Here is a 72,089-nt window from a genome sequence, read left to right on the forward strand (position 1 = left end):
ATACTGATTTTACACAGAATTTACAGTCAGGTTACGGTATGCTGCCAACAAGCAGTGTCACAAACATAGTCTAAAAAAATCCAGAGTTGCCCACAGCAGAGGCACACACCCTTTACTCTTGTTTATTGGGAGAGAAAGCTTATATACTGTAAATTTGCTGAAGTTTAATAAATAAAGTCAACTTATAATATATAAAACAATATAAACATTTATATGCTACATGCATATCATATAATTTAAAGTAATAATTTATATATCAAAGAGATGCGGATTTATGTTCTTCCTATTTTTCTTGACAAGGCGCACACACAGGAGGTGTCTATTCTTATCCACCTCCAGCCTACAAGTTTATTGTTTTCTGAAGTCAGTGCCCTAACATATGTTTGGGATGTCTTGCATTGAGAGTTCCAGTGCTTGTCATCAATGCCTCGGCAGCCATTTTTAACAGGCTTGGCTTCTTTACACCTTGTTTCATAAAAGTATTGTTTAACTGGAGAGTTGCCTGTTTTAATTTCTCCCAGCACAGTTACCTGGTGTCCTCTAATGTCGATAGCAGATGATTTGTCCGTGACCCATAAGCTTTCACTGTCACAAACGGAATATTCCCCTCGGTGGCTCTTGTGCTCCGCATATCTTTTCCTCCGAGAGGTTCTGTTCACCACCACTGAATTTCCAATATAATCCTCCATGAGGTACAGCGGTGGTGGTTCCAGCGGTGTGTTGTCACTCAAGAGGACTCGAGGAGAGTTGTAGCGTCTCTGCTGCCTTAGGAGATCTGTATCCATTGAGATAACTGGCTGGAAGTCAGATTTCACATTTTCATCTCCATCCGCGTCCTGCTGAGCCTCTACTTTCTTCACTGTGTTTTGATAGTTTTCCTTTATATCTACTATCTGCTTAGAAAGCTTGTTTTTCAAAATGTCTGCCTGAATGAGTTTTATAATGAGAGAATTTATTGAATCTTCTGGCAAACTCCTTTGATCCATGTTGGTAGACTGGATGCCACGAAGATAAGAAAGAAATATCACATAAAACAAGATGGACATCACCTTGTTCACCTGTAAGATCTGCAAAGAAAAAGAAAGTCAATATAAGTGCAATTAAATAATTTTTACTAGGCTTTGTAAACATGAAAATTCTAATTTGTTTTAACATATTTTACATCTTATACAATTTACAGATACAGATAAACTATGTGTTTCTTTCAAGATATTATTTCATTTTATTTTATAATAAATACAACAATTTGATTTCTTTTTTCAGGATTTAATCAATCTCTCTTGCACCGTTTAGGATGATCTCACTTTTATTCATTGTTTGTACACTGGCAGATATTTCAGTTAGCTCCCTTCTCTACAGTGTTAGGTAGCTATTCTTATCAGTGGATAGAGGCCAAGTCACTTTTCCAGAGTCTATTCTGCTGAGTGGTTTAGTTTCAAAATTGTAAGGAAATTAAGCAGAGTAAGAGAGTTTCTAGTGGTATAGACGAAGTTCTGACTTCGTTAAGTGGCCACAATTTATACGTGTTGAAATGTCACAGATCGATCAAATTTCTGTTCATCAAATGTGTTTACCTTAAGAGCATCATCATACACTGAGAAATAACACAGTGTTTCAACAGTGCTCTTTTTCTCTCATAAGGAAAAGTATTTTTGAGGAAAGAGGACACAGTCTAGCAGCAAAATGGTGTTTCTTACACTTTGAACTTCAGAAAGAAATGGTTAGGATTTGCAATACAAGTGAGAAGTTCAGATAGATCCACAGAACATTTTGTTGTGGCTGTTTGCAGGGCTGGGACCTGTTTCTTATTCTGTTTTTAATGAAGTTTCTTCATTACATCTTTATGAACTGGAGTGAAACTGGCTGTAGAAATATTAATGGACAGAAGGAGTACAGTTGTCCCCTCCCCCCAACCCCCCTGTAAATAAATAAATAAATAAATAAACATGAAATTGAAGAGTCTTGTTCATATAGATCAAATGAACTCAAGACCAAGATTTTGAAAACTGTAGATCTAAAAGCCTACTTCTTCTCTGTAATGTACTTTGTTATGCTCTGCTCTATATGGATTCCTGTAGTGTCCTTCTAATTCTAGCCTCTGAGTATCTTCTACAAGCTCTTTGGGCATTTCTGGTTAAATCCTTCTGTGATACTGTTTGCATACTGTTTGTGTAGTTAAGAACTGTGAACATTTGTCTAAGGAGTTTTTTTTATTTTTTTTTTCCCTTGTGTATTTGCACTTGCATTTAAATGAAAATAATATTTATTGTAAAATACCAAATCATGGAAGCAAAACATTTACTTTGAAGCACACCAGTTTTATTGGAATTGCTGCACAGGCAGTGGATTGAAGAAGAAAATATCAAACTTATGTTACAGCACTCTCATACCATGTGGAAAGCCCTGGATGGTATCATGTGACTTAAAACAGTCTTGAACTTGGTTCTCCTACTCTGCAAACAAGTCCATCATGAGTCAAGCTGCTAGTAGTCTGGAATAAAGGCACAGAGTTATAAAATTGTGGAACAGCTGGAGTTGTAAGGATCTGCAGGAGATCATCTAGTTCTATCCTCTTGCTCAAAGCAGGGTCAGCTAAAGTAGCTTGCATGGGGCTATGTCCAGTCATTTTTTGAATATCTCTATGGATGGACATTCCAAAACCCCTCTAGGCAACTTGTTCCAGTGTTTGATCATCCTCACAGTAAAACAAAACAAAACAAAAAGCGTCTTATGTTTCAGTAATATTTCATATACTTCAGTTTGTGCCCATTGCTTCTTGTCCCTTCATGGAATGCCCGTAATGGAGTCTGGCTCCATCTTCTCTACTCCAACCTATCTGGTATTTCTGCTCTTTGGTAAGATTCCTCTGAGCTTTTCTCCTACTGGCTGAACAGTCCCAGATCTCTCAGCCAGCCTCTCCTCCCTTAATCATCTTTGTGGACTTGTTCCAGTATATCCATGTCTCTTGTACTGGGGAGCCCAGAACTGGACACCACTCCAGATGTGGCCTCAGTACTGGTACTGAGTTGAGGTGAAGGTTCACCTCTGTTGGCCTGCTGGCAACATTTTGGGTACTTTGTGTTTTCCCAGATGAAATTGCAGAGAAATCAGACTTCTTAAACAGAAAATATTGCACTTCAACAAATCACCATTTTCTGTTTAAGAAGGGAAAAAAAAAAAAAAAAAGGTTTTACTGGGAAATCCTCTATCAGCAAAACTTCTTTCAGCAACAGAGCAACAGTGAGTCCCCACTTCATAGTTTAGAACTGCAGCAAAATCAGAGCTACCCTCTGGATGTGTGATCTGTCCTTTTATGGATAAGAAATGTGTTTTCTCCATTCTCAGTTTGTCACAGTATGAGTTCACCTAAATCTAGACTGTTGCTTGCAGAAAAGTTATGCTTTGAAAAAAAATCTAAGATTTCAGTTACTATACAGTTACTGTCATACCTAAATGAATACTAATTTAGTAACTTAGTGTAGATGGTTCTCAGAGCCAAGAAAGAGATAGAAAAAAAAAAAAAAAAAAAAAAAAAAAAAAAAAAAAAAAGACCTTTTCCTGTGCAATTTGGTCTTCCCTCATTAAATCATTCTCTTTATAAAATAGTAAAAATATTTTAAAGCACATGTCTTATAGTACTCAGAAGCTAACCTACACAACGTATGACACAAGGCCTTAGGATGGTGAGCAAAGCTTGGACAATACTCAGCTGAAAAGCTGAAAGCATTATTCATGCCAGCTTGCAGCTGCATGTAATCACTGATCTGCTTAGTTTCAAAACTAAGTGGCACTAGCAAAATACACAAGTTGGAGCAGGTGATGAGGTGGGAAAAGTAAGACTGGAATTCCTGCAGACTCTCCTTAATGTCATGCTAAACACGAAAAGAAAGGGTCAGGGAGTTCATAATTAAAGCAGTTCAAATAAACTGTTTTGTGTTTTTGTTTTTTCCTGTCTGTGGCAAAACCATGTTAATGGAAAAAAATGTTTAAAAATATTTTGCTTAACCTAAAGTAAAATGGTGATTTGGTGGGAGGGGTGTTGAAGTACTCTGAAATTTAACTTATAGTTTAACTTAGTCTTGGCAGATTATTTACTGCAAAAGTTAAAATGTTTCAGAACCAATCTTTGCAGTTTTTTGAAATGTTTTGGTGTGCAAAATTTGGAAAGAAAATGCAAACATTGGGTAAAAGAGATTACAGTTTTCAGGGGGTTACTCTGATACAGTTCACCTAGGACGTGTACTTAGCTATGAAAATAAGAGGTGTGTTCAGAAATTCCAGTCCATGAATTGAAATTAGATTGCCCTTGAAATCTAGCACTTCAGAATATACTGTAGGCACTACTCTGGCTACAAAAAATGTACAGTACTAGGAAACTGCAGCTGGTTTATGATTTTGGGTTTGTTTGAGTTTCACGCCTTAAAAGTGGAACGGTTTGTAGGGATGGGCAATATTGTTTTTGATAAATGACTCTTTGGCCTAAACAGAAATTTGTGCCCAAATTGATAATAATTTGCAAATTGTCACCTTTTTGTTGTTAAAATAAATAAATAAATAATTGGTAACAAGGAGAGAAAAATGTAAAACATAAAGTATTTATGATTTCTTATTTGCAAAGAAAATCATTATGATGTTTCTGGACATGTATCAAAAAATATATAATACAATTCACAAAACAGAAACAATGCTTACTCATTATCATTCAGGAAGTAAGTTATCTACAGACGAGAATTGCATTCAGAGGCAAGATTTCAACTGAGGCATCCTACCTAAAAGAAGACTGACTTAACTGCCCAGCTCCTGGGGCATAGACTCGTATGAACATTGGCAGAGGCTACTACAGCACATGAAATATAGTTATTTTTTTAATCATTTGGTGAATGGTATAAAAATCCCTCAAGAATATAGACCTTCACATCATTTTTTTTCCTAGTTTTCTCATTATTATTATTATTGAAATTAAACTGCCAAATAATTTCTATCAAATATTTTCTATTGATGAACATTTTGAGATATTTTTATTGTTTTTTGATGTTCTTTAATGTTCTGTATGTAAATCCCTGAAAAGGTTCATTTCAGGTGTTTTCATAGAGTGTTTACAGTCAAGTAAGTGTGATGAATAGTCCTAGAGATGGACACAATACTATTTAAAGTGCTACAGAAAGTGCAGAGCAGATTCCTAATCTTAGAGTCTGGGCCCCAAATAGGCATAGGCAAGCATTTCCATGGTGACATCTGAATAAGAGCTCAGTGCAACAGCACAATCCATAGTTAAGTAACAGATTAAGTAGTGTTATTGGATACAAATAGATAAGATCCTAATTAGTGAGTGTTTCCCATTGCTTTCTGCCTGATACTTGATTGTGCTAGAGTACCTGACCTCAGTTTCTGTGTTCATAAGCTGTCAGGTCAGCTGTGACATATGGCCTACTTAACAGTAAGGTGTATCGTAATGCATGATTTAAGTGGATCATAAGTATATATCTGATATAACCACATACCCACTTATACCAGTATAATTATCTTACTGTGCATTATCTACTACACACCTGGCCTAGATATTGTGTGATTGTAGAAGAGTTTAGACATCTCAGTGTGGATCCAGAAGAATTGATCTATTACCTTTTCTGGATTTACATCAAAATGTATCCCTTGTTGACCTACCAGTTTATGAAAAACTCATCATTTGTCTGGGAACTCAATCGTGGCTGATCATAATGGTATATAACTTGCCTCACTCTGTGCTTATTGCCTCCTGTGTCTTCCAATTCCTTTTCTATTCCATGTATTGGGAGTTTGGGAAGAGTTGCTGTCACACTCCAGGAAGCTATTTTTCCTGAGTTGCTGAGAAGCTTTAGATCATATTTGCTTTCATGCTGTTATTCTGTGTAGCTTTCTGGATATTTGGGGTATACCTTTGATGCTTCAAGCTACTGCTGAACTCTTGCTAGAGATGATTAAAAAAGATGGGGGTGGAGGGTACATGATTCTCAAAGCAGCTATTAAATGTGGTCAGAAAACACTCTGTTATGTGAAATTTTGAAAAATATTATACATCAAGGTAGGAAGATATTAATCTCTTCAAGTTGGTCACTTTGCACAGTGTCAGTGCCCCCTTACTCAGACATACTAGCCCAGGTTTCAAAAGTGATTGTAAACGTGTCATCAAGAGCGTCTTAAAGAAACTAGTAATAGAACTAAGTGACGATTACATGTTATGAATGGTGTAGAGGATTTATGGGAGCATATACTATGGTATGGTGGGAAAGCTAACAGATCCTTGTAGTATAGAGCAAGCTATTAAAGCACTAAACAGGTTTGACTTAGAGAGGTTTGACTTAGAGATTGCTGGCATTCATGGCACAGCAGTTAAAAACAAATATTATGGAAAAGAAATCCTTATGCATTGCAAACGTTGCTTAGTGTAGCTTACTCGATTTTAATGGTTTATATTCCTGTATTGTTGGCAGGGTATTATTGTTATCTAATCTAGGTGTCTCAGAGAAGGTCTAAATTTAGGAGAAGTAAATAAACTTACCTATTGCTTCCATTAAGAAATGAAATCCCCAATAGACTCTGGCAAATCACTTTCCACTCTTTTCAGACCCAATGCTTTGCATACTGTTGGGAGGCTTTGTTTTGTTTTGTTTTGTTTGTGGTAATTACAAAAAAAAAATAAATCTGTAATGATTTATTTTGATCAGTCTCTGAACAGTCTACACAGCTGAAAAGCAAAATGTCATTTAATATGTGCTGTGAAAACAATGAAATCCTAGTACTGTGAGACACTGCCTAAGTATTTACTTTTAAGTCATTGCTGAGAGGATCTGGAATAGAAGCAAAAGTGACTGGTGAATTTTGCATTTAGCATTGAATGTAATATGATTTATGTAAGTCAGCTTGAAGCACTTGGCACTTTCTGAAAATTTTAAAAGCAGTTTTTGTTCTTCAGACCAAGCAACTAATGATCATTTGTGGTAGCTGACAGCTTATTCAGGCTTTTGCCAAAGATGACAGTGTAATTATTCTCATTGCTTGCTAAGCACTGTTCTCACAAACTCATAGAAAGCAACTAGTAGCAGAGTGCCCTGTTGATTCCCTAATCCTAATATATTTGTTGAGAAGAAATGCAATCCTTTCCTTCCATTCTTCAGGAAACAGTGAAAATGTACAGAATGAAAAACATCAATATGTCATGAATATTCAGATGACAGGAGGTGGAATGTGAAACAATTGTACATTAAATTTTGTCCCATATTTCAGAATAGTAATTGACTATTGTACAATATGTGCCTGTAGAAGGATTTATTAAGGTAGATTGCTGTGGAGTGGTGAGTGCCCCAAGAGATATTATGACCCTCCTGAACATTTCCACTTCTCAAGACAGAGAAATTTCAACACATACAGTTTCAAGCTAAAGCTTTCACAAGAGCCAGACACATTAAGATGCCTAAGAATTCAGAGACAAAATCAAGTGGGACTGTGTTATGGCAGCTTTTACTGTTAACCCCCCCATTCTCAGGGCCAACCAAACTATAAGCTACAGTGAAGGAAGTTGAAGACAATACATTCCTTTTGCAGATGGGCTGGGAAATGGGGAAGCACAACATATCTGAGGAAGGACCATAGTTTCTTACAGCCCCACAGCAGGTCAGTTGCTTTTAATCATTCATTACTCAGGGCCATTTTCAAGAGAGCACACATCCAAGCACTGAGCCCCAGTAAGCTCCAGTGAAAGGTAAATGTATAGACCTAATCTCTTATGGAAATGGAGTGCTGCCTACTGGGTCACTGACATTTCCTCTTTAAATAGCAGGACAGTTGTACAACCAAGTATGAAAATTCATCTGCACTTTGAATAAATATGCATTGCTATTTATGATTAAAGTTGCGACCATGACCCAACAGTCATTACAGAAAGTTTAACCAACTGGTGACAGCTTTCTGAGGGACAGTTTTGTGATAAGTCTTGCTGCGAGGGGTAAACTGGTTTCTGAATAGTGAAAGGCACTGTGTAGAACTGCAGCAATCTTGGCTCATTTCAGATACAGCTGATTGCAATGGCATGTGTGTCCACATGTGAACTTTCCACAAACATATCTTTTAGGAAATCAAAATGTGATCACTTTACATGTACCTGCTCACTTCCAAGAGAAAGGTCAGGAGCAGTTCTTCAGTGCTTACCTCATTTTATTTGGAACAACAGCTGCTTCTCACACCTTGTACAATGTTATTACATGTTTGCCCTGTACCTTCTTTCCCTGCCACTGACATAGTCTGGAGTTCAGCGCATTCAAGACTTCCCAGGGGCTTTTGACACGCTCCAGCATCCTCTAGCAATCCCATCAAGAGATTTGACTATTACTAATGTCTGGTACAATATCAACTACACTAGCTACACCTCCGAGTCTGTGATTGACTACAGAAGTAGGAAGACTTTTCCTCAGGCTAAGTTTGGTCTTCTTCTATTTTAATTTCTTTCCTCACTGATATTTTTGTGACATGCTGCTTATACCTGTCTGCCTCTGCCCAGATTGTCACAGTATACTTTTTCATTAACCAGCTGAGTAATTCTTCTGTATATTGAATAAGTTAGGGCAACATTTTAGGAAGGTGGCATCCTGATTCCTTTGATGTATTGGAAAGCTTAGTCAAGTCAAAATCTCTGTTCATGAGTTTCTACATCTGCAAAATAAGGAACCCCATGGAATGATACCTGCGTTTTGTTACCCTATGTATATACTTTGACATCCTTTGCTTTCTCCCTCAAAGAGCTGGCTGTTTTTGCCCTGATAAGACAGCACAACTAAAGATTTCCTCTCTCCACACAAAGCATGACAACATTGTAGTTTAATCCCTGCACACTATGTGGGAGATGCCTGTCTGTTTTGAGAGTAATGAGGCATCTTAACAAATGTATTTCCATAAATGTTCTAAGTGTAAATCATCCTGTTTTCTTTTACCATTCACATGTCACTGATATTTGAGCACTCTGAAAGCATTTATCTTGGTTCATACAGACAAAGTAAAAAGGGTGCTCGTTCCCATTTTTAAGGGACTGGAAACAAAGAAGTCAAAAGTCGTTTTCAAGGTCATACAGGTATCCTGCTGCAAGTTGGGAAACAGACCATGTGTTTTCATGTTGTGCTGCCTGGATTAGGAAAGCCCATCTGGAATGTTGTATGGGAGTTTGGTCAATAGATGACAAGCATGAAATGCAAGGAAACAAAAGCAATGTCATCTGAGAAGAGCAATCAGCCACATCTTAGTCATGACAAAGAATTAAAGCTGTAGTTGGGGTAAACAATTTCTGCAAAAGTATTTCTACATATTATTCACTGTGTAGCTCTGAAAACTGTCCAAAGTAACAAGAAATCTAAAGGTCAAATCCTTAGTTAAATCAGTAAATTCCAATGACTTGACTAGGCTGGTACTAATTTTGCAAACACAAAAGATTATTATTTTTTTTTTTAGAAGTCATTTGAAGAAAAAAATAGAAAGCACCAGAACTGAATCATGGTGGTGCATAACATAGGCTGACAAAGTCTTTTCATTACCGATTGTTAATATCAGTTAAATTTGCAGCTCAATTGGGAGGGCATACGAACAGCAGTGAGCAAAGAGAAATATAGTCTTTGCCTGGGAGATGGACATAGAAAACATTTGCAGAGAATTATAACATGAGAATGAAATTAGAAATTAAAAATTTGTACACTGGCAAAGTAATCAGGGGAAAATAAATTTAGGAAGGAGCAATATCTGATCAGGCCCAGGAAATCGAAAGAAAGGAAGAAAGGAAGGAAGGAAGGAAGGAAGGAAGGAAGGAAGGAAGGAAGGAAGGAAGGAAGGAAGGAAGGAAGGAAGGAAGGAAGGAAAGAAGGAAGGAAGGAAAGAAGGAAGGAAGCAAGGAAGGAAGGAAGAAAGGAAGAGCAGGAAAAGTGACTAGAAAGATCGTATAACTTGATCTTTGAGGAAATTGCCTTGAATTTGCAAGTCTTTGCTATGAGCTGACAAAAAGGGCATGATAGCAAAGCCAGTGCAAAGATCTGGAAAGTTTAAGCATTGGTGAAAGTGAGCATTCACTCTAGGGTGGGGCAAAGGAGTGCAATCAGGAAAAATGGGATTATACTGAGGAAAGGGAAGTTAGGCTGATCATCAAAAGCAGTTCTCAAACTCTGCAAGATGTTTGTAACAAGCCCAAAGCCACACCAAAGAGGCTTGGTTTCATGTTTCACTACAGCCCTGAAACTCCATCTAAGTCTCTTTTTTTTTAAAAAAAAAAAAAAAAAAAGTTTGAAGATTCATTAACTTTTCAAGTCAACCTGGACCTACTTTGGCTCAACCAGGGTTGATTAATTGTTTTGTATTAAAGTCAGGCAACAGTTCCTGTTCTTCCTACTTTTGTCACAGAGATGCTTTGAGGAATTACACTCTCTGTAACTAAAACTGAGAGCAGTCTTCCAGATGAGGATCATGCCTTTCACCTCCCCACAGTTCTGAGAGGTTCAAATCTGCCCTCATAACACTGCATGATTATATTTTGGTGTATGCTCCTGGAAAGGGAAAAGGAAACCATGGGAAAGGTTAATGTGAGGTGGTCCACATTTACAATAGATTTCTCTCATTGTTCTATTTTTTAAATGCCAGAGATGGGGTTTGTCTGATTTGGGGGCTGAAGAAGAAAGGGAAACAAATCACAGATTATCACAGAATTTTGCCCTTCTTCCGCTAACTATAAAAAAGTGTCTTTCTAGAGACCCCACAAAGTAGGATGTGAGGTAGAAAAATATCTTAGGTGTTTTTACATTTACATTCCGACTAGGAAAATCATTTAAATTTAAAATTATTTTTTCAAGAATATTGAGAGATTTTCAAAGTTATATATATGTTTAGATTGGATTTTCTGATGTTGAGAAACTCAGGAGCAACATTTTTTCAAACTGTGAAATTCAAAATCAACATTTTGTTCCTTTTTACACTAAAAAGGTATTTTCTTTGTTGTTTGTTTGTTTTGTTTTGTTTTTCTTAAGCTGCAACCTTCCTCTTCCATCTTTTAAAATATTTTCTGATTTATTTATTTATTTTTTAATGAAGTAAGGAAAATGGTTAAATCAATAAAGCAAACAGAAGAAAACAAGGGAGCAGCTCCAAAAATGTTAGACCCTCAATATGAGAAGTTCCAGATCCCTAAACCTTTTTTATGGTTACAGGCAGAGCTCACATCCAAAAGGCAAAAGAGATATAGGAAATGATAGAAGTAAAATGACCTTTTATTTAGTTTGAATAAAAATTCATGAATAGAACCTGAGATGCTTCTTTAGGTTGAGAGAGAGAGACAGAGAGAGACAGAAACAGACAGAGAGAGAGCATCTCACTTGTTTTATGACAGCTCTGCTGTGACCCTCGAGTGCACATTTGCCTTGAGAGCAGGAAAACTACTGGGGCAACTGCACCATTCAAGGTCTATTCAAATCTGCTAGATACCTTTTACTTAGAAGGAACAGCACTGCTTCTCAATAGCTTCTCCCAAGCACTGAATATGAGCCTTGCTGCACTGCTGCATGTAATGCACTGCCACCATGGGTGCTCTTCATGGGACTGGGACTGGGGCAAGTCATTGCACAATAGGCTTGGTGGGGAAGCCCCATTTCATTTTATCCAAAACTGCACCTGTGCTTGCTTTGCAAAATCCCATGACTCCTGATTGCTTTGAAGCTGTACAGAAATACATCCTTGGCCACTTCATGAATCAAAGCTCACTTACTGAATCACATGTTGGAAAGTGTCCAGAGGAGGGCTACGAAGATGGTGAAAGGCCTTGAGGGGAAGACGTACGAGGAACGGCTGAGGTCACTGGGCCTGTTCAGCCTGGAGAAGAGGAGGCTGAGGGGAGACCTCATCGCAGTCTACAACTTCCTCGTAAGGGGTTGTCAAGAGGCAGGAGACCTTTTCTCCATTAACACTAGTGACAGGACCCGCGGGAACGGGGTTAAGCTGAGGCAGGGGAAATTTAGGCTGGACGTCGGGAGGGGGTTCTTCACAGAGAGGGTGGTTGCACACTGGAACAGGCTCCCCAGGGAAGTGGTCACTGCACCGAGCCTGTCTGAATTTAAGAAGAGATTGGACTGTGAACTTAGGCACATGGTCTGAACTTTTGGGTAGACCTGTGCGGTGTCGAGAGTTGGACTTGATGATCCTTAAGGGTCCCTTCCAACTCAGGATATTCTATGATTCTATGATTCTATGACCTCTCTCTGTTCCTCAAAGGTTCACAAACCTCCAAACAGAAAGTCTTGCTAGATATGCAGGTGCAAAAGTTTTGTTGCAGATGTTGTGAAGGCAGGAGTTCTTAAGGACAGGAGTCCAGGCCTAATCCAGATACTTTAAAACCACCATTAAGAACTTATAGAATTCAGCATGAATTGGACTAAGCTTTTACACAGTAAGGAGTGCTGGGAATGACAATATGGCTACAGACAGTTGCTGTCTGATCCTTGTTCATACATGATACATGTAGAATCAGAATCATAGAATTGTAAAGTTTGGAAAATACCTCCAAGATCATCTGATCCAACCATCCACCTACCACCACTATCACCCACTAAACCATGTCCCTAAGTACCACATCCAACACTTCCTTAAACTGAGGGATGGTGACTCCACCACCTCCCTGGGCAACCCATTCCAATGCCTAGCTACTCTTTCTGAGAAGAAATTTCTACTAATTTCCAACCTGAACCTCCCCTGGCGCAACTAGTCTTATCACTAGTTACCTGCGAGAAGAAACCCCCAGCTCCCAACACCTTCCTTTCAGGTAGTTGTAGAGAACAATAAGGTCTCCCCCGAGCCTCCTCTTCTCCACACTAAACAACCCCAGTTCCCTCGGTTGTTTCTCATAGGGTTAGTGTTCCAGGCCCTTCACCAGCTTCGTAGTCTTTCTCTAGACATGCTCCAGGGCCTCAATGTCTTTCTTGTAAATAGGGGCCTAAGCTGAACACAGTACTCAAGGCGTGGCCTCACCTGAGCAGAGTACAGGGAGACGATCACCTCCCTGGTCCTGCTGGCTACACTGGTACTGATACAAGCCAGGATGCCATCAGCCTTCTTGGCCACCTGGGCACACTGCTGGCTCATGTTCAGGTGAGCATCAATCAACACGCTCAGATCCTTTTCCTTTGCACAGCTTTCCAGCCACTCTCCCCCAAGTCTATAGCATTGCATGGGGTGGTGTGACTAAAGTGCAGGACCCGACACTTAGCCATTGAACCTCATCCCATTGCCCATTGATCCAACCTGTGCAGGTCCCTGTGCAGGGCCTTCCTACCCTCCGGCAGATCTTCCAACACTCCCCTGCAACTTGGTGTCATCTGCAAATTTACTGAGGGTGCACTCAATTCCCTCATTCAAGTCATCAATAAAGATATTAAAGAGGATGGGCCCCAACACCAACCCCTTCAGAACACCACTGGTGACCAGTCTCCCACTGGATTTAACACCATTCACCACCACTTTCTAGACTGGCCATCCAGACAGTTTTTAATCCAGCAAAGAGTGTACCTGTCCAAACTATGGGCTGGCAGCTTCTCCAGGAAAATACTGTGGGAGACAGTGTCAAATGCTTTGGTGAAGTCTAGGTAGACTACATCAACAGCCTTTCCCTCATCTACCAGGCAGGTCACCCAGTCATAGAAAGAGAGAAGGTTGGTGAGGCAGGACTTGCCTTTCATGAAACCATGCAGGCTGGGCCTGATCCCCTGAATGTCCTGCACATGCTGTGTGATTGCATTCAAGATGACCTTTCCTGGCACTGAGGTCAGGCTGACAGGCCTTTAGTTCTCCAGGTCCTCCTTATGACCATTTTTAAAGATGGGCATGTAGCATGCAACTGAAGTGTTTGTTTCCATATCATATTGAGAAGTGAGTACTGCACTATATAATTAATATCTCTTTCATGGTCATAGCTTGTTTGTAACCAGACTATAGTAATATTTTTAAAGTCATTCTCAGAGAAAAACAGTGTTAATTTCTGATAAAATACAGGGAACTGTAAGATTTTTATTTTTTTTTCAACAAAAGCCTCTAAATTAAAAATAGCTTGTGTGCCTAAAAGCTTGTCTACTCTGTCAAGCTACATTAACTGGTCTAATATGTGAGATCACCTCTTGCAACAACCTTGCATAATTTTACCCTGTGAAATCTCAATGGCTCTCCTTGAACAGCTTCCAGATAGAGACCACTGAATCTTACTTGTACAAGGAAGTTTACAAATATAATGTTTGCCCATGAGTGTTTTTCCCTGTTGCATCAGAATCTTTAAAAAAGCTATTGCCCATTTAGAGAAAAAGTCATTCTACTAATTGGCATTACTCTATAGCAAATTGTTTACAAGTAGGTCTTTCCTGAGGGTAGAGACTGTTCCGGTAAATCTAGCTGCTCTGCATTTTTTTCCTTGTAAAAATTTGCCTGAAGTGGAACTTCACTTATGTATCCCCTAGTTCATCAATGTTCATAAGGATAAAATTTCCAGTATGCAGTTCTCCTCGAGACATGGAAGTTTTCTAATTTTAACTCTCAGTTAACACCCTGCAATGAGTTTGACTATATTTAGGGGTTAGTGTTCAAGAACAGTGTGAGTATTCTGGTCCCAGTCTAGCTGAGTGTATGTCTTTTAAGCTTGTGCGTTGCCCTATTAAAATGCAGTGATTGCTTCCATGTTAATCCCATAGCTGAATGCTTTGCTAAACTGCAACCAAACTGTCTGCTAATTTGCAGAATTGAGGCCTCCCTTCTGGAGTCAAAGTGTGATATCTGTGTCCTATTTTGCTAACACAAGCACCTCTGCCAGGTCCAAAACTCCTCTAAAACCTGCTTTCCTTTTTGGAAAGCACCTTGTTTTATCTTTCAGTACAGATGCCATTTTGCCGTTGATGCAAAATGTCTTCCCCTCCCCCCTCCTTCTTGCCAAAAATCTTTGAAAGAAGAATTTTAGAACTGGGAATACTTTGGCACATGTTGTCTACGGCCAGGCATCTTATCTCCAGATATTTGATAAAAAAGCAAGGTTTTAAACTGGGCATGGAAAGGAGACAAATGAGATGTACAGCAACTGGCTTAAATATTGGTCTTGCCTCTCCTTATATCTTTATACAGGCAATAGCTAGGCTGTTGTTTTGGTGGTGGTGGTGGTGGTGATGGTGGTGTTTTTTTATTTTGTTTTGTTTTGTTTTTTAGAAAACAACTTCTTACTGAAGAAATTCAAGTTATGAAACATTTTGTCTGTAGAAGGGCAGGAATAAAGTAACATTAAGGTTATGGGAACTAAAAGGCAGAAAAAGTAATGTTTTTAGTAGAATTTTGTTCACCTCTAATCTAATGCACACCTTATAAATTTCATAAAAGAATACTTTTGATGTATGATCACCACAAGGTTTAGTCACATCACTGGAAAATTGACTCACAGGTTAGATAGGAGCTATGGAGGAGTAGCATAATCCTTTTCTGAAGAATAAGGTGTTCATTGCTGTCAGAGGCAAGAAATCATTCTTGGATGCATAAACACCACTGCAAGAATGAATGATGTATGCATGAGTTCTAACCGAGGGTAAGGAAAGGGTTTTGGTTGTCTTATTGCAGGCATGGCAATTCTGCAGTATCAAGCTTTTTTCATAATTAAGAATGCCTTTGGTGAGTAAAGTGCTTTTACCATAGTTTTACAGTTCGGAAACTGAAGCCCAGACAGGTTATGTGACTTGTCCTAAGCTATGTGAGAAGAGTGGGGTTTCAGAGCTTTTTCTCATGAGGCTTAGGCTATGGTTGGTTCTACTTGCCGAACCAGCTTCTTCCTTTTGGTTCTTCCCAATACACGTCACCTCCTTTCTGCCCCACACAAAGTCTGTTGAATCAGCTGGCCAAAGGAGAAGTGCTTCTATGTCATATTTCTTCCCATTGAAATGATAGCAAAGGGAAACAGTCCTTACTCTAGTGAAATCAGAGGTAATTGGGAAGCAAGAGGATAGAGGGTAAACGATCTGGAAAACATTGCCAAAGGTGTCTAAGTCTGGATCATGTCAAAGATCTCAAGTGCCTTCAGGAAATAAAAATACCCTGGAATCAGCCTTAAAAAAGAAGCAGGCCAATGCAAATCGGCCATAGCAGTTCAGTAGTTTTCCCCAGGCACCAACAAATCAATCAAGGGAGAGATTTTTAATTCTGCATATACAAAAAGCCTGGTCCTAGACTTCAATTTGCACAGTAGATATCCCTGATTAAAAAGGAGCCAAATGTTTTTGTGCTTCAGGAAGTAGGAGAATTAGGGATGCTTACTTTGGACGACAGTATAACCTTACAGCGTAGCCTATACAAGGAGAGATGCACAGCTGCATCTCCCCAGGAGCAGAGTACAGAATATATTGTGAGTCAGAGTCACAGTTCCTGCCTATCTTCCTTCCACCACCACACACTCCCTTTGCTCTGCTACAAAAGTCAATTACTTCATTCTTTTTTTATCCTTTTTTTTTTTTTTTTTTCTTGTTTCACAGAGCAGTTTACTCTCCCATGCTCTCAGCCAGCTACTTTGGCTAGCAAGGAAGGGGAGTGGGGTGAAGTTTGGTCTCTTTGCACTTCTGTCATTTTAACACCCCTTCTCCACCCACTTCCTTCCAGCAGGGAGTATTTGGTGAGCAGCCCCTGCTCTCCTCAATGCAGGCAGAGTTGCAATAAGCATGCTGAACTTGAATAGCCATGGGAGCTGAGTTGCACGGGAGAGGGAGGGATAGTTCTTCCTCTTTCTTTTACTCCTATCTGACTAGTTACTGGCCCTGGCAATGTATGGTGAATTTAACCCAGCAAACATATTCTGTACATATTCAGAGTTAAAGGTCCATGTTAAAATGATACTGGATATTATCAGTGCTAGAAACTGGGGGACCCATGTTCACTGAAACCTGTGAAAGACCAGCATCTTCCTAATTTCTACATTACTAGAAAATATGGAAAGAAGCCCATTGCAAAAACAAAACAAAACAATCACATCCTTAGGAACTTTGGCGAGGCAAACATATGTAGAAACTCTTTACTAAAGGTAAGAGGTCAGTCAATCTTTTGAGATAACTGGATGTGAAGGGGATAGTAAGTTCTTAGGCCTTCTTGACAGTGGGAACACAAAGAGGTTTGCTGGGCTACAAGAAGTATATGTTTTTTCCAAAGGAAGGCAACTTTACCTGTGGTTGACACTGATGGGAAGGCCACACATGCTCTGGAAATATCTTACCCTCCCAGAAAAAGGCAAAAGCATACACATAATCTCTTTTCTATCCCATGCTCCCATTTCTCACTGTAAACCTACCTCTCTGGGTTGAAAGTACATCAAGACTCATAAATTTCTTCCTTGACCATGTCATGAATGCCTCTCTCTTGTTATTGTAAATACTGGGGGCACGGTCTGTGATTTCAAGCTTTCGGTTTAGCTTCAATCTAGATAGAGTTGAGTGGAAAGCAGAGGAGAACATGGCAGGTCAAGACTGATGGATTCAAATCATCTGGAGTATGGGACTCAAATGCATGTGCAGAGGTTGGATTTACAAGGAAAATACTGTGTTAGAGTTATTTAGGAAAGACAGAAAATATTTTGAGACTGCTAGAAATTAAGTAAAATTGAAAAGAATATCTATTTTAAGTTATTAAATAGCATTATATTTGAAGACAATTTGGTATATGCAACTCTTAAAAATTAAAACTCAGAAGCCAAATTCTGCTTTCAGTCATGCAGAAAGCAAGTGATTGTAGACTCTGTTGCATATAACTGAGGTCATAATCTGGCATAGTGTCTGAGCTGGCTCAGTCTTCTATTAATCTAATGTCAGTACAAGTAAGCTGTTATGAGGAAATCCACGGGGAATGGGTCAGGTGTTAATGCTTATAATCAACATGATTCCAAACAAATTGGGGGAATTAAAAATAAACAAATGCTATGTCTTCTGTTTTAAGTTGCTTGTTCAGATTTAACATAACTCTACTGACCTGAGTGGTGCTGCTTAAGATTTGTTGTTGTGTAAGTTAGGAGAGAATATACTATGTGCTTAGAAGACCTTTCCATGTCAGAGCTCTAGAAAAGTGAAGCAAGGAAGCACATGGAAAGTTCTGAATGATGAGAAAGTAAGGCCTTCTTGCCCTCTTTTCTGTGTTCTATGTGAATAAGCTGAAACCTAGATCTGTATTTCTCCAAATTCATTCACTTCCCTTAAACTCGTGGAAGACTTGTGTGTGTGTGTTCTGATGGTCGACAGCTATGTGGAAAGAAGAAAATAACATTATTGCAAGAAAGGTGGCTAGTTTGTCTACACTCTAATGAAATAAATACCTCAAAATGCAAGTATAATCCCTCAAAAATATGTTGTAATTGCACTGCCTTCTTCCTACCAGGCAATTCTTCGCAAATAAGGCAAATATTCATCTTTCTTATCTGTGCTAAGGTGTCTTTGTGTTAGGTGAGGTAAGTCTTCACTTCTGCAAATTCATCCTTTCTGAGACTGTGATTGAAAATTGAAATCTGTTTTCTCTTACAGGTTGAAAATGAGAAGTTGCAATTTTGAAAATCTTTTCTGCCTTTTTTTTTTTTTTTTCACGTAGTTTAGTTCTTGCATCTGTCTTAGAGCAGTACTTTATAGGTTAGCACGTGATATATAATAATCAAAGAAGTACTGCACTTCTCTAGCCCAGTATGTAATGCAGGAGCCAGAATCTGAGAGCAGGCAAACATCCACTTTGTTTAAGAATTTGTTCAAGGAACTCAAGTACAACAAGATACGAACAGTCATGCTATCACAAAGGGTCTCATGACATTCTTGCCAGTGTTGTATTCTACAAAGACCAAGCCATGTGAACAGTTTCAAAATGGGACATTTTTTTACAGAAATATAAAAAGAAGCAAAGTGCCCATTTTGTACTAAAAAAAAATCATACTCATAAAACATCCAGCGAAAGCAATAGTGAATAAAAAGAATAAAAATTCTAAAACATTGCATATTGAAAAAAATTGCATAGGTATTCATTAACATTTTATTAGTTCTTTTCCTCTGTGCTCTGGGAAGGCAACATAGCAGCCTTTCTAATGAAAACAAAACAAACAAAATCCTACAAACTACACAGCTGGGAAGAGGGAAAGAACAAATAATGCTCATTGTTATTTCCCTTCAGACTCCAGAAAATGGTTGGCTACTCTTAATAAACGAATTAATAAATAAAGAGGAATTGTATTCCTTTTGATGCTTCTCTGGTTGGAAATTTCTTTATGTAGTTTCCTTTCGTTTTCTTTTTTGAAAAAACCCAAGCTCCTTGCTTTAGTTACTCTTTAGGGTAACTTGTTCCATATGTCACATAGCCTTTGTATGAAATAGTTTAGAGCAAATTCTCCTTTCATCCCCGTGACCTAATTTTAAGGTCTTACTGCTGTGAAGGACTAATCTGGATCAGTTTGACCAGACCCTTCTATTTAATAAATGTCATTTAACTCACAATTTTTCCCCCTTTTCTGTAACAATAAGCCCAACCAAATCTTTCTTTGTAAGTGTAGCTTTTATAAACTCCCTTAAATTCTAGAGCTAATTGAACAGTGCTCTCTGACTTAGTTCATTATTATACTAATTGATTTCATTCAAGTGCATTTTTAAAGTAATTCAACACAGGAGCTTATTATCTTTTTTTTTCTCAGTTGCTTTTCTGTACAGTTGATGCCAAAGAGGACTTTTTTTTGTTTGTTTAACAGTGGCTTTCCAAGTTTTGTTGTTGTTGTTGGTTTGGTTTGGTTTGGTTTTATTCTTTGCATAACTTTTCCTGGGCAGATACTCCCTTTGATAGTGTCTTTTTTTGTTTGCTTGTTTGTTTGTTTGTTTTGTGGAATAAATTACATTTAACATCTTCACAAACATAATTTTCTTTATGCCTTCCCATGAGTCTTCTGTGTAAGAAATGTATGTACTTAAAATTGTCCAGGCTGTTCAATGTATTTACCAGCTAATTCAACTTGGTGGTCCTTGTGCCTCACCTCTAACATTAGTTTAGACTATTTAGACTAATTAGTGCAAATTAAGCACTAATTGTGTAATGATTAGTGCAAACTAAGCATGAATGACATGAGTGCCATCCCCCTTCTAATTCTATTCTTTAAATATTCACATTCTTAAATACTCAGATTTATATTCCTGCCCCAAAACTTTTCTGCCTTTTCACTGGTTTAAATTGCTTGCTATCAACTGCACATGTTCTACAGGTGGCAAAGAAATCAAATAAATGATTTTAGAATGGTCTGACTAGAAAAGCTATACCAGTTCATCTAAAACATTTTGACTGAATCTATCTCAAAAAATGTATTGGTTTATAGCAGAACCATTCAGGGACTGCACTACTTACTCTCACCATCAACATAACCATATGGGCACAAGTCTTTGACTCTCTCTGAATCTGTCATGGCAAAAATGAATTTTACTCTTTTAGTCTGCTTTGCCTGTGGAATGTAGCTATAACCATAAAAAGCATGAAAATGCCTCTGGCAGTGGTTGCCTACAAAGAGTACTAGGCTGATGAAGTCAACTTGGCAAAAACTCAGCTGTAGGTCCAGACCAGATGTATATTAGAGTTTTTCCTATATAGGTCTTTGAAAATCTTACTGAGAGGTACAGATGAACACAGACTGTATCACAGCATAAGCCTCATGTATTACAGAGATGGCCAGAAATTAAGATGAGCTATGTGTTACTAAGACATGAAGAAAAACACTTCTGTTTTTGCCCCATTATCCATGTTTTTGCCTCAGGGTCTCTGTAGAACACAATTGCTATTTTGTTCTTTCTGCCACATCCCTGGCTCCTCCGAATGTCTACTCCATCAATAGTCCTGAGCAAGGGCAGAGAAAGTCCCTTTTTGCTATCTCTGCAGAATGCTTTCTAGAGGAAAGTGTAGGATCTCCAAAACACGGGCCTCTCTTCCCATGCTGGTAAACAGTAATTCTCTGACTCCAGAGAAGTTCCTGAATAAATTAGCCCCAGATAGGCAAAGGAGGACAGGCTCTAAATGCAGAAATTTAAGAAAATTAACAGGGAGAAATTGAGATACGTAGTTCTACTCCGGCTCCTGAACAGGTGTACAGTCACAGTTCTGCAAAGTTGAGATGGTGTTTTTTAAGGTGTATAAAAGAAAACTGGTGTTAGAATCTTAGTAACCTGCACAGGAATTTTTCTGTTAGAGAGAGGGGTAGTCTGACATTCCCTCAAACATGATTTCAGAGGCACCATTTCTGTAGTGCTCAGGAATTGTGCAAGCAATGCTTTTGAATGTACAGAGACCCTGGGCTTTTATTTAACACTTTATTTTTAACTTTAATTGTGTAATGATCAGCACAAAAGACTTTTTAGATATTTCTGTTCTGTACTTGCTTTATTTCTACAGGACATTTCACAGAATCACAGAATCACAGAATTTCTAGGTTGGAAGAGACCTCAAGATCATCGAGTTCAACCTCTGACCTAACACTAACAGTCCCCACTAAACCATATCCCTAAGCTCTACATCTAAACATTTTTTAAAGACCTCCAGGGATGGTGACTCCACCACTTCCCTGGGCAGCCTGTTCCAATGTCTAACAACCCTTTCAGTAAAGAAGTTCTTCCTAAGATCCAACCTAAAACTCCCCTGGCGCAACTTAAGCCCATTCTTCCTCGTCCTGTCACCAGGCACGTGGGAGAACAGACCAACCCCCACCTCACTACAGCCTCCTTTAAGGTATCTGTAAAGAGCAATAAGGTCACCGCTGAGCCTCCTTTTCACCAGGCTGAATAAGCCCAGCTCCCTCAGCCGCTCCTCGTAGGACTTGTTCTCCAGGCCCCTCACCAGCTTTGTCGCCCTTCTCTGCACCAGCTCAAGCACCTCCATGTCCTTCTTGTAGCGAGGGGCCCAAAACTGAACGCAGTACTTGAGGTGCGGCCTCACCAGAGCCGAGTACAGGGGGATGATCACCTCCCTAGCCCTGCTGGCCACACTGTTTCTTATGCAAGCCAGGATGCTGTTGGCCTTCTTGGCCACCTGAGCACACTGCTGGCTCATATTCAGCTGACTATCAACCATCACTCCCAGGTCCTTCTCTGCCTGGCAGCTCTCCAACCAAACCTCTCATCTCCCAGCCTGTAGCTCTGCTTGGGGTTATTGCGCCCCAGGTGGAGGACCCGGCACTTGGCCTTGTTAAACTTCATGCAGTTGACCTCAGCCCATCGGTGCAGCCTATCCAGATCCTCCTGCAGAGCCTTCCTACCCTCAAGCAGATCGACACACGCACCTAGCTTGGTGTCATCTGTAAACTTACTGAGGGTGCACTCAATGCCCTCATCCAGATCATCGATGAAGATATTAAAGAGGACCGGCCCCAGCAGCGAGCCCTGGGGAACGCCACTAGTGACTGGCCTCCAACTGGATTTGACTCCATTTACCACGACTATTTGGGCCCAGCTATCCAGCCAGTTTCTAACCCAATGAAGTGTGTGGCAGTCCAAGCCAAGAGCAGTCAGTTTCTTGAGGAGAATGCTGTGGGAAACAGTGTCAAAAACCTTGCTGAAGTCAAGGTAGACCACATCCACAGCCTTTCCCTCGTCCACCCAGCGCGTCTCTTTGTCATAGAAGGAGATCAGGTTCGTCAAGCAGGACCTGCCTTTCATAAACTCATGCTGACTGGGCCTGATCGCCTGCTTGCCCTGCAAGTGCTGCATGATGACTCTCAAGATAATCTGCTCCATGAGCTTCCCTGGCACTGAGGTCAAACTGACAGGCCTGTAGTTTCCCGGGTCAGTCCTCTGGCCCTTCTTGTAGATGGGCGTCACGTTTGCTAGCCGCCAGTCAACTAGGACCTCCCCCGATAGCCAGGACTGCTGATAAATGATGGTAAGCGGCTTGGCCAGCTCCTCTGCCAGTTCTCTCAGTACCCTTGGGTGGATCCCTTCCAGCCCCATCGACTTGTGCACATCCAAGTGCCGTACCAGGTCACCAACATTTGACACAAAACACTTCATGAAGGCTGAGGAATTCTGTCTTGACACTCAGTAAAAATGTCTACAGCAAACCTAACTTCTCTGTGTAGTGTATAGGACCTTGGTAACCTGCTTAAACCTTGAAGAAAGCTTGCTTCACTGACCTGTCTTCTTTAATGTAACATTTTACAAATGTATTTTACAAAAGTAGAATATGTATTAAAAAGAAAAAAAGTAAAGACAGAAAGAAAAATCTACCAAACCAGCGTAAAGCCATGTACTCTGCTGATGAGGACAGTATAGGAACCTATATAGAATAGAATTGTACATAGAGAAGAAAATTAAATTAAACACATAAAACAGAACAAATAAACAAAGCAACTGTTAGTTTCCTCTTAGATCCAAGTCTTAGGACTGCAAAAGATCAAAAATGCTTTAAATCACCAGAGCATATTTCAGTTACAAAGATAAAATGAACACCTTTTTGAAACACTATTTAAAATTTAGAGGAGAGGAATCTCAAAAGCTGAAGGAGTCTCAAAGAACTAAAAGTTACAGCAAGAAAAAGCATGAGTCAATGTCGGAAAGTTTACAAGTTGACCATCTGAAAATATTTTGGATTCACCAAATCAAAACTGCTTGCTTGACTTGAACTTTAAAAGAAATAAACAACAACAATATTAAAATGTTTAGAAACACAAGTTGTCTATTTATTTGAAGTGAACAGGCTTTCTATCCACATGGTTTGAGTTTGACTGGACTTCTCTGATTCATAATGCTTTCTGGAATTTGGAAAAGTGGAAGTGGAATGCATGGTGTGGCTGCTGTTAAAAAGTGAGTATCTCATCTGATTGTTATATAGTAAGTATCAAATCAATAGCCTGAAGAATAGTATCATTATAGTGGAATCATAAGAATTAATATTGTTCAAAAGACACGAGGGATAAGTATTTAAATGTCTTGGAAGTTCTTTTGGTCTGAAAATACAGGCATCTAGATTTTGCCTAGATGGCCAGATAATAGCATAGGATCACTCATGATTGCATCACTGTGAAGATCTGGCCCTTATCTGTAAGCACTCCAATGCTTTATGAAACAGTATCACCCAGGGAAGAAAGAAAAACCTTGACTGTAAAACCATCATGCGCCCAGCAGGAAATGTTTTATGGTTTCATACCTGTACACTTTTTCACAAATTCTGAGACTCACTACTTTATTTCTTCATTAGAATTTTCTTTTAATTTATTAAAATTCTCTCCTCTCCTCCCTCCTACCCTTCTTTGCTCTACTCCCAGCTGTGATCATTGTTTATGGTTTTAGTAAGCAAAATATATATTTACCAGTACAACTTACTGTTGTGTTTGCTGGTATGTACTGCCTAAGGGCATGTCTGTGAATTGAGCATCCAACTACATACAGGCATGCTAAAAAATACCCTCTTCTCTTGTCAGCTTTTTCCCTGCTCTGCCTTTTCATAAGCCATACATTAAAACTTTTCTTTTGGATTGTGAGATCTGTGGGATAAAGACTGACATCTTACTTCATGCCTGTATGTGAGCTCTGTCAGATCTAGAGCACTAAACTTCCGGGTCCTATCATTCCTGGGCAGAGAAATCTGAATCTCCTGTCCTTACCAAACACAGCTTTGGCCTTTCCCCTGTTCTCTGAACCTACATGCTGGATTAACTGAGGTCATGGAGCAGGAGAAACGTCATGTGCCTGCATTGCAGCTGCGTATTTCACTTCATAGGGTTGTGTGTGAAAGCAGCCTTACTAGATTTTATTTTCAGCTGCAGCTGAATGCTATGGCCCTTCTCCTGACTGGATGTGTGCCCATCGGACAATCCCATAGCATCTTGGTTGCTTGCCAACCCCACATGCCAAAAGCATGTCCCCACTTCCTCTTCTCTTACATGATGAAGTCTGTGGGGTCTCATTCACTATGACTTAGAAATATTGTGTCTTACAGTCTTAGCGATGTAAAGCCAGAACCTGGAGAAGGCCTCCAGATGTTATTGCAATAGCAATAATGATTAAAAATATTCCATAATTAAATGAATAATGTACAGTAAATTTAAAATGTAGCTTTTCATACAATTAAAAAACAAACAAACAAACAAAAAATGTTGCAAATAAACATTTACAGTCTTATCAGAACTGTCCTTCAGAATCATGCAGACTGAAATTGTCACCTTCCAAGAGCTCCTGACTTAAGTACTGTTGAGTCCAACTGAAAGCTGACAGTTCCCAGAAATTTTGCAGAATTTCTTTCTTGTGTTCAACTAGTCAGAAAAATTGTCTGGTGGTTAAGGTCACTAATCTATGTTCAGTTCCTAACTCCCTCGGGAATTGCATTTATAAGTTTGGGAAACTCATTAAGGACTTGTTTATGCTGCTAAAATTAGCCTTATGTTTTTCTGTAGCATTACTAACGAACATGTAGCTGCTAAAATGTTGTACCGATGAAGGCAAAGCATGTTAGTTTTAGTCTGAGATGTTTTTTGCTGAAGTTGACTCCTTGTACAGCTGAGGTGTTTGTATCAACTTCATTGTTTTCTTGACTGTGGGTAGCTACGGTGCATTTACTGATTCTGAAGTAAAATAAAAATGCAGTTTTCTAAAGCTACTTTTCTACCTGTGAAATGAGAATGACATACTACTTAGCTTTGTCTCAAGTGTACGGTTAAATACAGTGTAAAAACTGCAAGACTATACTTGCTGTGGAAGCAGTTGTGGGAAGTAAAGACAGATCCTGTACCCAAGATTCCCTAGACTTCTTTGTGCATGGGCAAAAATATTTTTAGGTTTTTATATATACTGTGTATTTTACTCATCTACTTCACAAAAATTAATCAAAACCTAGGGAATGTTTGCCACTATTTTCCTATATACAACATATCTATAATGAAGGCTTACACGAAAATAGATGTGAATGACATTGCTGGATGCAGACATGATGGACTCATGATTGATGTGGATAGTAATCAAGTGGTCTGTGCGCAGACTAACAGTGGTTGTGAGACCTCTCACTCCCTGTTCCCAAAGGGATACTAACTGTTTTTTGCTCCTGGTGTAGTAGATATTATAGTTCACCTTGTTTATGTAAACTGTGATACTGATTTTAAGTTTATCTAGACAGTACTTTTTGAAAACGGTTCCTTATTTGATTTTACATAAGACCATGCAAAATCAGTTTCAATTAAAACAAAACGTGACTTTCTTACATCACAAGAACTGTTCACATGACCACATGCAGAAACAACATGTATTAACTCCTCATTATGGATTAGAAAATATTTTTGGTGACCTCAGTAATATCAGAGTTTTCTTGGGAAGTTGCACCATGCAAAAAATATATGTTTTTTTTTGCTGTACGTAGCAAAAGATCACAGAGATGCACTAGCTGAAATGTGAATCCAGGAATAAACGTAAATGTGTTGTATTCCTTTCAGTGCGTCATCTCCTCTAGAAACAAAAAGGAAGAACTAGTATCAAGGACAGGATTTTCAGAGTTGTCTAAATGTATTCATTCCTTCGATTGCCAAAAGTGTTCTGGACTTCACACATCTCAATAAATTACGAAAGAGCTCTGCAATATTCTGGCATGTGACAGTAACATCAGAGTTCAACCTGTCCTTTGATGGCCCTAGAAAAATGACTCAACATTTTTAAACAGTACAGATATTTGAGAAGCCTTGATGAGATGAGTGCTCTGCCTCTATGTTCAGGATCTAACATCTGGAGAACTCCTACCACTACATTGTCTGAAAAAGATGCAGTTTTCCAGAAGCATGCAATTGATAAAAAGGAGAATCTCATGATATTCTCTACCCCTAACACTACAAGATTTGACATGTTAAGTTTGTGTATAACATTCTTCTACTGATCATTTTGTGCTACCAAAAGCAAATATGTTTCTTGTTTAGTGTGTAGAAACACTAGAATATGTTTCAGTAAGATCTTTTCTCCGATTTTCACTCTAATTCCACTAGAGAAAGCACAAAAGTGGCTTCTAGTTATTAAAGGTATGCTTGTGAAGAAAAACGATATCACTATAAAAATGGGCATACAGCAATGTATTACAAGTATGAATGGTGTCAAATGGTTGTAGTTTTACTGGTCCTGAAAGAAATCTGTCACTGTTCTGTAATTCAGGATACATGTCTTACCCGGAGATTTTGCTCCTATGTTTTCCTCATTTTTTATTTCCTTTACATTTGTGGTTGATTTATAATAAGACAGCCAGAAACATAAACCATAAAATGCATACAATTTATGCAAAAATAATTCCAATTCATGAGCATTCATGCTTTTTTTTTCTTTTTTTTTTTTTTTCCTTTTTTATTTTTTTAATATACTTTTAGCAATTTGGGGGCTTCTAAACATAGTTGCGCACAGAGTATGTAACATATTTCAGGACCAATCCAGCTTCAAAAGAAATCAGTGGGAGTCTTCCTGTCTCCTTGTGGTGAGGTGGAATTGGACTGATAAAGTTGGAAGAAATATTGGGGAAAGCTTTTGGGACACTTACTCAAAATTACTTAATGAGTCAGGATGAAAATACATGATCCCTCTGCTATTTCCTAATCCTTCTTACATTCAGTAATATAGTATGTCAAGATTCTGGAGACTGGAGTTTATCCTCTAAATCCTCGATACCCACAGCTATACCAAACAGTGAGGACTGTCATATAATTCATATAAGTACTATGTCAAAGAGATGTTAGTTCTGGGAGTTGAATAGAGGGGTTCCTCATGACTCCTCTGCCCTTTTGGTCCCTGATATTCCCAGACATGACTGCATTCAAATTATCTAGAATCACCAATTTGTTAATAGGTTAACTATCCAGTGTGAATGGATTTCTGCATACCACATTCATCCAAATTCTTAGGCTCAACTCTAGCTGCTGATACTTTTAAATACACCATTTCCTATCATTCCTTTGAAAGCCTGGGAAGCCTTGAAATATATTTGGATCTAAAACCTTAACTGCCTCTAGATACATGAATACACTCATGACTCTTTTACCCTTCCTCTTTAAATCAACACTTTTTTTTCTTCCCCAAAGTTAACATTCTCAGGCTGTTTTTTTTTTTTTTTTTTTTTTTCTTCCAGTCTTCTCCTAGTAAAATGGACACTTTTTGACTGTCTATCACTCCTATTAGAGCTTGACTGCTGTAATGTCTGACTGGTGGCTGACCCACTTCGCACCCTTAAATTGTGCAGCAGGGACTTCTGAAATAACAAATCACAATCTCATTTGCTTGACAGCCATTAGTTGTGACTAAACCATCATAGCAGCACAAAAGACAGTGTGGCAAAGCAAGGGTAGTGCTGCCTTAAATTTGAACCATCTGGAGACTAAGGATTTTAACAGACACACAAAAAAAGTTTTATTTGAAAAGAAATACACTAGTCACTCCAAGAAGTTATCTTTTAAAGTAGTGCCTTGAATCAGAAAACACAATCACTATGCCTTGCAAAGCTCAAAGAAAATAAGAGCTAACTAAAAAGTGAAGTTAATTGAAGATGAGTACTGAAGGAAACCAGTACAAACAAGACAAAAAAGATGTAATTCTGCCATAAATAGATCATGTTAATTACCTGTGTGTAATATTTTAGACTTAACAATAAAGGACATTCCTCCAAATGCAAGCAGTCATAACAACTAGTAACATTTTCATTAAAAACAGACTAAGCCTTGTCTTCATGTCAAAACCAATAAGCTGCAGAAGAGTAATTAAATGAATTTCAGCAACCCTATACCTCTTCATCTGGGGGAGAGAAGGGGAGGGATGGAGATATTTAATAAGCTAGCATCATTGCAACAGCTTGGTGTTTTTAAAAACATAGTGCCAAACTGCTAAAAGAGAAAATCTTTCATCTTTCTAATATATATATATATAGTGGAGTGGGATGTTTCTTATTGCTGTATTGCTGTACGCTCTGTGGAGGAGACTATCAAGAGAGAGAGCCTGGGCATTTCCAGTTCAACATGCATCTTCATTTTCTACTATACATAAGTTAGAAGTTTAAAAAGAACTGAAATAAAACAGATTTAGTTGTCTTAACTGTTATACTTTTAAAGGGAATAAAAATGTTCCTTATGCTTTCAAAAAAAAAAAAAAAAAAGATATAAACAACAATTATCAATTTTCTGTTTTATTTTTTTACAAGAAGTGATTGCAAGAGGGCAGGTGAAGTCTGCCAGTGATCTTGTTCTCATGTACCAGCTCTGATATTGAACATAGTTTACATCTTCTACAGTGATTTGCCATTGTTTCCATGTTACATCTGAAGGCTGCACTATCTCAGAAGACCACAACCCAAAGAACTGTAGAATTTTCTCTGTGTTGACATGTCTTCCATGTTCTCTATTTTATTTTATTTTATTTTATTTTATTTTATTTTATTTTATTTTATTTTATTTTATTTTATTTTATTTTATTTATTTATTTTTATTTTTACAATGCTTTCATTTGACTCCAGTTGGCATGCCAAGAGATTACAGGCATCAAGTTTCACCTCACAAATTGTAATAGCCATAAGGACTGTATTTAATGAAGTGACTCCCACCTCAAAAGAATGAGACTGCTTTTACTATATTATTATGATAATCAACAGTTAAGTTGGCATTTGCCAGCCATAACCACAGATGTCATCTTTGAAGTGTGAGAAAAACAGCACTAATGTCAAATACCACAGTGTGGGAACACTTGGCATACACCACCAGCTTAAGAAAATCAAGAATTTGGCTATGCTCCTGGAAGATACTGTGGTTGAAGTGACATAAATATATAATTAGGAGAATCCATACATCAACAGGAACTGCACCCACTTTAATGTTAAAGTGATGGGGAAAGCACAACATTTTTCATTGTTCTTCACTTCTTCTGACATAGAGGTATCTGAGACAAACACATATCTGACTTTGATTTTAAGAAGACTCCTGGGAGGGTCTCCTTTAGATTTGAACTCCATGTATACAGTAAGCAGAGCCTGCACAGCAATGCCTTTGAGCCATGAACCACCATTAAATCACTGTCCAGTAGTAGTGTTCATATTTGGCTAGTGTATGTCTTGCTCAGTTCCAGTACAGTAAGTTCAATAGGCTTGGAGCTGAACTGCAGTACAGCCATTAATCAAAAACCCTATAAAATTGAGTTCCAGGAATTTATAAATATATAATACAAATATGAGCTGTGGGATTTTTTCTGTAAACACTCCATCTCAGAAATGCTTCATGTCTCCCCAAGCACCATAACTTCACCAGCTAGCATAGATAGTTCTAGCTCTTAATTTCTATGTGCAACAGCATTGTCTTGCTTTGTATCCCTGCTTTTCAGTTGGCAGTCATTGTGAAGGGGAGAGAGCAAGAGGACATCTCACCACCACAGAAGCCTACCTGTTTTTTTTCATTGGACAAACAGGGCATGACCCTATAAGTCAAGGACCAACATCCTGTGTTTTTTCTGGAATAAGGGAACAGGACTGAATCTTCCCACCCGCTTGCCAGCAGCCATGAAATATCAGTTCAGTGCAACTCCAAAGTCCTTAGGAATCTCTCCATTAACTTTATTTGGATTGATCTATGAGGTACTAATAATTTAACTTTAAGACTGGACAGAAAATAAAACACTACTTTGCTTTTTCTAAAGGAATGTTCTCTCTGTTTTATGCTTTCCTTTTATATGAAAACTTGCTTTGCTCTTCTTCACTGCCATTCTACTTTAAATACCCCATTTTTATCTGTCTTAGACAGGAGTCTGAAACTGGAAAGTGTCCCCTTTGTTTCTATCTCCTACTGAGACCACTTGACTAGACCTTGCAAAGTGTTGATAAGCGATCCTTTTGGAGAGGAGGAGTTGAAAATGGAGATCACTCTTGGCCTTTCAGGAGTAACATGTGAAAGACTTTCCCAGTGAACTAATTCGCTTACATATACTTTGAAATGTTATGTTTTGTCTTCTCTTAGGCCAGACTGTGTTGTGATGGCATAAATACATGCTGGTCTCTGAAAAAGTTCTGTAAAGTGGAGTTACTTGAGTTTTGTTATGGATGTTTATTATTATTATTATTATTATTATTATTATTATTATTATTATTATTATTATTATTATTATTATTATTTTATTTTATTATTTTATTTTATTTTATTTTTACTTTTAGTTTGTCATAAGACCATGCCTCAGTAATTTATAAACCACTTAAAACATTCATTGTAGACTAAGTAAATGGAAGTAATGTTTAATTGTTCATTTTTTAGTGGTGATGCAGAACGTAATACTGCATATGCAGTTTACAAGGCTCCACCACTAGCATTTGGATTCAATTTTAAACTTATAAATCAAGTGCTAAGTATAGTGCTTGTTTGTATCTGTGAAATATTTCCTTCTCGTTTGTTCTTATCAACCTCTAGTAATGATATATACATATGTCATGTAAGACAGTAAATATGCAGAAGTTCCAAGGAAAATTTCAGTGCCATATCTCTGCTGATTAATGTTTGAAACTAGCATAAAAGCTAGAACAAAGATAACCTCTAGCATAGTCTAGAGGAATGAACACAGCAGATAAAAACTCTCCTATGGAAAGTGCAACAGCAGAACTGATATGCCACCCAGCCTCCATTTTGAGGAATACAGACACTTGTGTTCTCCCCTAGCCTTGTTTGTTCATTCCAAGGTGTATTTAGTTCAGTCTGGTAGGCGGGAAATTACATTTTTTGTCTTCATTTTACTGCCAGCTGTAAGCTAAACCATGCTTCTTGAAGGCTGTAGCAATGAATTCATTAAATATTGGAATCTAGGGTCACTGTGTTCGTCTGTCATTGTAAGTCCGTGACTCTATTTTCTGCAGTTGTGCTCTGTGGACAAAGAGCCTTTCCTACATGATGCAACTGTGAGAATTAACAGCTGAGGATTTGCACAGTGCTGTGGACACTAGCACTACTAAAGCAAGAAGAAATGGAGAAGGACCATAATTGCATACCTGAGGGTAAAAGCTTGAACACTGCAATTCAGAGTAAGAACACAATCATAGAATGGTTTGGGTTGGAAGGAACCGTTAAGGATCATCTAATTCCAACCCCCCCTGACATGGGCAGGGACAACTTCCACTAGAGCAGGTTGCTCAAAGTGCCATCCAACTTGGCCTTAAACACTTCCAGGGAGGTGCAGCTACAATTTCTCTGGACAACATGTTCCAGTGCCTCACCAACCTCAGAGTAAAGAATTTCTTCCTTATATCTAATCTAAATCTACCCTTTTTTAGTTTAAAGCCATTACCCCTTGTCCTATCACTATGCCCCCTGATAAAGAGTCTCTCTCAAGCTTTTCTGTAGGCCCTCTTTAGATACTGGAAGGCTGCTATAAGGTGTCCCCAGACCGTTCTCTTTTCCAGGCTGAACAAGCACAAGTCTCTCAGCCTATCTTCATAGGAGAGGTGCTCCAGCCTTCTGATTAACCTTGTGGCCCTCTGGATTTGCTCCACCATGTCCATTTCCTTCCTGTGCTGGGGGTCCTGAAGCTGAACACAGTAGTCCAGGTGAGGGTCTTAAGAGAGCAGTGTAGAGGGTGAGAATCATTTCTCTTGACCTGGTGATCACTTTTTAAAATTTATTTTATTTTATTTTTTATGCAGATCATAGTATAGAGGAAAGATATTAACAAACTGTCTAGCAACCTCATGTTACTGTTTCAGTGAAATTCTGTTACTAACATATACAGGTTAAAGACTACAAACCAGACTTATGTTTGTGTTTCTAAGTGGCTATTTCATAAGGAAATAATAAAATATTAGCCAAGACAGCATCACCAGGATAAATGTTTCCAGAAAGCTCTCAATACAGCAGACATTCTAGTAAAGACCATTTGCCTTTTAATTGTCACAGCGAGCTAAGGGACAGACTTAGGTGCCCATATACTAGTGTCTTGTGATTTGACATGCCCAAGGGGATTCAGCGTAGCTTCCAATAAGGCACATTGCTCTGGAAAAGCATGGGTCTTTGATAAACTGGAACTAGATTTGTATGGATGTTTCAGGCATTTCAAATATCTCTTAGATACTAACACAAGTTAACTTCTCCCTGACAGTATATTAAAATGAATCCTAATGAGATTGTATCTAGCAGCATATATCCAGTATTCTTGCTTTATGGTCCAGTGATATTTGTTATATAGCATTGACCAGCTACTATGCATGAGAGAAGTCATAGTTCATTTAGACCAGATCTTGTGTGTCATGTAGGCTTCCTACATTGAGAAGGTGCTCAATTTGCCAGAAAAAAAAAAAAAAAAAAAAAGATATTTGACCCTCTTACATTACAATGTAGCAAGATCAGCCCTGCTTGGTTAAAGGATGAGGTAGGCACAGGATGTCCTTTCAACAACTAGGGATGCTACAGCATAGCAACAGATTGCTTAGAAAATGTCTAAAGTTTTCATTACCAAAAGCCATCGAGAACAAGATAGATGAGTAGATATTTATATACAGAGAGCAAGAGTCTGGGAGCAAGAGTTTGGTCATCTCCTCATGCCCATTTATGAGGCTATATGATTTGTCTGAATCTTTCTACTTTTGAAAACTCTAGGACTACCGCAGAAGGAGAGAGAAGTGTGTCTCATGTATAAGAATGTTTGCAAATTTGTGGTTGATGGACAACACAATTTGCACAGAGATGTTGTGAGATGTTATTTCAAGTTATGCAAAATATCTATTGCTTTTGTAAACTCACAGGGAAGCAAAATATAATAGGAGAAAAACGAACAAACAAAAAATAACAGAATGCACCCTGCCATGCACTGAAGAGAGAGATGGAATATAAAGTTTAATTTTGTGGTTTCAAACTGCATTTTTAGTAAAACAATGGACAAAAATATTAGGCTGCTTTAGGCTGTAAGTTATACACTGATCTACAAACTTAATGATATAATGTGTCCTTGTGCGTGTTTATTGAACTAGGCTACCGAGACTGTGAAGGAATGCTACCAATGGCTCTTGTGATACCCTTGCAGGCCTCAGCCTTAAGACAAAGGTAAGCAGAATGCTGGGAAAGATTTGTTCACAGTGTGTAGCACTAACTGGATATTGTACTAAGTATGCTTTGCCAAGACACACTGGGGAAAAACAGTTCAGCATTTACATATTTATGTGCCATGGTGTGAGAAAACCATAAAATATTGTACTAATTCTGTGCCTGTGCTGTGTAGGGGCAGAACTCCAGGTTTGTCAGCCTGTGAGAGAATAGATTTGGCCCTGAATCTGTCTGTCTTGCTAAAATAGTTATTGAGATCTGGTAACCAAAATGTATAACAATGGTTTCAGAATCTCCGTGAATAATTGTGTGCAACTGTGTGTAATTGTAATAATCAAAAATATTCTTTGTTTTCATATCACCTCAGTAGATCTGCTGAATTCTCTGCAGCCTCTATACATACAGTGCCATAAAATGCAAATGCTTTTGTCTTGGAAAATAACCAACAAGGAGCACACTGTGATAGTGGGTGTGGAGGTAGATACCAGCCAAGAATATTGTAGGCTGGGTTTATAAGGAAGAGTGAAGAATCTTTTATGTCTCCATGAGATATGGTTACATGGTTACATCTTAAGAACAACAAAAGTCAAGTAAGAATTCCAAACACACTTCAAACTTAATAACAAACTGAGGTCATCTTGCAAAGGTAAAATGAGCCTTAACCATGTTTTAACAGTAGTCATGGGTAACAATTCTATCTGTAAGTATCCAATCCTTGAAGAAAACTAGCTAGCCCTCAACTAGAAGTCTAGCACATAGCAGGTGTTGAAAATGGAAATGTAATTTCCCAGCTAGGCAGACATCCAATATTTATGAGCCAAGTCTGTGGAAATAACTGAATCTGCTGATAGGGACAGAATAATTTAGCAGAAAAACAAGTAACTTTTCCACTTCAGGAAAAACCGTCATTCACCTTTTATCTTAACGTATTCCTACCACAGCCAAAACGTATTGTCAGCTGCTGAAGCAATCATATAAGATACTAACACAAAAATGTAAGAATCCTCACAAATATAGTTATTTACAGTTATTTACTTAATTAGTTGTCTGACAGAGATAAGTGATGAATGGACAAGAAAGAGAGAGAGAGAGAGAGGGGGAGAAAGAGAAAGAGAAAAAGAAGAAGAAAAAAAAAAAGAAGAAGAAGAGGAAGAAGAAGAAGAAGAAAGAAAGAGAAAGAGAAAGAGAAAGAGAAAGAGAAAGAGAAAGAGAAAGAGAAAGAGAAAGAGAAAGAGAAAGAGAAAGAGAAAGAGAAAGAGAAAGAGAAAGAGAAAGAACAAAAACAAGAACAAGAACAAGAACAAGAACAAGAACAAGAACAAGAAATCACAGATTCCTGAGAGGGAAAATAGTCCACTAACTTGCAGCAGTACCTTTATAACTTCCCACGTAGTGTTTTGGATCTGGATTAAATGTAGACTAGAGTTGATTTTTTTTTTCTGGTTTGACAATGTGTCAATCATGTCAGATATTTTTTGAAATTTTTACCAAGTTGGGTAGAAATCTTTCTTGAACAACAGATGTTGCTATGAGATTTCTGAAGCAGGGAAATATAGCCCTTGCATTTTTGGATCTAAGTCAGAACAGAACTGCAGAACTAGAATGGCTCTGGAGAAACAAATCTTGCACACTTCCTGCCCAGCTGAAATCTGAAGACGCCTTGGTTTTCTCTGTGACTGTTAGTGAAATAATTGATAATTGCCAGACAGACAGATCTGTTCCTGTCAACACTCCTAACTCAAAAGTCAACTCCCAAATTTTCTTGAGAATTTCCTGTCTCCTTCTGATAAGGCTCCTGTCTCATTTTGGCAGACTACCTACATCAAACTGCCAAACTATGCATAACAACACTTTTCATGGGTGTTTGCACAAATTCAGATAATCCTGACACCCCCCATACATAGCCCAAATCTCAATGGATCAATGGAGAATTAAAATGTGGAGAAATGAATGATCAAGTCCTAAAAAGGAATAGATTCAGTATATTTCCCATATTTATTTATCTTTTCATTTGAAACTCACTCTGTTAGAAGACTAGTAAGGAGACTAGAGTCTAGCTAAATTGTTAGAACAATAGAGCATAAGTAGGATCAGTGTGCTGGATGTGCCCCACTGGCTCTATGTAAAATGTGAGCATCGACCTTTTAGAACTGGTTTCAAATGGATTATGATATCCCTGCACCCACCCAAGTATATTTGTTATTCAAACAGGCATGCCAAATAACTGACTAATAATTGCCTTCTTGAGTTGGAACTCATTCCGGGACAGTTTTTTTGTTAGCATTTGGTCAGAGTCACAGCAAAACTCTTTGGAGCCTGTTTTGGCAACCCTATGCCCTCAATTCCCTCTTCTTTTGCTCTTTCCAGCTACTGCCAGCAAAGACTCCTGCTTGCTGCATCCGCAGATATTGGCAGGCCCTCCTCTTGGAGAAGGGCAACAGATCTGGCATGTGTCCTGTTTGGTGTGTCTCTGAATTGACATCTCTACTCACCCTATTCCTTGTGTTGGCATCATAACTAATGTTCAAATGTCAGACTACACCAATAGATGCATCATTCACTCAAGGAATGGGTTTGCCCAATTCCACCCTACAGACACCCCACTTTCAAGAAGTACCCATGCAGATACTCATTTTTACAAATATGCAACAGTAGCTCTCTGGAATCAAAGTAAAAAATTCCTCTAAAATTACCACCTATCACCTGAAATTACACAGGGCAATATAAATGACATTTTTATATCTAAGAACCAAAATCATAGAATGTCTTGTGTGGGAAGGGACTTTAAAAATTATCTAGTTCCAAACCCCACTGCCATTGGCAGGGATGCCACCCACTAGATCAGGTTGCCCAAGGCCTCATCCAACCTGGTCTTGAACACCTCCAGGGACAGGGCATCCACAGCCTCTCTGGGTAACCCGTTCCAGTGCTTCACCACCCTCTGAGTAAAGAATTTCCTCCTAACCTTTAATCTAAAACTCCCTTTTTTTTAGTTTAAAACTATTCCCCCTTGTCCTGTTGTTATCTGACTGATCAAAAAATCTGCTCTCCATCTTTTTTGTAAACCTTCTATAAGTATTGAAAAGCTGCAACGAGGCCACCCCAGGGTCTTCTCTTATTTAGGCTAAACAGCCCCAGCTCCCTCAGCCTTTCTTCGTAGGAGAGGTGTTCCAGCGCTATGGTCAACTTAATGGCCCTTCTCTGAACCCATTCTAAAAGACCCACATCCTTCTTGTGTTGGGGGCCCCACACCTGGACACAGTACTCTGAGTGGGGCCTCACAAGTGCAGGACAGGGTGGACAATCACCTCCCTCGACCTACTGGCCACTTCTCTATTGATGCAGCCCAGGATGCAGTTGGTCTTCTGGGCTGCAAGCATGTACTGCTGGCTAAAGTCAAAATGACAATTCTGTCAATGAGTCAGCAAAAATTGTAGTCACAGAATTACAGAATGTTTGAGGTTGGATAATACCTCTCGAGGTCACCCACTCCAGGCCCTCTGCTCAAGCAGAGCCACCTAGGACCATGTCCAGACAGGTTTTGAATTTTTCCAAGGTGGGAGACTCCACAATGTCTCTGGGTAACCTGTTCCAGTGCTTGGTCACCATTACAGTAAAAAGTGTTTCTTGATTTTCACAGGAAATCTCTTATGTCTCAGTTGATTGCCAATTGCCTTTTGCCTATTGATGCATGGATTTTAAGAGATGGAGGACAGAGAGATCTTTGTAATTGACACATAACAGACAAGATTCATTCCAACTGAAATTATTTGAAAGTCTTCTGTTCATGTGGATGAGTCATTTTATATCCCAAGATCTGAGTATATAGCAAATTTAAAAAAAATAAAATAATGAAAAGAAAGTAACTTACCCCAAAGGTTACAAGAAACAAAAATGAAAAAAAAAATAAATGAATGAATGACAGAAGGGCCTATTAGGTAAAAACAAAAACAAAAACAAACAAACATATTTTTAGAAATGTGTTTAGCAATAAAAATTAAGCAATGGAAGAGAACTTCAGCAATGTATTGATTATGCATTTGTATTATGCAATGCCTTAAAGCATTTGTTCAAACTTTTCATCCACTTTTATGGGATACTTAGCTGGTCTTTGGTAGATAAAGTCTTATGGCAAGATCTCACGCTATAATATATGATACAATGTGCTTTCTTTCAGGCATTTCATTTTTATTTGGGATGTATACAACTGGGAGAAAATACATACCCATACCCAGAGGAAAGGATCGCATTTTTCAGATGCACTCCCTTGTACAACTGTGTGAGAAGAGGAATTTACAACCTTGTGGCTGTGGACTAGTGCAAGTTCCTGCTTTTTTACCAGGGAAAGAGCCTGAGAGCTTTGATCCCAGTTTTCTCCAACAGCATGTTTATGAACTCTCAGGGTCTCCTAATATCTCTAAAATAATTGTAGTAATCAAAAAGTCAGATATATTAGCACAAATAGAGTTATTTTTCAGTACCAGGACTTAGAAAAATGCCCAGCACTGTTATAAACCTTTGATTTCAGTGGTTTTACAAATGCAGTATATAAGACGGAGCTGAACGGAGTATGAACGAAGCTGTCTGCACTGAAAATCTTGGTCTAAATATGATGAAGTGCTTCCAGTATGTGATATATTTAAAAGAAAGAAAACAACAAACAGAGATGAACAAACACACACACACACACACAAAAAAAAAAAAAAAAAAAAAAAAAAAAGAAGAGAAAAGATTGACCCTGTTTCTGAACTAGAGGAAAAGCAATCTTTGAATTATTTTGGAGCAAATAATTTGGAGCCAATTTTGGAGCAGAAAGCATAACAATGAAACGATCGTTGCTTTTCCAGAAGTGCACACCTCAGAGGCAGTCTGGACTGATCACCATTGTTAAAATATATATCTGTAATCACAGAATAAACATAAAAATATTCAGTGGAACAGAAATACTCTTTAGTAATATATGAATTGCTCTTCCTTGTAACTCCTCCTGTGCCTTTTTACACTGTTTCATTAAGTAAAAAAAATAAAAAAATAAAAATAAAAGCATGATCACATTGTCTGCTAATCCCTACCAGTAATTTCTAAATCTGCAAGTCTATTTTAACCAAATCTGCAAGAGGTACATAATTTTTAAAAATATTAAGTTCCTATAAGTTTCATAAGTGGCAGAAGAAGGCACTCATGTTATTATCTCTCTCATAAAGAACAAAATGTTTTAAGTTCAGTAGCTTCTTATCCTCTATTATCATACACAGAGCTCAAATAACAAAAATACATGCTGTGTCTTTCTAAGCTAGTAGACAGAGAAAAGGAAAAGAGATAAGAAGCTGTGTAGGTGTTTAAAGGACAGGGAGGTGAGAGCAGGAGAGCTAGAGGAAGCAGAGGTATTGCAGAATGGAGGGAATGCTCACAGAAGGACTACAAGCACAGGACACAAGTTCATAAGAGACTGGGTTTCATTGATGGAGCTGACATCGAGGCGCTTGTTTTGGTTTAGTCTTTGTTACTTGGAAAATAGTTTTTAAACTCAAAATAAAACACTCATGTCAGGACTGGATTATATGCAGTTGGACTTGCTGGTAAATCCACAGCTCACTTTAAATTCACATTGTAGGCTTTACAATACAGCTATCTTTTTGCATGTAAAATAATGTTTACTCTATGAGAACAAAATATTGCCAAGAACAAGTTTAAAGGAAAACTATTACAGCCTTGACTGTGGATAACTTATGTTAATTCTGTAGCAAAGACATAACCATTATACTAAATTTGTCTAAAGGAGGAGGCAAGACAGCAAGGCTCAGAGTTACTAAAAGACTTTCATGAAGTGGGAAGGCAAGTAAACAGAACACTTTAATCAACATATAGACAGTGCTTGATGAAATATTCATGTTTTGTATGATAAATAACATACTCATTTGCTCAGTCTAGTATCAAAATTGGTTAGGAGCCATGAAGTTCTACCGGCTTTCAAGCTATTGAATAACACCAGTTTCACATATTCAGAGTACAGATTTAAATATAATTTAATTGAGGAAAGCTGAAGTATAACACGTGTCCTGTGGGGTGTCTTTCCCTACAATTGTTTAGGATTACTTTGCAAAGGTTGTTTCATTGTCAGCATTGGATTTAGTAGTGAGACATAATTAAATTTTCTACTTCTCTAATACAGTGGGACTCTGAATTTGAAACCTAGCAAGCCTCTTCCCCTTCTAGACAAGGAGGTGTCTGCATGCATTCTACCTGCTTGCATTCTTATAAGAACTATAAAATTAGGCGCATAAATGAAATATGAAAATGGCTAAGCATCTAATAAAGATGGGAGCATGTGAAGGAATTCCATCTGCTAAAAAACATGATTATAATTATGGAGTTTCTCTCTTTAAAATTTGTTTCTGCCAGGAAATAAAGGAAGTTATAAGTGAGCTAAAGAAAAAAATAATGATTAGAAACACCCATTCCCTAAAGAAGTAATTGTGAAAGAGGTATTTTTTTTATATTCATTCTTAGAACTGTACTTTTAAGATTTCTGCTACAAATTGTGTCATTGCACCAGTGTGCTGTTAGTATGAACAATTCATCTCACTATAATGTTCATAGCCTTTCGCTATAAATAAATAAATAAAATAAAAAGGGGGTGAGGTTAAACAGTTAAAGTCCAGTTTAATTGAAAGCAACTCTGAAAGGGCTGAAATTGACAGACGGTTGCTTTGGTTTTGTTCTTTCACTTTATACTGAAATGGCATCACTGATTCCAGACATAGTTAAATCTATCAGAAACAAGCTGAATTTCTTGAAAAAGCACAAAAGAACCTTAATGTGTTGGAGGGGAAAAATAATTCTAGCAGTGCCAACAAGGAGTGAAATACTAATGCAAATCAGCAATTAGTTTTTTTATCACCGGATTAGCTTCACTTCTTCTTAATATGGTAAAATGACACAGTAGCGATACTACTGATGCTTGTATCACCTACAGCACTCTCCAGTACAAGAGCAGTCAGAGGGAGGAATTTTCCATCTTCTCTTTCCACTTCATCCCATCACCAAATAAAACAGCATAGGTGACATTCATAAGATACGAGTTTATGATTCTGGTTTTGAAAAGCTCAGTGACTCTTCTCCACAAGTAGAGGCAAATACAGCAGAGATTCTACCTGCAGCAATACAGCCACTCAGTGTTGCAGTGAGGTGGTGTGGTTTAGCTTCCTTCTCTAAAATCTAATTGTCTCAGAAAACAGTCTCAGAACTACGCACTAAAGGTTAAGTTTTGGTAGACAGGTGTTTTCAGTAATTCAAGAAATAGAAATGGATGAAATTTCCTTATTGTGCTTATGTAAAACAATGGTTCTGTACAATTAAATTACATACTCCATCAGATATTTATGATTTGGCGATACTTTTTCTCATTTTCACCATCAAACCTTAAATAGTAACAATAGATATTTCAGTCCATGTGATTTGTATCATATGAAATATTTAGTTTTGATTTTCCTAACAAAATGAAGTTACTTTATTTTCCTAACCTCAGTAACAAATCACATAGCTATTTTCTGTGTACAGCATTCTATTTCACCAATTTTATACCCAGACACAGTTCTTCCTTGTGGACTGAGCCCCCAAAGGATAACATCTCCAACAGCTGCTGTATTAACATCCCTCAGTGATGTTAATCACTGATGGTGAATCATGACTCTAGGCTGTGGTGCACTATTGGAGATGTAGTTCTGAACTCCAAGGCAGCCATTCTTTTTCTGTGCCTCTAAAACAGTTTAGAAAGTACTGGTTTTAACCAATAAAAGCTAGGTACAATTTCTGTCTTTCTGAAAGAAGAAAGTAGAGGTCCCTTTTCACTGAATTCCTTCCTCATTCTGAGTTCTGAGAAGAAAGTAGAGGTCCCTTTTCACTGAATTCCTTCCTCACTCCGAGTTCTGCCTAACCACCATCAACACACAAAGTACTGTAGCAAGAAAAAAAGAGTCCCAAGAACAGAAAGAAGGTGAGTAAGGAAACAGAAGTAGAAGTCCCCAAATAGCGTAACCTTTCCTGATGTCAAGCAGCAGAGATTCAAGCAAGATTTATTTTTTTTTATTTATTTATTTTTTCACAAGCTAAGGAATGCTACTGAAGAAGAATATGAGCAGCAATAATTATACCTTTTATGTCTTGGGGACTTGGTTAGAGGCCCTTAATGGCCTTAAGAGGAACAGCAAAGCAGTTACCAGACTGATAAAGAATGAAGGAGAGTTTTGAAAGTGTCAACGTCATAGAAAGAATAAAAAAGGAGAAAAAACTCTTTTTTTTTTTTTTTTAATACAACGTGTTTAAAACTTCTTCAATCAAACGAGCAATTTCAAGAGATCTTTTGGACCCTATCTGTTCAGTGAAAAAAAAAATGTTATAAACTCCTCATATATATTTATGAAGCAAAACAAAACAAGCAAACAACAACAAACAACAACAAATGAAAAATTGCTAGGCTGCAGACTAGAAACAAACAAACAAAATAAAATTGAATGTTTTTTAGGAAAAGCAAAAGAAGGCCACAGCTGACTGCCTGGTTTACCAAACCAAAAACCCATCAAAACATAAAGACACAGGAGAAAATTGAGGACTACAAGCAAAAATAGACAAAAGGCAATCAGAGCCAACTTGTAAAATCAGTATAGAAGATTGCATTATATATGGAAAAAGTATCAGAAAAATCAGAAAAAAAAATGTAAAGAAATGTTTTGCAACTAAGAAATTTTGTAAAGAATGGTTCTGCAAAAAAAATATGGCAAAACAGGCCTGATGATATTTATCAAGAAACTCAGTGTGTATGCATTCTGCATGGCTGAAAATTAAAAGAATTATTGGTTGGAGCTGTTGAAAAGCTTTTTATATATATCAGCTGGAACATCACATTGAATCCACATTAAAAAATTTCTGATAGAAATTGTGCTTCTGTGTGAAAGTTAAAATGAAGCTTGCAATGATGGGAAAGCATTCAAAGAGACATCTAGGAGTGCTATATGACAGATGGTGTTTTATTGCAAGTTTGTCCCTAAATTTAAGGTAAGAATGACTAGATTGTTCCCTCCCTCCCTCCCTCCCTCCCTCCCTTCTTTCCTTCCTTCCTTCACATGGAATTCACAAGCTCAGATCCATGATCCAAGGTTACCAAAGGCTGTTTATTTAGAGGAGAAGTTATATTTTGGGGGGTCTGTATTACCGGTCTTATTAGTATGTGAAGGGAATATTACTTGCTAAAATGTCATTCAATGGAGAGTTTAAAACAAGAATACCTGTTTAAGTAACTATAAGATTAAAACCAAAAGCATTAAAAATTCTTAAAATTATCATGCAAAAATCAAAGAGAAAATCTGCGTAGGTAAAGGTAGTGAGATCTGCAGTGTTGTTATATGTGCAGTCAATACACACATAAATACACATATACATGTGCAGTCAATACACACATAAATACACATGTACAAATATGTGTGTAATACTTACAATATATATAATGTGTAAGTAATTTCTAATATTGAAAGCAGAGTAGATCACACACCATCCAGAGCCAAATGAGAACTATGAAGGGATTTTTGTCTGCTGATTTTACGCTCAAAAGAAGATTTACAGGTGCTATATCTCCATTTCAAATTGCTGTAAGAACAAGGCCTGAATTATCCATAAATAAATTCTAACTAGTATTATATAAAAAGGTTATGACAGAGCTAATAGAATTTAACAGGAAGCCAGAATGCCATGTTAAATATAGTGTAGGAAAGACCAAGGCAGAGAATTTCCTTTGGTACCAGAGGTAAAACTTCAAACTGATTTCTTTTCAGTTTCTGAGAATGGATGAATGCCAGTTCTGAGAACTGGCAAAGATGGGCTGGTGCTGAACAAACTTGACACTTGCCCCTTTTAATACTAATCTTTTGATCTTTCCAGATGGCAGAGTTTACTTCTCTTCCCATCTGCTCCTTTTCAGTATGAACAAGAAAGGAAAAAAGGAAATTGCTAAAACATTTCATGACTTTTAGAAGGATCTTTGAGCTTCTTTTCATGTCATTTATTCTTTACCTGTGAAATATAGTGGTGGCACCTATGATTTTTTGCCATAGTCAAAAGGTATACTCTGGGTTTTGTTTTCCAAGTTTTGCCTGAGATATCCATCTGAATGAAATTAATGGATGAAAACATGGAAAGAGATGGAGTCGTTATGTCAATATATACTTTCAGAAAGAGTAAACAAAACCAACAAACAGAAGTGGCATCAGGCTAATGGCAGATAACATTTAATGCCACATAGTAGTAGACAAGTCAGAGCAGAACTTCAGATGAAAATTTGCTAGTCCAGATTCGGAAAACTGTTTCTACATTGAAATAAGATCTTGTGCAGAGTCAACAACCCTCATCGCCCTGGCTATTTGCAATAGTTTCTGTGTTGAGTTCTCAGGGCTTGACTCTAATTTTTCATTGACACAGAATGAACTAACTCCCTGGGGCTTCATTGGTCTTCTCCCATCTAAGTGGGGTCAGAATTAGACATCTGTTAAACTAGTTATCTCCAGAGACAGCCACCGACTATTCAAATAATTAAATAAATAAAAATTAACAGAGGGATGATAGAAGCTGATAGATGGGAAAAGGTAACAAACAAACAAACCAACAACAACAGTAACAAAAAGCTTGAAATCCGTCAATGGAAATCTGCCAGGTAACTAAAAAAATATATTGGATGCTACTTTGCAATCTGTAAATTTTCTCCTGTTACCATAAAATGTCAGGTAATCTGGAGAAAATTTAAAAAGCAATTAGAATAAATAAGTCTCTAGGAATCCATTTATGAATTAAAATTACAATAATAAATTTTATGGACTTGAACATCTTAAATAGCAAGAAGCTGTTTGTACCTTTCTTTTGGCACTGTATTTTTAGATTCCTGCCTCCATCCATTCTGAAAGAGCACATTGTCCAGAGGACACCAGAATAAGGCTGTGGCTTAGTTAGTCTTTTCTAGTGCCCCATCAAACAGTTTGAATACCTGAGAGGAACCTCAGAGTGTTTGTGTGGACATGACAGAGCAGATAGCTGTCTTCTAGATGGCAAAGCACTGTGCCTACAATTTAGATGTCAGAAGATGCTGGCTCAGAAAGTGCTTTCTCTTCTGTTCCACCTGAGCTTCTGAGCTTCTTTACACATGCGAGTGCCTTAACACAAGCCTTATAAATCAAGTTTTTGAGGAATCTACAGAGTGCCTTTGGGGAACATGTTTCTGGAAAGATTTGCAATGCCATTCAAGCAGAAATAAGTCTAGTTATATAAGTGCAGTTTTGCTAATCGATTGGAGGATCAGGAAGGTATTCCGTAGCATGGTGCTTCATTGTGCAGGCATGCAAGTTTGTATAATGTTACTTTGGGGATCTCTGTCCAGGCTGCAGTTGATATATACATTAGTTGATGCATGCATCAGGCATGCATCAGAGATGCCACTAAGCCTTTCTCTTGAAAAAGAGCTGTCTTCCAATAACACTTTATTTCTTAAAATACTTATTATTTTCAGCAGTGATACTCTATTTTTTCTTCTTTCTTGAATAACACCATCGTTAAAAAAAAAATGGTCACAGGAAGTTAACTAATGGCAAAATAAAATTGAAAACAAAGCTTGACTCTAAAATTATCCTGTGATAGGCCATTCTACAACTACCCAGAACTGTACTGTTGCTAATAACTTTTATGTAGAAAAAGACTCAGTACTGTTGGAATGAATGACGCTAAAGTTGGATAGGTGATGGTAGTAGTTTTTTAGTGGAATGATGGAAGCCCAGTTACTTGAATGGAAAATCAAACATAACAGAGCTTTAAAGAGTATGTCACCTGGCTGGTTTGGATTTTTGGACCACAAAACATAGTAGGATATATTAGACTGCATTAGGAGATAGATTTTGTTGTTTCTAATTCTCCAGTTCTGAGGGATTCACATGTGACCTTCCAACTCCAGCAGCTTTCAGTGTTCTCTGTAAGGGGACAGTTTATATCATGCCCTGGGATGCTCAAGATCAATTGGTTTCACTTACTTTTTCCCTGTGTCTGTAAGTACCAGTTTCCTGGGCTGTGGATGGCCGGTGTATCTAGCAGACCATAGATGGGTCAACAAACCAACAAAAAGATATTTTTTTTGTCCAAGGGGGAAACCTGACAGGTTTTTAAACTTCGGTGTTCAAGGGGACTGAAATGAAACTGAACAGTATCTGGGGAATTATTTGTTTCTGAGAAACTGGCAAATTCCAGCAAAGAAATAGTTTTGCTACATTTTTTTCAGTCAACTATACCAGTTGTCTAATACGGACATATTCTCCTTCCCTCTCTGATTTCTATGATTCAGCATACTAAAATGCTTTGCATGTTCATTGGTAGTTTTAAAAAATAATCATCAAAAATCAAATTTAAGGTTTTGTTAGAAACTCGCTAATTTTAATAGGATTGTCAGCACCTGAGGTCAGAATTTGACCTGCAATCAGTGGCATTTCAGCATTTGCTCATTTGTGGAGTCCTGCTTCTACAATGCTATTGTAAACAGAAATAAATGCATTCATTTGAGATGCTGTTGTCAAAACTGTGTCATCAAAACTGAGTCAGTAAAGGCACAATCTGAGCCTGAGACAATGAGAAAGATTAAGGTAAAGAAATGAACTAACCAAAGAGAAACTAAACCAAACAGATTTGCTTAAGGATGGTTCAAATGACATCAAACTCTGAAATTTATCTGCTACCATTTCAAATGGAACAAAAAATTGAACAGGAAATGATAATCCTCATAGAAGAAAGACAGAAAATAAATGAGAAAAATTAGAATATTACACTGGACTTTAAAAACACATATGTTTATCCAAAATGCAAAATCTTCTGAAGGAGACTGCTCCCTGTCCTAACAGATGTGAAAAACAGCTTTAGCTTCTGAGGGCAAGATTTGAATTTATGAAGATTTTGTTTGTTTGTTTGTTTAAAAACAGAAAATAAACAAACAAAAATAAACAAACATATTCTAGTAATATTTAGATAGTTTTACTTCTGAAGAAGCCTGTTGCTCTTTCAACATAAAGCTTAAACATTATCATTTGTCTCAAACTTAAAAAGACAGTTCGAATACAGAAAATGTATATCCCAGAAGACAGACTTTATAAGAGAATGATTCTTAAATATGTTTTGATATGGTAAGATATTTGCTGTCTCTCTCAAAGAGTATCACAGAGTTAGATTGACTGTTGCAAATCACACTTATTACACAGAATCAGACAAAATCTACCAGTACACAGTCTTTCCAGGGTTTACTTTCAGGTGGGACCTATACTGATAAATAAAGCAGGGCCAAAGCATGTGGTTGAGCACTGGCACACAAAGCCTTCTTCATGTATGTATGTTTCTTTACATGAAGATATCATGCAAAAGAACTGGGAAATGTGGTACCACTAGTACCACATATTGCTGTGCCTGAGCAGAATGGGTCTCTTTTTTTTAAGACACAGACTTGTAAAGTTTAAGTACTCACATTCTTATTTACATGACCATGAATATTTAAGAGAGTTATAACTTGTGGGACTTCGAGATCCTCATAGTTTGTATTAATTATGCTTCTATTACTATCAACATTAAAAATTCTGCTCACTTCAAAGAAAGAAATATCAACTCTGTTTTTGAAAATCCAGCCTTCTGGACCTTAGGACCATTAGGTTCAAAAATCTGATAGTTCTTGTTTGTACAAATACCAAGACCTTTTAACTACAGATGCTTTGGTCTTTGTTTATGCATGAAGAAGCTGCTGGGTAGTCCATGTGAAAAGGATATGCTTTAATAACACTCATTGTTTGTAAGATAAAAATTTCTTTTCCATAAGTTTTTGAAAAAATAGTTTATTTTGTACACAGTCTTGAGGGCTCTCACTTCTGTTAGCACAAGTCAGCTGTTACCGCTCTGTTACAAAAGAAGGTTTTGGTGCTTAAGAGTAAATTGAAAGTAGAGGGCAAGTACATGGGATACATGGGGGTGGTTAGTGGTGGAAGTAACATGACGAAGCCTGGTCTGTGAACAGATACTGCTTTTGTGAATGGCAGAGCTGAGGTGGAGAAAAAGTTACTCTGCGCACTAACATGATGACAAGATGCCTGACTTCCTGTCAGAAAAGTGGGCAGAACTTTATAATAAATTTCACAGAATCATAGAATTATAGAATGGTTTGGGTTGGAGAGGAACTTAAACATCATCTAATACCACCTCCCTGACATAGGCAGGGATACCTTCCACTAGACCAGGTTGCCCCATCCAACCTGGCCTTGAACATTTCAAGGAATAGGACATCCACAGATTCTCTGGGCCACCTGTTCCTGTGCCTCACCACCCTTTGAGTAAAAAATTCTTTGTAATATCTAATCTAAATCTGCCCTCTTTCAGTTTAAAGCCATTACTCCTTGTCCTAGCACTACACTCCACGATAAAGAGCCCCTCCTTAGCTTTCATGTAGGCCTTCTTTAGGTATTGGAGGGCCATTATAAGGTCTCCCTGGAGCCTTCCTCCAGGTAGAACAAACTCAACTCTCTCATGTTTATAGGATGGGTGCTTCAGCCCCTTGATCATCTTTGTGGCCCTCCTCTGGACTCATTCTAATACTTCCGTGCCTTTCTTGAGCTGAGTACCCCAGAGCTGAACACAGTATTCCATGAGAACAGAGTAGAGGGGAGCAATCACTTCCCTTAACCTCCTGGCCACACTTCTAATACAGCCCAGGATACAGCTGGCTTTCTGGGCCGCAGGTGCAGATTGCAGGCTCATGTCAAGCTTCTCATCAACCACAACCCTCAAGTCCTTCTCATCAGGGCTGCTTTCAATCCATTCTCTGCCCAGCCTGTATTTGTGCTTGAAATTCCACGTGAGGCAATGAGTTGGCCAATGCAACAATGAACTATTGTAGCAGCAGTCCTACGTGACATAAAAGGAGGGCAGAGTGCTAGGAAGGCCAGTAAGAGGAGTATGAAGGAATAGGATGCAGTGTTTTCACAGTGAAGTCACATATTGAGCCTTCCTCTTCCATTTGCATACCCTGCACATACATATATTCAGTTTATAAGTGTCTTATATCAACTCTGCAAAACACACCTGACCTGAAAATTGGATGTAAGCCATAAAGCAGGATATTGGAAAATGAAAATTATCAAGGCTGAGGTATCACTCTCTTCAGTTGTTTCACTGAGCATTCTGAACATATTAAGGGGTAAAGCTGACAAGAAGTAGTACAGTGGAGAAGGAATGTACTGCAAATTAGTAGAAAGGATGGAGAAGATAAGGAAAATTAAAAAAAAAAAAAAGTTACATAGAGGGATAGAAAGCGGCTAGAAAAATGGGCAGAAAATAAGAGACTTAGAAGTGAAAAGCCCAGGATAATAAGTCTAGGGAAAATCAGTTCAAAGCACCTATATTAGATTTTAGGGAAGAAGTTGGAAATTTGTAATATCAAAAATTAGTTTGATTTAAACAATAAATTAGTGCTGGACTAATTACAGAGGGGTTATTTTGTAGTAGAACAGAGAAGAAAGAACTGAAGAGTGCAAAATATAATTACAGAAAGCATACACATGCATAGTGGTGTGTGCAGACAGACATGAAAGAGATCTGATTTTTGAATATCACCTTTAGTCCTGGACATTCTAGTGTTACCACAGAATCACAGAATCACACAAAATCATCTAGGTTGGAAGAGACCCCCAAGATCACCTTGTCCAACCTCTGACCTAACACTAACAAGTCCTCCACTAAACCATATCACTAAGCTCAACATCTAAACGTCTTTTAAAGACCTCCAGGGATGGTGACTCAACCACAGCCCATTCCAATGCCTAACAACCCTTTCAGTAAAGAAGTTTTTCCTAGTATCCAACCTAAAACTCCCCTGGTGTAACTTTAGCCCATTCCCCCTCGTCCTGTCACCAGGCACGTGGGAAAATAGACCAACCCCCAACACGCTACAGCCTCCTTTAATGTACCTATAGAGAACGATAAGGTCGCCCCTGAGCCTCCTTTTCTCCAGGCTGAACAATCCCAGCTCCCTCAGCCGCTCCTCGTAAGACTTGTTCTCCAGACCCCTCACCAGCTTTGTTGCTCTTCCCTGGACTCTCTTGAGCACCTTGATGTCCTTCTTGTAGTGAGGGGCCCAAAACCGAACACAGTACTTGAGGTTCGGCCTCACCAGAGCCAATGTGGTAGTGGATAAAATTAAAGAAAACCAGAAATCTGAAACAGGTGTATTTAAGAAAAGGAAGAGAGGAAGAGAGAGGAAGAGAGAGGAAGAGAGAGGAAGAGAGGAAGAGAGGAAGAGAGGAAGAGAGGAAGAGAGGAAGAGAGGAAGGAAGGAAGGAAGGAAGGAAGGAAGGAAGGAAGGAAGGAAGGAAGGAAGGAAGGAAGGAAGGAAGGACGGAAGGGAAGAAATGAATCATATGCACTCTGTAAACCAAAGAATGGGATTAAACAAAGAAGGACCACCTGTGTCAAGTATTTGAGGAGTTTATTTGTTAAACAGTATTAAAAAAAAAATAAAAGAGAAAACTTGCTGAAGACATTGGGGGATCTAAGTGGGAAAACACGCAAGAATCAATAAATAACAAAGAAAAACTATCCTTACATGAAGATTTATAAGGTTGTGGAGTTATCTGCATCATCTATTTGGAAAGTCAGTCATGTAGACTGTAATTGTATGTATTGTTTGAGAAATTAGTAAACTTATCATAGGAGCTCAAAACAATGAACCAAATAGATCTTTTCTAACTTTTGAATGTACAAACCCAGGAAAAATCCCAGCATATGAATTCTCATTTCCCTCTTAATGTCCATATTTTTGTTACCTAATCCAGTACAAAGTTTCCCTTTTGCTAAGATGGTGTCACTGAACTTTTTTTTTATGCTGCTACAATGCAGTTGGTTTTGTGTACACTACTTACATGATATGAATAGGTAGGGAACTGTGGGGAATGGTAGAGAGAGGACATACACAGACACGTTTCCATGTTCTTAAATATTTTCACTGTAGCCTTTGCATCTAAGTTTTTGTTTTGTTTTGTTTTGTTTTTTGGCTCAGATGACTATACAGTGGCTCTTTGATTCCCCTAAGGTATGGTTTTTATCATTATCACAGTATTTCCGAAACCAAGCCCATCACACATCTCAGCATCTAGTGGTACTACAAGTTTACCTCAAAGAGAGCATACTGGGAAAACTGGTTAAATGTTTACAGTGGATTTATGAGATCTGTCTTTTATAGCTGAAAGTCATAACATCTGGTCTTGGTTTTGAACAGAAACCAAATACTGCCCAAATCCCATCTCTTAAGAGAACAAAAGTTGTTTTCGTCTTGCAAGTGTGCTTGTTCACCTCCTGGCTGTGGCAGAGGCCACAGGAGAGGATGCTATCTTAGAACTTGTCTAACCACAGAGTTATTCAGAAGCAGCTGTTGGGTTTAAATTTCACACTCACAACCTGAATTCACTTCTGAGTATAGACAAGCCTTTAAACATTCATGTATAGTACAATGTAATCTCCCTTCTGTAACCCTTTGGTTCAATGTCAGTCAGCTCTAACGATACTGACTTCTGGCAAATGCAGGTGAAGAAATATGTTTCTCGGTTAGTGAGATTAACAGCGTCTTACATGTTAACACAGCCATAGTAAGATATAACATTCAATATCTATAGTAGAGACAAACCCAAAACAAAAGAGTTTAGTGCTGGAAGGTATGAGAAAGGAACTGGGAAACAGCACATTTATTGTTAGTGTTCCACAATGGGGAACACATGCAGCTGAAGCACAGAAAATGTTGGAGGAGTGCTGTAAATCACACCCAGTAGGATGCAATCATTCAAGAACATTTTCACCATCTCTAGTACAGGCTTGTAACAGATAACACAAATGGAGCCTGTTCTATGCAATCTTTATATTTACATGGTTAGGCGGGTGGTTACTCCCTCAAAAGTATAGACAGAGTGTTAATGAGTCATACACTCTGGTTTTCTGATACTGCTTGATGTGAATGTGGAACTAAATGCCACCCTTGTCAAGTGCATTGAAATGCAACCAATAGATTGCTTCTCTGACCTGATCTAACACAGCACTGTCTTCATCTGCACACATCTTCATCATCGCATATTTCCACAGAGGGAAATTTCAAACACAAACTTAGAAGTCAGACTCAGAAACACCTCTGTCTGTGTGTGAAGAGGTGGGGAACAGAGAGATTGAGAAAGATGAGATGGAGAACCATATGGTCTTGTTCTGATCTTTCCAGATGCTTTCTGTCTTAAGAAGACAGGGGCTTTAGGGCCACCATGCTGATCTTGCTCACACAGTAAGAGGTTTGTACCATGTGAAGAAGACTCTTAGCTGAATTGGATTTTCTTTCTTTCTTTCTTTATTTTATTCCCAAGGAAGCACAGTCTTCCTTGAGGCTTTCTGTAGAAGTCCTCTACCTTACAAACTTAGGAATTGTGATACAATCAGGAAAATAGTTCTGCATATTCCCTCCAACACTTGTTTCACAACCTTGAAACTACTTCATATCCACCCTTACCACTTCTCTCTTCACATGCACTTCCCATCTGTCCCCTCTGAAAGAGACTGATCCCTACATCCCCCACCAACAGATGTACAGAGATGGCTGTCTCCCACACAGAAACAGCTGCCATCTACCTCTGTCATCCCTACCCACACATTTTTTTCCACTGTCTGCTCCTAGTCACTCTCCCCATGGGGAGACACACACATAGCCCAGAACTAGCAGACATCTGCGGGGACACCCAGATGTTCCAACCGTTGCAGGCAGATTTCACTGGCTCTTGCATGAGTACAAAAGAGTTCAGGAGGACACAAATACTCCACGTTCCTCACATTTGAACACAGCTCAGCCACTCATGCTTTGAACCCCTTCCTGTGACAAGCCGGCACTCATTTTACCCATCAATCCCTTTCCTTTTTCCCATCCATCTGGCAGGTTGATGCCATCATTTGCTTTTCATTTTCTCAGTGGTTAAGTGAGGAGGAAACATGTGGTGGAAGGCCGGGGCTTTACCCTGGGCTTCATTGATGGCAGTGGCTGAGTGGGCTGTAGTCTATGATTTCAGCACTGCTGAACCTTGGTAGCCATGGCCACTGGCTGCAGTCACACATCTCTCCCTCATAGAAAATGGCTTCATTGTGCCAGCTGCACATGACCTGACCTGGTGAGAAGCTCACCACCACCAGGCAGGGAGGAAAGGACCAGGTCCAGCCACTGCCTCGACAAATTATTCAGCTGTTGAGCTACAGCAGGACTCTGCAGTGGAAAATCTACATGTAAAGTCAGACAACTGGTTCCCAACAGGGCCCATGGCTGTTAGGTAAGTATTCACATGCCTATTTATTTTTATTTTTATTTTTATTTTTATTTTTATTTTTATTTTTATTTTTATTTTTATTTTTATTTTTATTTTTATTTTTTCATGTGACTGACGCTATATAAGGTCTGGTCCCAGAGGTTTCAACCTTCCAGCCCAGTGGTGCTGTGTGCTTGGACTATCTTGGCCCAGTGCAAAACTGGCAGGATTAGTTCCAACCTCCTGTTCAGCTATAGATGGAAATTAGTATGTTCCTAGCCTGTCCATGACAGTGCCCAAAAAGCTCTAGGCAAAATGGACAATTTGAGAACAGATGTTGTCAATCTATATGATTGTTTTGAAAGGAAAGACATCTTTAGTATTTCTCTCTCACACCCAAAATGTATCCTGTTTACAACTTTCAGCCAGCTACACATTACTCCAGTACTGCTTCAAGCCATGGAGAAAGCTAGTACTTTCATGTTTCTTTTGTCTGACATCTGTGCTCCCCATGCGTTCTTCAACCCAGCCGACGTTCATCCACTGGCCTGTTTAACTACCTAGTAGCCCTGTTAACTGGTCCTAAAGGAATGTCTCTGCCATTTTGTGCCAGCAGCGGTACATTAATGCTCTGAGGCACAAAAATAACGTACATCATTATGTCTCCAAATGAAGATGATGGAATATTTCAGACATCCTGGGATTTGCTCAGGACTATTCAGTAATTCTTTAGAAAAAGCCTGCAAAATCTCTAAAGGAGAGTCTGCCTTTTGCACTCTTCATACAGAAGGCAAGCATATATAGTACACGTTCAGTCCTATTGCTACCCACGCACTAAACCATTCTCCTAGTTAGTCATCTTTGCCTTCCCTCCCTCACAACGCAAACATTGCTTCTCTAAACTCACAAAACTCACCTCTGTTGTGCACCTTATACAACCTATTTCAACACAGAGAGTTGTGCCACATTTGCAATGGACACGTAATTCTCCTGTTTGTCTCCAATAACTCTTGTACACATCACTGCAGCTTCCAGGGTGAATGTTTGTTCCTTCCACTCAGATGAATATCCCTTACAAGAAACCAGTACTCTTACATGAACCTCATGCACAGCTTCCTTATGCAGACTGGATGGATCGTTCTCATCACGTCTTCCTCTGGAACTCTGCCAGTCATGCAAGCACAACAGTCACTGAACACATCTGTCTATTGCCCTGTTTACACACAAAACCAGCATCTCATTTATCCATGCACCTATCATCGTTCACTAAATGTATTTATCTGTGCCTTCTACTTGCTCTCCCCTTGTGCTTAACTTCCAACCTGCTCTTGTGCTGCCATGCGTGCATGTATAGCCTCCTGCGCTCTTACACAGTCCCATTCAAACTAAGATGCAGATAAACACAAATGGCCTATACCATCATTAACTTTTTCCCACTCTTCATCACTGTTCCCTCCCCCATAACCTGTTTTCAGTTTCCCAGGTTCCATGTTTAGCTCTGCAATCATTACCTGTTCTTCCTTCATTTACTTTGAGCATGCTGTGTGCACAACTCTCTCTTGTCAGAAACAGATTTTCACTTCTTTCACCTTCCCTTTCACAGCCCTTACAAGCAGATGCAAACCAGCACGTACCTTCCTTGCTTACACACATTCGTTTGTCAACCTATGATGTTTCTCACTCCTTGTAACATGAACTGCCATTTTCATTTACTCCCACTTCATGCCCTACAGCTCCCAGCTCCACTCACCTCCCCACACACTTCACACTTATCTTTTAACCTTAGTACATGTGGCCTATAAAACCCTGCAGGTAGTTATCCCTCCCATTCCTTCCCCTCCCACCCCTTTATATCTTTAGTCATGTCTCTGCTCACACATTTGTGTTATTTCCTCTTACTGCTTCACTTAGCCAGTACCTACCAGAGTTATGAGCACATTTGTTACATTTCTCTTAATAGGAAATCACCCCTTTTTATCTGTGTATGTGTTCTCCCCACATTATTCCTTACTTTCCTCAGGTGTTTCTGCTGATATGTTTTGATCGTTCTTCCACTATAATATCCCAACTGCAATTAAGAGGCATCCTATATTGATGATGTCTAAGTCACTCCTGTATCTTTGGACAAGGACTTTCTTTGTCTTCAAAGCAATACAAAACTAAATTTCCTCTCACCCTGTGCTCTCATTCTATACCTGCTTTAAACCACCTTTTGTCCAGATACCTTTGCACAAACGTCTGCTTTTAATTTCATTTTCATGCCTCCTATATCCATCCTTCTTTCCCTGTTCTCATGCTACTTGAGACCTGCCACATCTTTATATTCCTGCCACTATTCATCCTGCCCCATAATTTCCATTATCTTGCATCTCCTCACAGCACCTTCACACAGCTTTTCTCTGTGTTCTGCTTCTTCCTCATAGCCAGGCACCAACTATTTACAACACTCCAGCAGGTTTCCAGCCTCCTCTGAAATTTTTTTCAGCTCTTCCCTCCTCACACACTTTTATGGCTCTCTATATCCTTTTTCTATCACCACACCCTCATTCCATCCTGCTCTTTTTGTCCTCTCTATTTCTCTTCTTGGCATGTGTTTCCATCTCCACACAAGTCTTCCCTTTCATGCTCCAAATACATGCCTTCCAAATACACCCTCATATGTATTTCTTGACAGTCAAAGGTGTCTCCTTTAGACCCTCCCACAAGCTTCATGTAGCTGATCATTTTCGATGCATTTTCCATGACTCTCTCCAAATATACAATAGTTCACATTTTTCTACCCCCTCCAAACGTCCTCTGTGCCCCATACCTTCACCTTTCTCTCTCCATTCCCACTGCCTACCCTACCTCCCCCTTGCAGACCCCACCATCCTTGTATGTCCCTTTCATATCCTCACCCAGCCTCCAGCCTGCACCTTTTCCCATCCCTCTGAAGTGTTACTTCCCCTTCTGAGCTCCTCCACCCACGAAGATACTTGTTTTCCAGCTGACCTGAAGTAGTTTTCCTTTTATGATTACCACCTTTGCATGGCTCACCTGCTCTTATTACTCCAGTACACAATACAATATATATTCCAGTTTATTTTCAACATGTAACACTTTCAGTCTGAACTTGTGTCCACCTACAAATCAATCCCCCCCTTTTTTTTTCCTGGGAAGAAAAAAAAAAATCCAAACCCTAAATATATTGCATACATCAAAATATAGCACCCTCCTACACAAAGCACTTCCATCCTAGCCTTTCTGGTACATCCTCTTCTCCCCATATTGAGGGCCCTCCACCTGTAATTAGTTTTCCTCCCCCTACCATGTTCACACACACAGCTCCTGATGCTGACACGTGTATCTGAAAGCAGTCTTTTTACTACAAGCAGTTGGAATTGTGCCGAACTCTCTTTCATTCTCTACTGCTTTTGTCTGTCTTGCCACAGAGTAAGATTTATTTTTTTAACTAGAGTTTTGTTTTTCTGACATTTTATTTATAGGTGTTTCTTGTACTTTTCCTCTAAAGACACACTTACACAGATGAGGTATTTCAGTGCCTGAGAATATATTTCCTATTTGTCTGAGTATTTTCCTGAAGGCACAATGTAAAGGCAAACTTTACATACCATTTGCACTCCTCATGCAACAAATCACAAAAGCCTAAGAGAAAAGAGTGCTTTTTGAAAGCTTGTAGCTCATAACAATTGACTGGACAATATAGCGCACATCTCTGTCTATTTAAAAAGGGGGAAAAAAAAACCACGCACACACACTCTCATCTCTAAATAACTGGTTTTGCAATATAGGAATGAGAGAATGTGTGCATAGCAGCCCTATTCAATCCAAAATATCCATCTCTCCAGATGCTGCATATTTATAGTTCAAGAGATAGGACCAACACAGAGCTTTCCCGTTTATTTTAATGAAGGATTAAGAACTGATCAGAAAACTATCTAAACCATTCAAGGACTTTTTCCCCTCTTGGCTAATAGCAGTATGGTGTCTCCATAAGGACTCAACAGTAACTGATGCTTTAAGCTGCATTTCAGCTGTTTAGATGAGAAACAGCTTTCTATTTTGCTCTCTATATGTGCGTCTGTGTTTATTAGTCGTGTGCTGCATTCCTAGAAGGCACTTACCAAACACTTGAAATTGCAGCGTAAGAATAGTTTCTCTGCTGTCCTAGCACAAAGTGAGTGTATCTTTTTCACCTAGATACAGATGTGCAGGGAATCCCTTGATCTCCAGCTCCTACCAGAGAATTTAATGCTTGGGTTTGAGGAGAATGGAGATTGATTAAAAAGTCATGGACTTTCTACCGTCTGGCACATACACACATACACACACACACACACACAAAAAAAAAAAAAAAAAAAAAAAAAAGCTCCAGTGAAGTTAGTTACCTGAGACAGGCAAGGTCTAGAAATTGGAAATTTTCACTTTGCCTGTCATAGGCTGTAACTTTCCCTGAGGGCAAGCATGCTATTTATGCTGAAGCTGGTTCTTGCAATCCCTGCTCAAGATTTTCAGTCCCTTTTGTTATATCTGAAGTTTCTGGTTTCCCTTTTAGAATAAAACCTAGAGTCTCCTTTGCTTTTTCCTCTTATATCAGATTCCTTTAGCACCTCATATTTTTCTTCTTCTGTTTTCTTGCCAGGGACTTGAACAACGAGTGCGAAGCAGGAGGAGAGAGGAACCTCAGGACTAGAGCAAGCTATAGGGCAAGTAGGGGTGGGGGAAGGAGCAAGCACAACGGTAAAAGCAACAACGTTTAGGACAGATCTACTGTTTACAAGACCCCCCCCCCTCCCCCCCCATTATACTTCTTTAAAGAAATCCTCTCCCCCCCCTCCCCTCCCCGCCCTCTTAGGACCCTATTAGAAAACGTCAAATTTCCCTTACCGTGGTAGGAGTAACCATGGCATCCGTGTGAATGTTTCCAGAAAAGTCGACATGAAGAGAAAGGTGGATGTAAATATGTTCATTCAAAGTCACAAAGTTGGTCTGCTTGGGTTGTGCAGAGTTGCTCTATGGGAGAGGAGCCTTAAACTCTGAGTCCCGTGAACATAATCTGCTCGATTATAACAAACCAGCTCAGCCAGATGGCTCTGTGCTCTGCAGATTAACCCCTTTATTGCCACACTCTTCTTTCACTACGTACCATTTATAATAACCTTGCCTAGCTGGGCAGTTTCAGAGAATGAGGTATTTTTTTGAAAATGACAAAATTGTCATAAAGATATTTTTTTTTCCCTTGTGTGCTCTAAAAATCCCATCATGTCCCTATTTTTTTTTCTTTTTCTTTTTCTTTTTTTTTTTTTTTAATTCAATAGATGGTTTCATTCCTCTTCCTGGTAAAATCTTTTCTTGTTATTAAGAATGGTATTAGCACCAGGGAACATTTTAGAGAATTCTTTTGTTAAATCATAACCATCTCTTCCGGACTGTGATTCTCAGAAGACAAGTATTTTATTGCAGGAATGTCTCTGTGTTTGCACTCTAAGTCCATCCACTCCTCTCTCTCTTTCTCTTTTCCCCCATCCTCTGTCTGTCTCCCACACGCACACTCACACACATATACATGCAAACTCTTTGGTCAAACTGCAAGCATGTGTTTCTATTCTTACCCATACTCAGAAGTCATTATAGGACATGTAAAACAGGTGAAATAGAGAAACAGAACTGCAGAACTGTAAAGCCATAAGTCTCCACTCACTCCTTCCCTCTAGCGCTTTTATTTATTTATTTTATTACTTCTAGATCTTGGACACATTATTTTTTTTTGGTCATCATTTTTGTCAACCCAAGTTACTCTCAATAACAAAAAGATACATGTTAGGAGAAATATCCCCTCTTAAGAATAGAGCTCAGGGTGGATTTGTATCCAGATACTGCTCCTGTTTTGATTTGCAGATTAGTCCATTAAGAAAGGATGGTGAGTGCCAAAAACATGGAAAGTTCATCAGCAACCAGCAGTGACTGGTTTCCAAACTTTTTTTTAGAGTGATTGCTCACAGAGATGGCTGATAAATTTAGCTGCATGCCTCTAAGTCTCCCTCTAAATTTACTTGCTTAAGTCATCTTTCTTTTCTACTTGATTCAAGCATAATTGAACAAGTCACAGTCATAAGAACCTGCTTATATTATACAATACTTAAAAACTTATATTACCTGATTGTTTCCTTAGTGAATACTTCCTTTATAAGCTCATGAACATTTCTCTTTTGTTATTTAGCAAAGAATGTTTTTCTCTTTCTCCTCCCTTTGTAAGAATGATTAGCCCTCTCATGCTGTCAAAGCATTGTACCATCTTCTTTAAGACATTTAAAGCTACCTAGATAGTTGTCATAGTTTTATTGAAATATTTTCCACTGTCGATTGAAACATGGCAGGTATTGCATTTGTTGTGGTTGCACTTTATCTGATTTTTCTCAACCATTAAATAATCCTATTTAGGGAACTCTGAATTCTACATATTGTATCAGTCACATAAATCCTGCCTGAGTTGCTTATTCCCTCTAACTGTCCAGATGCAGAAGGAGAGATCTTCCATCACTGATTCCTAAGAATATTCTACTGTAAATTGCTGCTCTGCCAATCCACAAAAACAAAACAAAACAAAACAAAACACAGAGGTCTTGATCAGCTCAAGGGTATTTTTGTCTTCTCTCTTTGGTTGAATGTAGTTTCCATCTTTTTTAGATCTTTCTCAGCTAAAAGGAGAGGAAAAAAAATTATGCCTGTTCTCCCCCCCACCCCCCCAACATTATAGTTGGATTTGAGAAATGCCTAAAATATGACTCAGCTTTTAATCTCCTGAAGTAGACAAATAATGCTAGGAATAGAAGATTTTCCTATTGCTTGAGAATGTTCCCTCAGAGGTATGCAAAGGGTTAAGCATCTGAAAGCAGCCCTAGCCTGGGGAACTTCCCACTTGCAGATAGCCCTGCAAAAAGAAGGCAAATAAATAGGTTACAAGTAAATGTCCTAGGCATAGAGGCTGCCTACCTCTGATGGGAGGCACATCTGCTGGAGTCAGGCAGTTTACAAAAGTTGAGGGGTTTTGCCCTGTACTCGTGTCTGGGTCTGTGGGCAATCAGAAGCCTTGTAATATGATATGTGACACCTTAATCTTGCCAAATATGTGTGCGCTGTAAAAAGCATTGTAGACTGTGTTTTCACAGCTTTAGAAAACGGAGACTTGTTTGGTACTTGCAGTTTTCCACACTTTTCTCTAAAGATGTTTCTGTTGATCTGAAGCTGTTTTTACCTAGATATTTTTACATCTTCATCTGTTCTTCTAGGTGGTTTTATATATTTGTTTGTTTGTTTTGTTTGTTTGTTTTTAAGGATAAGCCTTGATACAAATGGATTTTAATTACTTTTTTTTTTTTTTTGACACACAATGAAGGTCCCAAATGATCATCTTATTTTAACTGTAGTCCTTGGATGTGAGGTTCTGACTTCCATCAAAACAAAATCATGTTATTTTGAACAAGTCTGTGTTCAGTCTTGAAGAATTTGAAATATTGCTCTGAGCATGTTGTAGAAAGTCGTCTTCAATTTCTGAGGATTTTAATTGGAATAATTATTATACATTGATCTGATTAATTTGATTAGAATATTTAATCTTTTACATACTTTGAAGACATATATTTTTCCCCAAATATTAAGATACCACTCTAATTCCATTTTACATTAATAAAATAGAATATTTATAGATAAGATATGCATGTTAGTTTGTAAAAGGATGAACATTTTCATTGGGTTTTATGTATGCCTTGGGTCGTCACTAAAAGCAAGGAGTTGGTTTTCCCCGTTAAACGTTAGCTTTTGCAACAGCACCACTTTGCGGTTGAATTCCCTAACAGATACTGAAAGGGCAACGACATCAGGGATATTACATTCAGCAGGTTTGTGTTGTCCTCATGGTGGTTTTGAAACACACCAACAAAGACACTAGACTGCAATGGAAATATCTTCTAGCCATATGTTTCTCCATTTATGAGAAAATATTTTTGAAATAAAGACCAAAAAAAAAAAAAAAAAGTAGAAGCAGAAGATTAGATCTGAACATTTTGTCTAAATATGAACATCACTTTAATCCAAATTTCCAGTCTTTAATATAGAGTCTGATGACAGCTGTAGAAAAGATTTTCAGAGGCAAGGGCTGTAAATGTTTCACTTAAAATGAAAATGAATCCAAGCATAGTTTTCTGTAATTGGTGAAAATGGTGGTGAAATTGGTGAAAAAGGTTACTGAAAACAAAACAAAGCAAAAAAAACAAAACAAAACAAAACAAATATATTTAAATATTACTCTATGAATGCCAGAGGTACCATTTCATACCTGACAGAATTATTGAAACCTCAATGAATTTGGCCTTCCATACACTTGCATCAGTTCTGAACTTAGGCCATCCAATATGCTTAAGTTGTAGTTTCCTGCATCTCCCATATACTCTAACATACAATCTAGACAAATGATAGATATTAAAGAGAAACTCCAAACGAGATTCACAAACTAGGTCAAATTTGATTCTGATACATGTTTCTTGGAAATCTGTCTTCTGCAGTTTTTCTTCTTTCATTAAAAAATTATCTTACAAGTTCCTAAAATAACCTGATCAGTTTATAACAATTAATGGGGCAGACCAAAGATATACTGAACAACATGTACCCAGAGCTGCAGGCGTGCCAAGAGGTAAGACAGAAAAAATGCAGGGCAAGAACCATGAGTTAGGATCACACCCTGAAAGTCATTGTTCAGAGATGTTCTTGAAAGCAATATTCTTCACGTTGTTAGCTCTTATATGTAGTTCATTTGTAAACCTATTTTCTTGAGTGAGTATTACCAAAGGAAGATTAAATTTGTTTCTAAATTAACTACTGATTAACATCTTAAATGACTATTTTGTGCCTACTAAGTATAACTAACACATCCTCGTGTGAAATATTTTGCACAAAAAAAAAAAAAAAAAACCAACACATAAGAGTATTCAGGCAAAGATTTAGTGTTTTACAAATAATTTTCATTTCTGGATTTCCCTGTTTAATGAATTGGAATCCTATATTTAAATAGAGGTATATACCAGGCAATATATAAGAGATGTACACTTATATATAAATAATATATATACATAAATATAAAAATATAAAAAATATAAAACATATAGCTTTGTTTTGGCAATAGGCTTATGAATCTTTACAAATCTTCTCTAAAAATGGTGTGTTATATCTCTTCTCAGTTTGGCTCATATTTTGGACTTGTGTAATATTTGTCTTTTTCTGATGTTATCTAATTTTTCCAGATACAATCTTTATTAGAGAAATAATTAAGAAACATTGCAGCAGAACAAGTTTAGTTGGTGATAAGCACCATTTCTGGAAGCAAACAAACAAAAAAATCTTCTTAACAACAGGCATACTTTTAGACTCTACTCATTGGTTATGATTACCAAATTAGTTGAACAGAACTCACGTGCCAATCTGGAAAAAAAAAAAAAAAGTAATTTCTTGCTTACATAAGTGCTAAGAACAGGGAGAAGAAAAAAAAAAGTCAAATTAAAGCTACATGAAGAAGTTAGGTGGCAGTACATGTTTATGCTGGAACTGGAAAGAAATCCCTACAATTTTAATGATCACAGATAAGGTATTTAGAATCATGGCATCATTCTGTTGCAAAGAAGATCTGTTCTGCACTTAGGCACAGAGGTGCCTAGCCTGCAAGGTACATGAAGAACTCTGGTAAATTATGATATGGAATCCTTTCCTGACCAAGTGCAAGTCTAAGAAGAGCTAGATGACAGAAGCAATGATCAAATGTGCAACATAGTTTAAAACATAACGTGAGGAAAACAGGAAATTGGAGTCGTTTGCCAAATAAAAGAGAACTTGGGAAGTGTTATAACTGAATACTTCAACCTCATATAGAAAGCTTCAAATGGAGACCACCAACTCATATCCTGAATGAGTGGCACAAGAACTGATGAGTTTATATTGTAAAAAGACACAATCAAGTTAGACATGAGGAAAAAACAGAGAGCACAATCTCCAGAATATATTGCCTGGAGCTGCTGTGATGTCTATATAATCGAAGGTCCTTATCAACAGAGTAAATAAATCCATCAGGTCTTACATGGCTTGAAATGATCCCGCAGAGGGACAAGGGAAGGTCTAGGTGGTCTTTCTCTGACCATTTTTCCCATGACTTAGTGACTTAATATCACCTTTGGAAACAAACTCATTCTGGAACATCATGTCCCTAGTGCTCTGACCTAGCTTTTGAAGAAAACTCCCTAGTGAAATCCTTTGGGAAGTTTCTTTTAGACATCCATATGGTTTGATTTGAAACAAAAAAGGACTTTATCACTGAGGAAGTGGTCCATTGCAGACAGCAGAGCTGCTTAATAAAACTCTGATATATACTAAAATTCCCCTAGCAGGGCAGTAAACTTCAGTACAGTTTTTTGTTTCTGTACTGATCCTTCTGTGTTTGTGAGGATCAGTGAAACTGTAATATCTGAAGATTCAAAGAGAATACAGGAAAAGCAGAAGACAAACTTTTGTTTGTTTGTTTGTTTGTTTGTTTTTAATTTCCAAAAGAACACTCCTTTGTTTTGTTGTAGTTTGCTTGTTTGTTGTGTGTGTGTGTGTTTTGTAGTTGTTGTTTTTTTTTTTTTTCCCTCTGATATATTAATTTCTTTTAACCAAGATTATGGAACAATGGACAGACTTTTTTTTTTTTTTTTCCCAGCACTCCAACTTTCTCCAGGCAAGGAAAAGGAAAAAAGGCAAAGAAAACAAGCAGCAAAATCCAGGAGGATTTTAAAATGATAATTTCTTCTCAATTTGAAGACTTGGTGGAGTGGCATTGCCAGGTTTTACCCCAGCTTTCATTAGAGGAAGAAGGGAAAAAGAGGTAGAACTGAAAAATTCAGTATGTTCTTTTCTTGGAATAGTACTATTGACAGTTAAGGCTGATTGTGCTTCAGGCTGTTCATGCCCAAAGTTAAGTTTAAATTAATTTCTTAGTTCATAAACTGACTCTAAGTCTGAATTGTGCTAGTCTCTCTCTCTCTCCAATGCAGCTAATATCAAATACTGTTCTGTTACAAGGTTATGGTAAATCTCTCTTCCCAACTATTGATGATGTACATGTAGACCCATGCCTGTGATAGTATGGAAGATTCCTAAACACTTGTTTTGTTGTCTGTCATGTCTCATTCCTATTGTGTGTATAGTTGAGCCATTTCTTTATCGAGTATCACAAGGACCAGAATAGCAACTGAGGTTAATGCACTGCAAGGAAGGAAAAAGAAGCATCCATGTGTTGAGCAGAGGACAACAGAGTGCTGTTGCCCCAGCAAGATGGGTGTGGTCACTCTGTTGTCCAAGACTGGCAAAGTCCAACGCATGAGTCATACAAGCTTGGTCACAGAAGCAACAATAGGAATCATAATAGGGCTTTACAACTGTTACAGGGTCATTACATGTATGTTCTCTCTAATACACAGTTTCATTTTCTTCTGTGCTTTACTGTGTAAATTAATGGATTTTCTCCTTGCTGAGAAGTTCCTTCTGAAGGCAATTGCTCAGTATGTATAACTTTTTTTCAACAGTCAACATTTGCTAAAGACAAGCTTTATCCCTGTAGGCTTTCATTTTGATATAAAACAAGACCTCATTGTATTGTATAATTAAATACATGTGTAGTTCCAATACGTAAACACCTAAAAGTGTTCTGGGTGGGTTTCATCACAATATATATATTATATGCAAGCATCTTGGCTTTAATTATCATTCTCTTTGCCTAAACGGTATGAAGTGAATAAGATCAGTCTTTTGTCCTGAGAGCAAATACAACCTTTTTTTTTTTTTCTTCTTCTTCTTTTTTTTTTTTTTTTTCTTTTTTTCTTTTTGGATGGCTAGCTTTTCTGAAATTAGAGATTGTTATTTCAACAAGGCAGTAGTTAGTCTTGTAGCTGATAAAAACTAATTTTTCATCTCTCATCAACCCTAAACAAAGCAAAAATCTAGGAATCACTGATTTACTTATGGAAACATGATTGCAAGGGGGAAAGGTTCAGAATATTAAACAAATAATAATAAGTTTAAATTTCTCCATACCAAACTCCATGTACAAAGTGTTACTAATGATTAAGCTCTCATGCACTTTGTGGGAATTAGAGCACTTTCTTCATCAAATCTTGATAACTTCCCTGCATCTTCCCTCAACTTTTCTGTCTTCCCCTTCTTTTGTACAAGCCCTCTATTTTCCTCAATGTCTCAGGAAATAAATTGGTGTTGTACTGTATCTAAAAGAAGAACAAATTGCAGTTCTAACAGAGCAAGTGGATAAAACAAAACAAAACAAAAAACTAAAAAAAAAAATCATGAATGTTTCCTAGCTTGTAATGCAGTTCTGAGTCCTCCCCCCACAGACCACAGACTGGCTTTTGTCCTGTGATGTGATACCTGAAGCAAGCTGCAATTGTTTCACTTGGAAAAAAATAACCATGCAACATGCCTTACTCTGCACTGAGAGAAATGTCACAAGTCATTTTTGTTTCTCAAGTTCTTTAAGGGCACTTTCCATGTTTCAGTGTGTTTTTCCCAGGGATAATATTCTGAATCTGCTTAATAAAATGAAGAGCATGCAAAACTTCTGTGGAATTATTGTTAGGTTACTTATTAAAAGGCAGAAGACATGTCCCTTCTGTGGAGCTTGTTTAGCAACTAATGCTTGTGTCAAAAGTCCTGAATAACTTTACGGGATCCACACAGATATATGGTGGTGGTGGAGGGGAAGAAGGTGGTGGTGCAGAAAAGACACAAGTCATGTGTCTTTTTTCTTTTTTTTTTTTTTTTTTTTGTGTCTTACGCAACAGGTTTGAGGCCCTAGAGATTGAGAGGCCGGTGTGTGAGGAAGAGGTAGCAAATGTTCCCAGGAGGATGCCTGGGGCGAGGAGGTCAACTCCGCGCCTCAGGACTGCCTCCACCAAGAAAGACAGGAGGGTTATTGTTGTTGGAGACTCGATTCTTAGGGGAACAGAGGGCCCTATTTGTCGGCCTGACCCTACCCGTAGGGAAGTCTGCTGTCTCCCTGGGGCCAGGGTCAGGGACGTTGCCAGGAAGCTTCCTAACCTGGTACGCCCCTCTGACTATTACCCCCTTTTGATAGTCCAGGCGGGCAGTGATAACATCGAAGAGAGAAGCCTCAAGGCTATCAAAAGGGACTTTAGGGGACTGGGTCGGTTAGTAGATGGAGCGGGAGTGCAGGTGGTGTTTTTGTCCATCCCTATGGTGGCAGGGAGGGGTTCAGAGAGGACACGGAAAGCCCACCTGTTAAACATGTGGCTCCGGGACTGGTGCCAACGCAGAAATCTTGGGTTTTTTGATCATGGGGCACTTTACTCAGCACCTGGCCTGATGGCCGCAGACGGGTCCCTATCTTTTAGGGGAAAAAGGATCCTGGGCCAGGAGCTGGCAGGGCTCATTGAGAGGGCTTTAAACTAGGTAGGAAGGGGGATGGGGCTGAGGCTAGGATTGTTGGGGCTGTGCCAGGGGGAACAATGGCAAGGCCGGAGGATAAGGCAATGGCCCAGCTGAAGTGCATCTACACCAATGCACGCAGCATGGGTAACAAACAGGAGGAGCTGGAAGCCATCGTGTGGCAGGCAGGCTACGACTTGGTTGCCATCACGGAGACGTGGTGGGACCAGTCTCATGACTGGAGTGCTGCAATGCCTGGCTATAAGCTCTATAGAAGGGACAGGCAGCATAGAAGGGGTGGTGGTGTGGCTCTCTATATTAGAGAGTCTTTCGAGATTGTAGAACTCGAGGTTGGGAATGACAAGGTCGAGTCCCTTTGGGTTAGGATCGGCAGGGACAACAAGGCTAGCGTCCTGGTCGGGGTCTGCTATAGACCGCCGAACCAGGATGAGGAGACGGATGAGGAATTCTACAGGCAGCTGACAGAGGCTGCAAAATCGTCAGCTCTTGTACTCGTGGGGGACTTCAACTTCCCTGACATATCCTGGAAGCACAACACAGCCCTGAGAAAGCAGTCTAGGAGGTTTCTGGAGAGCGTGGAAGATAGCTTCCTGACGCAGCTGGTTAGTGAACCTACCAGGGGTGGTGCCCCACTAGACCTTCTCTTCACAAACAGAGAAGGACTGGTGGAGGACATGATTGTCGGGAGCTGTCTTAGGCAGAGTGACCACGCAATGGTGGAGTTCACTATTCTTGGCGAGGCCAGGAAGGGGACCAGTAAAACCGCTGTATTGGACTTTCGGAGGGCTGACTTTGAGCTGCTCAGGACACTGGTTGGTGGAGTCCCTTGGGAGGCGGTTCTGAAGGGCAGAGGAGTCCAGGAAGGCTGGGCGCTCTTCAAGAGGGAAGTCTTAATGGCGCAGGAACGGTCTGTCCCCACGTGCCCAAAGACGAGCTGGCGGGGAAGAAGACCGGCCTGGCTCAACAGAGAATTGTGGCTTGATCTTAGGAGGAAAAAGAGGGTTTATAAGCTTTGGAAAAGTGGGCAGGCCACTAAGGAGGACTTTAAAGAAGTAGCGAGGCTGTGCAGGGACAAAATTAGGAAGGCCAAAGCTCATCTGGAGCTCAATCTGGCTACTGCCGTTAAAGATAACAAAAATCGTTTCTATAAATACATCAACACAAAAAGGAGGACTAAGGAGAATCTCCATCCTTTACTGGATGCGGGGGGAAACTTAGTTACAAGAGATGAGGAAAAGGCGGAGGTGCTCAATGCCTTCTTTGCCTCAGTCTTTAGCGGCAATACCGGATGTTCTCTGGATACTCAGTACCCTGAGCTGGTGGAAGGGGATGGGGAGCAGGATGTGGCCCTCATTATCCATGAAGAACTGGTTGGTGACCTGCTACGGCACTTAGATGTGCACAAGTCGATGGGGCCGGATGGGATCCACCCAAGGGTACTGAGGGAACTGGCAGAGGAGCTGGCCAAGCCACTATCCATCATTTATCAGCAGTCCTGGCTATCGGGGGAGGTCCCAATCGACTGGCGGCTAGCAAACGTGATGCCCATCTACAAGAAGGGCTGGAGGGCAGACCCGGGAAACTACAGGCCTGTCAGTTTGACCTCAGTGCCAGGAAAGCTCATGGAGCAGATCCTCCTGAGAGTCATCATGCAGCACTTGCAGGGCAAGCAGGCGATCAGGCCCAGTCAGCATGGCTTTATGAAAGGCAGGTCATGCCTGACGAACCTGATCTCCTTCTATGACAAAGAGACGCGCTGGGTGGACGAGGGAAAGGCTGTGGATGTGGTCTACCTTGACTTCAGCAAGGCTTTTGACACTGTCTTCCACAGCATTCTCCTCAAGAAACTGGCTGCTCTTGGCTTGGACTGGCGCACGCTTCGTTGGGTTAGAAACTGGCTGGATAGCCGGGCCCAAAGAGTCGTGGTGAATGGAGCCAAGTCCAGTTGGAGGCCAGTCACTAGTGGCGTCCCCCAGGGCTCGCTGCTGGGGCCGGTCCTCTTTAATATCTTCATCGATGATCTGGACGAGGGCATTGAGTGCACCCTCAGTAAGTTCGCAGATGACACCAAGTTAGGTGCGTGTGTCGATCTGCTTGAGGGTAGGAAAGCTCTGCAGGAGGATCTGGATAGGCTGCACTGATGGGCTGAGGTCAACTGCATGAAGTTCAACAAGGCCAAGTGCCGGGTCCTCCACCTGGGGCGCAATAACCCCAAGCAGAGCTACAGACTGGGAGAGGAATGGTTGGAGAGCTGCCAGGCAGAGAAGGACCTGGGAGTGATGGTGGATAGTCGGCTGAATATGAGCCAGCAGTGTGCTCAGGTGGCCAAGAAGGCCAACGGCATCCTGGCTTGTATCAGGAACGGTGTGACCAGCAGGGCTAGGGAGGTGATCGTCCCCCTGTACTCAGCTCTGGTGAGGCCGCACCTCGAGTACTGTGTTCAGTTTTGGGCCCCTCGCTACAAGAAGGACATGGAGATGCTTGAGCGGGTTCAGAGAAGGGCGATGAAGCTGGTGAGGGGCCTGGAGAACAAGTCCTACGAGGAGCGGCTGAGGGAGCTGGGCTTGTTCAGCCTGGAGAAGAGGAGACTCAGGGGCGACCTTATCGCTCTTTATAGGTACCTCAAGGGAGGCTGTAGTGAGGTGGGGGTTGGCCTGTTCTCCCACGTGCCTGGTGACAGGACGAGGGGGAATGGGCTTAAGTTGAGCCAGGGGAGTTTTAGGTTAGATGTTAGGAAGAACTTCTTCACTGAAAGGGTTGTGAGGCATTGGAACAGGCTGCCCAGGGAAGTGGTGGAGTCACCATCCCTGGAAGTCTTCAAAAGACGTTTAGATGTAGAGCTTAGGGATATGGTTTAGTGGGGACTGTTAGCGTTAGGTCAGAGGTTGGACTCGATGACCTTGAGGTCTCTTCCAACCTAGAAAATTCTGTGATTCTGTGATTCTGTGATGTTCTCCTCCTAAAAGGGCGATGACTCAAAGATTGAGTTTTGCATTAAGGTGTCTGCACTTACTAAGATGTCGTAACACTGCACATGAACAGATGTTGCAGCCCAGATATCTGATGGAGTTGTATGATCTGTGTGTAATCAGGGTGTCTGTATCAGACATTCTATGCTTACAAATTTGAAGTTGAACATCACTTGAGCCTTGGGCTAAAATCTCCCATGGTGGTGCTATTTGTTGTTGTTGTTGTTATTGTTGTTTGTTTGTTTTTCTGGTCTCCCATTGTTGCTCGGTGCACAGGCTGCTATTGCTGACTCTTATTTATAGACAGTTTCACCTTCTCATGCTCTGCGTGTGTGGGACTGTGTGCATAGTACATGTTCAGCGGTCCCAACTAACTGCTTAACACATCACTTTCATAAGATAAATACTGTTGTTTTTTTTTGTCTGTGTATGTAAAAAAGTAAAGTGCAGTGACAGAGCGCATTGTGGATGAGGCAACCAAGAAGAGGAATGAAGGGGATAGATAGCTGAAGAAATAAATATTGCTCAAAAGCACAAGAATAACTGCAGCTAGAAGAATTCAGAGAAATAGATAATGCTTTGTGCAAACTGCTGAATGTTCAAAATCTTGTCAACATGCAGAGGAAGGTGATGTGACATGACTTTGCCTCTTCTACAGTGGTCTGAGGCACAATTCTTTTTAAAATTATTTCATACTACCACCTACTTAGGCCAGTTGTTAAGAGCTACAATAGAGTAGTCATCCTCTATACTAAAAAATGCACCTAGATTCCAGCTCTGGCATAAAATATATTCCTTGGACAGTAGTCCAAGATTGTCATGGAACAGTTGCTTCTGGAGTGGAATGTTTCAAAAATCTTGAATGAGATGTTAATTTTGTCATTGTAGTTTTAGAAAATTGAGAAATTTGAGAAAATACTTTTCTTTCTGTGGAAAAAAATAATATTCCCATTTTAATAATATTTTTTTCTTCTGAAATCCTTGGTAAAAAGATTATTTTATACTTGAAACATTTGTACTGGAAACATTTTGGGATTCAGTTCCCAAAAAACACTTAGAAAACAAGTTAGCAGTGAAATTAGTCTGAATCATATATAATATATGATCATATAAGTATTTTAAAGTAAAGAATTGGAAAACTTAAATGAGGATGACATGTAACTTCAACACTTACCTATTAATTCATTTATAAATTGCAAGAATTGATTAATTGATTATTAGATTTCCATCCAGCCTGCACAAGAATGTTAACTGCTAGAATGATCACTCTGTTCTGGTGTAGTGCAGTATAAATGATGTGGAAAATCTGACCCTGAATATTTTATTAATAACTTCTACCAAAGCAGAGTTGGGGACTACTGACATATATTGATGTTTTTGAACTTGTCTCCTTGTAACAGAGAAAAATGGTATAGACACTCAGATCTAAGATTTAAACAAAACATCCAGGACTTCCCAAGCACATAGTGGCACACATTAAGCAGTGGATATCTTGTATTATGGATGGATATGACTGAGACAACACAGAAAGTATTCAGCAATCACAGGCCAGCATCTGAAAGTAGGCACAAATTAACCATCTTTGTTTTACTGCAAAGAGCCCCAAAGATCAATTTTTCTGTAACTCCCCTGTGTCTGCAAGCACAAGACAGGCAAGACTAACATTTGGTATTAGGATTTAACATAACAGAAGTAGAAGTGGAAAAGCACACTTCAGGCCCCAGGGAAGTGGATAAACATTACAATCTCATGCTGGTGGATAGTTGTTTTTCTAAGAAATGTCCTTACTTGTGGTCTGGGTTGTCAGACTAAAGATGTGAAGCAAAAATGTCTTTTCATTCCACTAGATATGAATACAAAACTCTTTCAGCTTTATGCCTATTGAGTAAATGAACTGACCTTTAACTACCTTGTCACCAGCAGAGAGGTAAAGCAGTCCCCCTTTATCAGGTTTCAGGCAGTTCAGAAGCTCTCTTTATGCTCCAAAATTAGTGCCTAATTGTGTAATGCACACTGAGAACAAACTTACTTTATATTCAACTGAGTGCAAAATGGATGAAACTGGTGAATATAGGGCACTTTTTTTGCTCATATTTTTTTTTTTTTTTCTTCATTAGCACATTTTAGCAAATTTATATAGAAGTGGCCACAATGCAAAATGGACTCCTGCACTTGACTACTTGTCTAAGTTTCTATGGAAAG

General features: G+C 38.9%; 1 protein-coding gene across 1 annotated transcript; it reads right to left on the reverse strand.

The window, feature by feature from the left end:
* Window positions 1-272: 272 nt before the first annotated feature.
* Window positions 273-58,431, reverse strand: NTF3 (neurotrophin 3). Its single transcript, XM_032203397.1, has 2 exons — window positions 58,306-58,431; window positions 273-1,067 (listed from the first exon to the last, which is right to left on the reverse strand). The coding sequence occupies exons 1-2, from the start codon at window positions 58,321-58,323 to the stop codon at window positions 273-275; spliced, it is 813 nt and encodes a 270-aa protein (XP_032059288.1). The 5' UTR covers window positions 58,324-58,431.
* Window positions 58,432-72,089: the final 13,658 nt, after the last annotated feature.

Source organism: Aythya fuligula, chromosome 1 (assembly GCF_009819795.1).
Source record: "Aythya fuligula isolate bAytFul2 chromosome 1, bAytFul2.pri, whole genome shotgun sequence".
NCBI lineage: Eukaryota > Metazoa > Chordata > Aves > Anseriformes > Anatidae > Aythya > Aythya fuligula.